This window comes from Artemia franciscana, chromosome 11, assembly GCF_032884065.1.
Source record: "Artemia franciscana chromosome 11, ASM3288406v1, whole genome shotgun sequence".
NCBI classification, from domain to species: Eukaryota; Metazoa; Arthropoda; class Branchiopoda; order Anostraca; family Artemiidae; genus Artemia; species Artemia franciscana.
Genome location: NC_088873.1, coordinates 38,979,446 through 39,038,270, shown reverse-complemented (window position 1 = coordinate 39,038,270; position 58,825 = coordinate 38,979,446). Strand labels below are relative to the sequence as shown.

General features: G+C 35.2%; 1 protein-coding gene and 1 long non-coding RNA gene across 2 annotated transcripts; one reads left to right on the top strand and one right to left on the bottom strand.

Moving 5' to 3' along the window:
• Positions 1-13,745: 13,745 nt before the first annotated feature.
• On the bottom strand, positions 13,746-38,171 carry LOC136033388 (uncharacterized). The gene is made up of 3 exons (XR_010618919.1): positions 38,056-38,171; positions 34,470-34,656; positions 13,746-13,895 (listed from the first exon to the last, which is right to left on the bottom strand). It is a non-coding gene; the product is annotated as an uncharacterized LOC136033388 (long non-coding RNA).
• Positions 38,172-44,093: 5,922 nt separating this feature from the next.
• LOC136033387 (gastrula zinc finger protein xLCGF3.1-like) lies at positions 44,094-47,486 on the top strand. The gene has a single exon (XM_065714170.1). The coding sequence runs from the start codon at positions 44,270-44,272 to the stop codon at positions 45,332-45,334; it is 1,065 nt and encodes a 354-aa protein (XP_065570242.1). The 5' UTR covers positions 44,094-44,269; the 3' UTR covers positions 45,335-47,486.
• The last annotated feature ends 11,339 nt before the right edge of the window (positions 47,487-58,825 follow it).

The following is a 58,825-nucleotide window of genomic DNA, read 5'->3' as shown; positions in this document are numbered from 1 at the left end:
AACCCGGCGTAAGTATGCTTACGAGCTTCAATTGTCTTTGAGATAGGCTAGGATTCGTAATTTTTATAGGCTTTTATACCTTCGTTGGGTAAGTCACAGGTTTTGACATTGGACCATTGGAATTTGGTTGGTTACAAGTCAGATAACAGTTTAGCATTTGAATTTTCACAATGGGCAGAAAAAAAACAAGAACAAATAAGGGAGGAAAACCTGAGACATTGGTAAGTTTTATCTCAACGTTATAGTAGAACGTTATATTACTTTTATTCATTTACAAGTTACATTTTCAAACAGTTCGTGGTAACAAACTGTAGTAAGGAGCAACCAGGCTCAATAGTAACCAAACTCTAAAAACCGAAGTTTTGGTACAAATAGTTACATCAAAAGAATTGCATTTTAATGCTGATTTTAAATATATAAGTTTCATCAAGTTTAGTCTTACTGGTCAAAAGTTACGAGCCTGAGAAACTGTGCCTTATTTTAGAAAATAGGTGGAAATACCCTCTAAAAGTCATAGAATCTTAACAAAATCACATCATCAGAGTCAGCGTATCCGAGAACCCTACTGTAGAAGTTTCAAGCCCCTATGATAAAAAAGGTGGAATTTTGTATTTTTGCCAGAAGACAGATAACGGGTGCGTATTTTTTTGTTTTTTTGTTGTTTTTTCCTCAGGGGTGATCCTATCGACCTAGTTGTCCTAGTATGTCGCAAGAGGGTTCATTCTAACGTAAATTAAAAGTTCTAGTGTCCTTTTTAAGTGCCCAAAAATTGGAGGCACCGAGGCCCCCTCCAACGCACATTTTTCTCCAAGGTGACCGGATCAAAATTTTGAGATAGCCATTCTGTTTAACTTAGTCAAAAACCTAATAACTATGTCTTTGGGATGACTAAATCCACCACAGTTCCCGGAGGAGGGGTGGCAACTTATAAGCTTTGACCATTGTTTACACATAGTAGTTGTTAATTATGAAGTGTACAGACGATTTCAGGGGGACTTTTTTGTGTTGGGGTTAGGGTGGGTCGGGGGGGGGGGGCAGGTTACGTGGGAGGATCTTTCCATGGAGCAATTTTTCATAAGGGAAGAGAATTTCCATGAAGGGGTCGCAGGATTTTCTAGCATCATTTAAAAAAAGACAATGAGAATTTTTTTTCAACTGGAAGTAATAATCAACAGTAAAACTTAAAAACGAACATAAAATATTACTTATATAAGGGGGTTCGTCTCTTCCACAATACCTTGCTCTTTACGCTAAAGTACTTTTATTAACTCTAACTAGTTATTCTACGGCCTTTGTGATTCAAGGATCATTCTGAAAGATTTGGGACAAAATTCAAGCTTTAGTGTAAAGAACGAGGTATTGATGAGGGGGCAAACCCCTCATATACGTAATAAAAATCCACAAATATATAAGTTCGTTGCATAAGTTAATTCGTAAGGTACGCATGTTTGTTACTAACAAAAACGTTTGTAAAAAAAATAAAACAAATCTAGTTGTCTTTTTTAAGTAACCAAAAGTTGGGAGGTAACTAGGCCTCCTCTCCCACCCCCCTTTTTTTAGCGAAATTATCCGATCAAAACTATGAGAAAGCCATTTAGCTTGTAAGTAACATAAAAATTGCTTCTCCAGACTAAACATCATTATGATAGATTATTACGTAGATTATTTTATAATCTATAACGTAGAATAATCTATTACGTAGATTATTGCAAAATATATCGTGCGAAGAATACTTTCCGGCAGAATATGCTTCAATCTTTTGAGGATGCCAACTCCACGTGCAACTTTGGTGGAGATAATGTCGCTATGATGCTTCTACGATAGATTACAATCAATATGGAAGCCGAGGTACCGCAATGATATAACTTGTAAAATAGGCTTTTCACCAAATAGAATCACCCACTCTACAGAATGTCAGTAAAAATTTTTCCTTACATTCACACACAGCAAACTTACACTTGTAAACATCTCTAATCTTTTGAGAGTAATACGAGCTTTTGCTATCAAATTATCTGCAGATTTTGGAAATTTTGTTAGCAATAATGTTAGTAATATATATATCCTTTAGATAAACGCGCATCATTTTCAAGTAAACTAAATAAAGTAAAGGGCCCAGCACAGATATTTCGCTATTTATAATGTTAGATATTGTCGTATGAGTGTCTACATTAGGAAACTACTTTACCCCATGAAATACAAGGCCATCAAGCATGGACTCTTGATCATAATTATCAAGCTTTTTTTCTATTCGACCAATTCTCTCCTCCAAATTTTCAATTTGAAATCTCAGACTACCTAGTAGAGCCTGCTCAATTTTTGCCAACTTTGGATTAAACTCGAGCGTGATTGAATCATAAACCTGGCTGATTATCAGTTCAGTACCTTCTTTGTTCAATGAATTTAGGTCATTGAACTTTTCAGTAACTGAAAGTAAATGAAAGTAAGGAGCAGCATTAAAACTTAAAACGAACAGAAATTACTCCGTATATGAAAGGGGCTTTTCCTCCTCAACGCCCCGCTCTTTACGCTAAAGTTTGACTCTTTCTCTTAACTCTATTTTAAAACAGTAAGAAACTTTAGTGTAAAGAGCGGGGCGTTGAGGAGGAAAAGCTCCTTTCATATACGGAGTAATTTCTGTTCGCTTTAAGTTTTAATGTTGCTCCTTACTTTCATTTAAAAAAACTTGTTTTTTTTATTTAATTTCAGGACGTTTTTGAATTAATGCATGTTTTGATCTTGGCTCTCCGCACATAAATAATTAAAACGAAATTTGCATATTAATTAATTGCAATTAATCGGAAGATTTTGAGAAAAAGGAGCGAGGGAGGAGGCCTAGTTGCCCTCCAAGTTTTTGATTGCTTAAAAAAGCAACTAGAACTTTATTTTTTTACAAACGTCTTCATTGGTAAAAAATATACGTAACTTACGAATTAACTTACGTAACGAACTTCTATATTAGTATGTTTTTATTGCGTATATTAGGGGGTTAAACCCTCGTCGATACCTCGCTCTTTACACTAAAGCTTAGATTTTGTCCCGATTCCTTAAGAATGACCTCTGAATCACAAAGGCTGTAGAATAAATAGTTGAAATTACTAAAAATACTTTAGCGTAAAGAGTGAGGTATAACGAGAAGGTAAACCCCTCATATGCGTAATAATTTTTGTTCGTTTTAAGTTTTAATGCTGCTCCTTACTTTCAGTAGAAAAAAACTTTCCGTATTTATTTTTTCGTTGTTTTTTCAAATAATGCTAGAAAATCCTGCGTCTCCTTCATTGAAATTCTCTTCCCCCATGAGAAGTTTCTCCATGGAAATATCCTCCCAAGTACCCCCCCCCCCTCAACTCTCCCCCCTAAACCAAAAAAAAAATCTCCCTGAAAACGTCTGTACACTTCCCAGTAACCATTACTATATGTAAACACAGGTCAAAGTTTGTGACTTGCAGCCCCTCCCACGGTGACTGCGAGAGACATAGTTATTAGGTTTTCCGACTATTGTGAATAAAATGGCTATCTCAGAATTTTGATCCGGAGACTTTTGGGGAAAAATGAGCGTGGGAGGGGGCCTAGGTGCCCTCCAATTTTTATGGTCACTTAAAAGGGCACTAGAACTTTTAATTTCCGTTGGAATGAGCCTTTTTGCGACTTCTAGAGCACTCAGTCGATAAGATCACCCTGAGAAAAACAAAAAAACAAAAAAAAAACAAATAAAAACACATCCGTGATCTGTCTTCTGGCAAAAAAAAATGCGAAATTCCACATATTTGTAGATAGGAGCTTGAAACTTCTAAACTAAAATAAATAAGGTTAACGGGAACAATAAAGTAACAATAAGGTTCTACGTTAAGATTCTATGACTTTTAGGGGGTGTTTCCCCTATTTTCTAAAATGAGGCAAGTTTTCTCCGGCTCGTAACTTTCGATGGGTATAACTGGTCTTGATGAAACTTATATATTTAAAATCAGCATTAAAATGCGATTCTTTTGATGTAACTATTGGTATCAAAATTCCATTTTATAGAGTTTCGGTTACTATTGAGCCTGTTTGATTGGTTATATTTTCTAGCATATGACTTTTTATTTTCTCCAGCTGGGCTTCAGTTGTAGCTAATTGTTCGTAAATCGGGGCGATACTTGAAGACACCGAGTTAGACCCTAATTTATCTCTTGCTTTCAGGGCTTAAAAGGTCTTAGAAAAGTGTCGTAAGTTTCTGTGGTATTAACAAGTTTTTGTGGCACTTTATATTTACGAAGTGACATATAATGATCATAATTTCTGTCCGGTCTGTCTGTCTGTCTTTCCCTGTTTTACTAGTTTAGGCACTTCGAGATAAGCTAGGACGATGAGATCTGGCAGGCGTATCAGGAACCAGACTGGAGTAAATTAGAAATAGTCGTTTCTCCAATTCGATCATCTGGCGGGAGTTGGGAGAAGGTTAATTCGAAAAAAAGACCGGGGATGAAACTTGGTGGTAAAAACGAGCACAAATCCTAGATACGTGATTGACATATTCGGAACGGGTCCACTCTCTTTGGAGAAGTTGGGGGCAGGGTTGATTCTGAAAAATGAGAAAATCAGTACCAGACAAGATTAAATTAGAAATCAGTCTTTATCCGATTCGACCGTGCTGGGGAGTGGAGTGACGGTTAATTCGAAATAATGAGGTGTTTTTAAGTTACGAAGGTTGATCGAATCTTAATGAAATCTCATATTTAGAAGGAACTTGCAACTCAGATCTTTTATTTTAGATCTGGCTGAATCCAGTTTCATTGGGGAGAGTTGTGGGGGGGGTATCAGAAATCTTGGAAAACGCTTAGAGTGGAGAGGTCAGGATGAAATTTGGTGGCAAGAATAAGCACACATCCAAGATACGTGACTGACATAACTGGACCGGATCCGCACTCTTTGGGAGAGTTGGAGGGGGGGTGTAATTCGGAAAAATTAAAAAATGAGGTATTTGTAATTTATGAACGGGTCATCAGATCTTAATGAAACTTGATATTTAGAAGGATCTTGTGCTTCATTACTCTTATTACAAATCCCAACCATATTCGGTGAGAGTAGGCGGAGGAGGGGGGAAACCGAAAATCTTGGAAAATGATTAGAGTGAGAGATCGGGATGAAACTTGGCGGGTAGAATAAGCAAATATCGCAGATACGTGATTGAAGCAACCGGACTGGACTCGCTCTCTTTGGGGGAGTTGGGGGGGGGAGGTTAACTCTGAAAAAATAGAAAAAAATGCGGTATTTTTAACTTAGGAAGGGTCATCAGATATCAATGAAATTTCATGTTTGGAAGGATATCGTGTCTCATAGCTCTTATTTTAAATTCTGACCGGATCCGGTGACATTGGGGGAGATGGGAGGTGAAACCTAAAATCATGGGAAAACGCTTAGAGTGGGGGGGGGGGGGGTCGGAATGAAAATTGGTGGTAAAATAATCGTAAGTCCTAGATATGAGATGACGTAACTGGAACGGATCTGCTCTCTTCGGGGGAGTTTAGAAGAGGAGGGTTAATTCTGAAAAATTAAAAAAATAAGGTATTTTCAACTTACGAAGGAGAGATTGGATCTTATTGAAATTTGATATTTGGAAGAATATCGTGTCTCGAAGCTCTTATTTTAAATCTCGACCGGATCCGGTGAAGAGGAAGTTGGGGGAAGACCTAAAATCTTGGAAAACGCTTGGAGTATAGGGTTCGGGATGAAACTTGGTGGTAAAAATAAGTACAAGTCCTAGAAACGGGATTGACATAGCCGGAACAGATCTGCTCTCTTTGGGGGAGTTGGGGGGGTTAATTCTAAAAAAATATACAAAATTAGGTATTTTAACTTATGAAAGAGTGATCGTACCTTAGTGAAATTTCATATTTAGAAGGATCTCGAAACCCAGATCTCTCATTTTAAATCCCTACCAGATTCAGTGTCATTTGGGGGGGGGGGACAGGAAATATTGGAAAACGCTTAAAGCGGAGAGATCAGGATGAAACTTGGTGGAAAGAATAAGCAAAAGTCCAAGATAGGTTACTGACATAACCGGCTCGGATCTGCTCTCTTTGGTGGAGTTGGGGGAGGGGGGAGTAATTCGGTAAAATTAGAAGAAATGAGGTATTTGTAACTTGCGAACAGGTGTTCGGATCTTAATGAAATTTGATATCTAGAAGGATCTTGTGCTTTAAAACTCTCATTTTAAATCTCGACCAGATCCGATGACATTGAAGGGAGCTGGAGGGGGAAACTGGAATTCTTGGAAAACGTGAAAATCGAGGTATCTTACGAATGGGGGATCGGATCTTAATGAAACTTAATATGCAGAAGGATCTTATGTCCCAGATAATCCATTTTCAATTAGAATCGGATCGAAGGACATAGATGGCTGGAGGGGAAAACAGAAACCTTGGAAACCGGAAATCTTGGAAAACGCTTAGAGCGGAGAGATCGAGATGAAACTTGATGGGAAGAATAAGCACAAGCTATAGATACGAGATTGACATTATTGGTGTGGATCCGTTCTCTTTGGGGGAGCTGAAAGTTGTAAATTTGGAAAAAAAATTGAGGTGTTTTTAACTTAAGAATGGGTACCGGATCTTAATAAAATTTGATAATTAGGAGAAACTTATGTCTCAGAGCTCTTCTTTCAAATCCCGACCAGATATGTTGACATTGTGGGGGAGTTGGAGGGGGAAACCGGAAATCTTGGAAAACGCTTATAAACGCAGTAGATACGTAATTGACGTAACCGGACTGGATCCGCTTTCTTTGGGGGAGTTAGGTGGTGTGGTTCAGTGCTTTGGTGAGTTTAGTGCTTCTGGACGTGCTAGGACGATGAAAATTGGTAGGCATGTCAGGGAGCTGCACTAATTGACTCGTTACAGTTGTTTTCCCCGATTCGACCATCTGGGGGGCTGAAGGGAAAGGAAAAATTTGAAAAATTGAGGTATTTTTAACTTACGAGTTGGTGATCGGATCTTAATGAATTTTGATATTTAGAAGGACCTCGTGACTCGGAGCTCTTATTTTAAATCCCGACCGGCATTAAGCCTCTGATTTTCCTTTTAAAGCAATCTATTGATTCTTAGAATGTTACTACAGGTCATATCATATGAGCTCTTGGCTCCTCCTGACCTCGTCACAAGTGCGATATGAGCTCTTAGCTCTTGTTTTTGATGGATAGTATATAAATATAAGTAGTTTCAAAAATTTATTAAATACCCCTAGGGGTTTCCTTCCTCCCTTACCTGTATTTATGACCCCAGGGCAAGGGTGCCCAATGTTTATTATGTACCTTCACAAACATATTACTTTAAATGACATTAATTTAATAGTATATGCATTACTCCGTAAAGCAAAGTATATGATTACCCCGGTTCCAAACCGGGGTAATCAATCATTTATGAACGAGCCTATAAATCCTCAACTGTATGAGATGATGGGGAAAAACCAAAATATTCTAAGATACGGCACTATTAGGAATGAAATGAGATCCCGTAGAACTAAAATGGACAAATATCCTACAACTTTAGATTAAAAAAAAATAATGTTCGTATATTTTATAGGCCTACAATCGGCGTTTCTTTACTTTTAAGAGCCAATAATGTTTAAAATGATGTGTTTTAAAGAATAGGCCTACAATCAGTGTTTCTTTACTTTTAAAGGCCAATAGTGTTTAAAATAATGTGTCTTTAAGGTTATTGTTCTTTTTAAAAATAACATTCATACATTTTATAGGCGTCAAATCGGTGTTTCTTTACTTTTAAAGGCCAATAGTGTTTAAAATAATGTGTTTTTAAGAATAATCTTCTTTTTAAAAATAACGTTCATACATTTTATAGGTCTACAATCGGTGTTTCTTTACTTTTAAAGGCCAATAATGTTTAAAATGATGTGTTTTTAAGAATAATTTTCTTTTTGAAAATAAGGTTCCTACATTTTATAGGTCTAAAATCGGTGTTTCTTTACTTTTAAAGGCCAATAATGTTATCTGCTTTGTAACAGCTTTGTAACCTAAAAAATGCCAATTATACATATTTTCAACTTCCTTTTAAATCTGGTCGTAATGCTAAGGAGATTTCAACATTCTTAATGATATTCTGGCAAACCCCTCAAGGAGTGGTTAAGCCAATGAGGAAGGAGGAAATCTTGAATACTAAGAATTATTGCTAAAAATCATTCCACATAACTACAAACTTTAGAATCTTTGGGATTATTTATCGGTATAAGATCTACAAAACGACTTAAAAATCAAGGCTGTATGATTAGTACAACCCTTTTAAATAGTAAAGGAAGAATACCTTAAATGGCAAATTTTAAAGGAAACTGACGATAATAAAAAAAAAAATTCACGGCCAAAAATTTTGAAATCTCATGGCAAATCGAGAGGCTACTTTACAATTCTCTACGTCTTCTAAAATTAATTTTATTACTACTTTTAAAAATTAGAGGTGTCCCCACTAATTAATTTTTTATGAAGCTCTAAAGAAAAAAAATGCAAATTTGTTCGGCCTATTCATGTTAAAGCTTTCAATGAAGCCACAGGAATTTTTTCATCAAAGAATCTGCTTGTGTCTGTTGTTAATACGCATTTCACTGCTATAGGAAAATAGCATTGGCTTCAAACCTCGGAGATTGACCTTAAAAACGAAATATATAGCAATACTGCTTAGTATTTTTTTGTAATTGTTTGTGTGTGTGGGGGGGGGATCGTATCCCCTTTCCTTGTCCCCTCCCACCTTTGGATACGTGCATGACATGATAAACGATTCTGAATTAATAACTATTTAAAATCTTGCTAATTAATTGGTCAATTAGATTGTAAGATTTATATTCTTTAATGTAAATGATATGATACAGATGGCTGTTTTTCATTATAAAAGCAAAGAAAAAGCGGTAAAATAATAATTGCAATGTCCTTAGTAAAAATTGAAGTACTGAATAAAGGGAGACAGAGGAGGAGCTTTGATCAGGGCGCTTTCGGGCTGCTATAAGTTTTTTAGTCCTTGTAGCAGCAGTTTAAAAAAAATTATTAGCCCCTTTTCATCGCTTCTCAGTTTTTGTATTAATCTAAAAAATTACTTTTTGTGTAGGAATTTTTTTTTTATTTACCTATTTTAGTTTTTTCAAGATTTGATTAGTTCTTTAGACAACTTTAAACAGGTTTTTTGAAGAATATTCTATTTTTAAGATTTTTTTTCTCCAATTTGATTTTGATCATATCCTCAAGTGATTGCTGAGATCGAGAGGGTCTTGGATGCAAAATATGCCAAACATTCACAAAATACTGGCAAATAGACTGCTGAATTTACAATTATAATTTAATTTGATTTGTTTTTTTTTTATTATGATTTGATTTGTATTCTTTCTTTTACAAAAGTGAATCAATAAAAAGGAAGATATGAGAAACCTGCAAACATATGAACACCCAAATCAACAAATACAAAAACAGAATATTAAAGCGTAAAAAGTCGAACTAAGACAAACTGAAAACTAAGACGGTGGAATTGACTCATTCATAACGCCGTATTACGTTTCATAATTCTTACTTTATAGGTTTTTGGCTAATAGGGCCAAAATTACTTTTTGGGCCAAATTATATTTAGAGGATGGGAATCGAACAACAATATGACTGCATACTTGTCTTCTGTATATTTGTACAGTAGATAACTCTTGGTTCATTTTTCCAGTCAGTCTCATGGTTCTTCATCTGAATGCCCGACAATAAAAGAGTTGCAAAAGAGTATTTGAAAAAGGAGGTTAGGAAATGATCTAAAAAAGAGAGGATTGACAAATTGAAGAAGGGGAGATCTTGTTACAAGAGCGCTGGTGACACTGTTCAAGTATCATACTCTTTTATATATATATATATATATATATATATATATATATATATATATATATATATAATTTTATGTTTATAAAAAAACTTAAAATCGAACATAGAATAATGGGACAATAAAAATATAGTTGGGAGAAACATGTAAAAAAAAAAAATAATATAGAACCCAACTTTAAGAGAAAAAGTGAATGAATTTGGAAAAAATTTTACAAAAATACGAAATTTTTTTATGTCTCTATGTTTTTTTTTATGTCTCTTATGTTTAAGACTTGGAATTTAGAATTGGCCTGACTCTGCAGCCCTCTTCATGTGAAACCAAGTCAAGTGCTTCCTCTCGACCTAAAGAGGGAAGAAGATACCCCAAAACCTTATTTTGGCTCTCATGTAAAATTATGGAAATGTGAGACAGGTTCCATTGTTATGAGCACGCGATTAGGACCGTAGCCAAGGGGATGGGGTAGGATTTTTGATGGTCCCACCCACTGAAATGTTTGTCTGACTCGCAAAAAAATAACGAAAATGTATATAAGTAAACTTTGTTATGTTTTTTAAGTTTTTTCACACCTACCCCCTGGCAAAAAATAACCTCTCACGACCAAAAATCATGAGTATGGCCCTTGTGGTGATACAAGATATAAAATATAAAAGATGTGCTGTTTCAGGACCGTTTTGAGCTACGTACCCCTGGTGGTGGTGGATATGGACTCAAAGGAGAAGAAAAAGAAGAATTAAATCAATCAAATTTTGATGTTCAGTATTTTATGGAAAAGGGTAGTGTTGCTAATTATAAAGCCGCACAAGCTTCTGTGTAATTTTGATTTTTTAATATTGCTTTGAAACCTGGGAAAAAATAAAATAAACGTTGCATATACCTATTTTTGTATATCTTAAAGCGAGTATCGATGAGTCCAAGCAAATGCATACGGACGGATGTTTGATTGACTTGTCAACATTTTGACGATTGCTTCTATGTTTTGTGTTAACTGCTTCTTTTTATAAGTCCCCCTAATTTCCCCCTCCCTAAAAAGAGATTTTTGTACAACCTTAGATGGGACCCTTTTAGAGAGACTTATTTTGGAAAATTGTTTTTAAAGGTCCTCGTCAAAATTACGTCAATCCACGTAAATTTGAGGGGGAGGGGCGAAATTCAGGTTTCAAAATCTAGTGAGGGGGCAGTTTTGTTATTGTTTTAACTTTTTGCACCGAAAAAACCGCCAAACAAGCCATTTTTCAGTGAACTAAAATGGTATCTATCAAAAACCTAGGGGGGGGGTACATAACCCCCCCACACACACTTGACACCTCTGTTCCGTTCCCCTCTTTGATTGCAGTATTATTTTATTTTATTTTTTTGCTTTAAATATATAAGTTTAAGCATTCGTAATTTTTATTTTTTATTTTCTTGTTTAAAAATTATCACAAAAGTGCCAAGAAACATAATATAGGTAGCCTAAAGAAAATTTTGAAGATAATTGTGGATCATGAATAAACAAGTTAATTAAAGTTAGTTATGAATAATGAATAGTGTGTAATTTTCGATTAATTTATTGGCAAGGAAAAAAAAGCCTAGGAGAGAAAAAAGATGTAAATAGACGTAGAAAACAGAATAATAAGTTGCCAGAAGAAACTTACATAACTTATCTTCTGTAATGCTGATCAAACGACTCACTGACATAAAGCTAAAGACGGGAAAAAAAGGTAAAAGACTTGTGGATAGAAATTAATTAATTTGGAGAAAGCAAACAAACAACGATGTAACAAAATAAGCAACGATATGATAATATAACAAGACATAACAAAGTGCAGTTATAATGACAAAAAAAAATTGTGTGTGGTATTGTCGGCATGAATATAGTGAAAGTTTAGGAGATAAGAAAAGATACAAATGAACAAAGAAAACAGAATAGTAAAATGGCTATAAAGAAATTAGATAAAGGATTTCAGCAAGGCTGATCAAACGGCCCTTAGCCACAAAAACCTAATAAAAGAAAACGAAAAAATTGAGAATTTGGTAAGAGACTCTAATTTATTTGAGGGGGGCAGAAAAGTATGCAACTACTACCAATACTACTACCAACATCTCACCGTAGCACCAAGCCGCCTGAGGCCAACTCAGCTTCGCAAGCTCCTCCTACACCCAAATCTGTTCAAAGCCTCCCTGTTTACACTCTCCCACCCCAAACGAAAGCGACCTGCTTTTCGCAGGTCGGCCGAAAGGGACAATCTTTGCCTATCTCTTATCCTTATCCCAGAACCTGCCCTAACCGTCTCAACCTTTCTTTCATTATAGCCCTTTATTATAGAAAGCAGGATCGAACTTCACTCTGTGTTCAGTCTCCAGTTTAAAATCCGGTCAGTCAGTCGGATAACCAAAAAAGTCTGTAGGCAATTTCTCTGGAAAACATCTAGCATATCTTCTTCCGTTTTCCGAAGCATCCTTGATTCAGAACCAGACTTGACCTCTCCCATCACTGTAGATTCAAATAATAAATTACAATATCGTAAAGTATAAATATAACAGAAAAATATTTTATATGGTATTGTCGGCGTGAAGGTAGACCGTTTGAACTTAATGCCCTTTGTCGCTTCTGAGATATTCAAAGGGATACTTTTTGGACAAGAATGGATGCACATAGTGGCTTTTGATTTAGTTTAGTATCCTCAAAAACAAGTCCTGGGTACCAAACGCAACAATCTGATTTTTCCCCCTGTGATATTGTGTAGATACCATTTTGACAGTCTGAAGGAGGGGGGGGTGCCCCTCCCTCAACCCTTGCTCTTTACGCTTAAGTCTTAAAACTCTTCAGAAATATTTCTCACTCAAAATGATAATTTTCTCTTTTTCTTCTTTTCTGAAGAATCGGACAAAAACTTAAACTGTAGCGTAAAGAGCAAGGGTTGAGGAAGGGGCAGCCCTTTCAAATATAGAATAGTTTCTGTCAGTTTTAAGTTTTAATGATTATCCTTGCTTTCAGTTGAAAAAAATCTGGTTTGTTCTTTCAAAACAACTTTAGATTTTCGCTTGAATATCTTATCTTCCAATTTTCCAGGACAATTGGTTCGATACGATTACCCCTGGTAATGAACGAAAAAAGATTGAACCTTAACAGTATGGTTCTCTGATCTGCTGAATGTGATGGTGTGATTTTCATTAGGATTGCTTGACTTAAGGGGGGTTCTCTCCCCCTTTTTCGAAAATCAGGCAAATTTCCTTAGGGTCTTTTGACTGTTAACACTAAACTTAATGATTTTTATTTGGAGCTAACATAAAAAGCGAATTCTTTTGAGATGTCTATTGCTATCAAAATTCCGTTCTTAGGGTTTCGGTTGCTATTGGACCTTGCTCATTACTGACAGTTCGTTACCACAAACTATTTGATACATTTTTTTAGTTACATTGTAGAGTTAATTTGAGTTAATTTAAATAAAAATTGAGTTACACTAGGACAGATTGATTTGAACGGGGGGGGGCTTTTGAGTTGAGGGGGTTTGCTTTGAATTGATTTTAGGTATTTGGAGTTGAGTTGAATGGCGGTTGGATTAAATTCAGTGGAATTTTGTCCAAAGAGGCTGAGTTAAACAGGGTTTAGTTCAAAAGGGGGTTCAGTCAAAGAGAGATTTGTATATACCAGGATAGAGTTAAAATAGAACTGATAATCCCATACTAAAATGCACTTGAAGGCATTTTGTATAGACAAAAACCAAAAAGAATATTTCCACTAGATGCTTGGTTTGTTATAACGACAAATTATTGCCATGTATTCTTTGCCATTTTTCTCTGTCGCTCATTTTTATGCATTTACCGATTCGACGTCTGCGTCACCAATGTCAAAGTAATGACGGCATGTAGATTTTACATATGTATGTAAATGTATATATTCTCTACTGTTTCGGAAGATCTCAAAACATTAAACAAAGTGGTAAAACAATTTATTTAGTAAATTCAGAAAAAGCAAAAAATATAAAGCTATTTGAAAGCTTCATGAATGGGCGTGCCTTTCATCAAATGTTCTGCACACATCCTAGGTATCTGGATTCCTTTTAGTAAAATATCTGTGACAGTCTGAAAAAAAAAAATTGTGATAAGTTATCTATTTGGAGTTTAGGTTTTATAGATAAGAATATATAGGTATTATGGGGTAATTGGTGAATAGATTTGTGATAGATTTCTATAAACATACTTACCTTACGAATTAACTTACGTAACGAACTTCTATATTTGTGTATTTTTATTACATTTATGAGGGGGTTTGCCCCCTCGTCAGTACTTTGCTCTTTACATTAAAGCTTGAATTTTGTCCCAAATGTTTAAGAAAGACCCCTGAATCGTAAAGGCCGCAGAATAAATAGTTGAAATCAGTAAAACTGCTTAGCGTAAAGAGCAAGGTATTGTGGTGGAGACGAACCCCTCTATATACGTAATATTTTATGTTCGGTTTAAGTTTTAATAGTGCTCATTTCTTCCAGTTGAATTTTTTTCATTTTTTCTTAAATAATGCTAGAAAATCCTGCGCCCCCTTCATGGATATTCTCTTCCTTTATGAAAAACTCCTCCATGGAAAGATCCTCCCACGTAACCCCCTCCCCCCGACCAACCCCCAACCCAATGTGAAAAAGTCCCCTGAAAACGTCTGTACACTTCATAATAACTGTTATTATATGTAAACAATGGTCAAAGTTTGTAACTTGCAGCCCCTCCCCTGATGTAAAGAATATATCAGAATAATATAGGTATTTAGGACGATACTAAATATTAATTACAAACCGGGTGAAAAATTAAATGCTGACAAGTTAATATTGATATCGAAATTGATAATTGAAAAGTATAGGAATGCACAAATTTGGTGAATCAAAAGAAAACAAACTTTTTTAATTAAAGGCTTTTTTAATGGCCTAGTAAACCGAGATTTGGAAAAAAAGCTGTCTGCTTTAAGAGCTAGAAATTAATTCTAGGAGAAAATCTCTTCCAAGTCAGACCTAGTGGCATCTTCTGAGTCGAATTTTGCATACTGCCTGATCTATAGTTAGTATAGATGCTGGACTGTATTGATCCATAGTCGATTATCGATAAAACAAATTCTGCTCAACTTTACTGTCACATTTACCGTTTATTTACCGTTTACATTTATTTATATACCGTTTGTTTATATACCGTTTTATACCGTTTATTATCGTTTTGAATATTCAAGACTTTTGATACCGTAAATCTCATTCTACGAGTCGCAGTTTTGAGAGTATCTAAGACAAATGGCCCAATAGAAGATTTTCTTAGCAACACAATTAATTTTGGTAAGAACTGATAGGGCATCTTAAACGTGCCAACAGTTCGAAAAGCTAACGAAAATCTTGTCTAAAACACAAAAAAATCTATAATTTCTTACTAATTGTTAAGCAAGACGCTGGTGAATCGGATGTACTTTCAGCATAAATAATGTGCTTGCTGCCCCCCCCCCCCCCAAAGATTTTAATCAATGCAGTTAGTACAACCGGAAACTTCCAAAGCTGTCAAATTCAATAATACTTCTTCTGAGCTGATTATCAATGTTTTTCAAGCACTATACTATACTAGCTATGCTATACTAGCAACATACTAGAATATTTTTATGGATTATTTTTTCCTGAACTTTAAGTAGAAAATTCTGCTCCGCTCAATTTAAAAATAAAAGTAAATATGCTCTCCAATGATGTAAGTTTCATTAGATCTGAATTTCTTTATCTCTGGCACAAAACAGAATTTGTAAGAAATCCGAGAAATTCTGTGTCAGCTTTTATTTTCTGTCGTTTACTGAGACTTCTTATCAAAGCTATACAAGCTATGGAAAGACCGCCCAGTCAATTCTGAATAGTGTAACCATACTAACTGATCTTCACACACAATCTTGGTTTACTAGGCCATTTAAAAAAGCCTCTAATTGAAAAAAAAGTTTGTTTTCCAGTTTGGAAATATGGTAAAAAGGTAGCTGAAGGGGATCCACTGGATCCAGCAAATTTTTTAATGAAAATGAGAAAAAAAAATTGGGAACCTTTGCTCTAACTCAGGGCTTCTTAAACTATGGGTCGCGACCCCATTTGGGGTCCGTAGAAAAATTATGGGGTCGCGAGCGATAAAAATACAATTTAACAAAAAATGTTTTTTAACTTGTAAAATTATTGTTATAAAGAAAAATATCCATTATCGTAGATAAATGTGTCATAAAATCTTCTGGTTCGGAAAGACTGTTTATACCAGCATTTCTATTCCGATCATTATAATATCTTGTATAAATTTACTATGAATCACAAGATGTTATAGAAATTTATAAAAAATGTCGATTTATTTTTGTCAATCTCTTAAAACCGATATAATCCTGATAAATATTATCAACAAAATTTCTAAGTGTTATTTTGAAGAAACTATATAAACATTTGGTGTTATTTTCATTTAGCCATTGTATGATTGTGAACGAAGTGCATGTTATTTCGAATTAGTCAGTTTAATCCTTTCGCGACCGGCGGGACCTTACAGTCCCGGCATATAAATATCCTCTGGGAGCTTCTTAATTGATTAATAACACCAGAATTGAACGATGTGCTTCAGGATGCTGTTAAGGTCATAAATTTGATTAAGAACTATGCCTTAACAGTCGCTTATTTTCAAATCTCTGTAAGGATACGAATTCCAACTACACAACTTTGTTATTACATGCAGAAGTAAAATGGTTGTCAAGAGGTCAAAGTTTAAAAAGATTAAATAAAAAAAACTGGTTTTTTTAACTGAAAGTAAGGAGCGACATTAAAACTTAAAACGAACAGAAATTACTCCGTATATGAAATGGGTTGTCCCCTCCGCAGTCCCTCGCTCTTTACGTTAAAGTTTTTAATTGTTTTAAAAAGTAGAATTGTGCCAAAGAGTCAAACTTTAGCGTAAAGAGCGAGGGACTGCGGAGGGGACAACCCATTTCATATACGGAGTAATTTCTGTTCGTTTTAAGTTTTAATGTCGCTCCTTACTTTCAGTTAAAAAAACTAGTTTTTTTTTATTTAATTTCTGAACGTTTTTGAATTAATGCATGTTTGATTTTGGCTCTCCGCACATAAATTATTGAAATGAAATTAGTATATTAATTTTTTTTTTTGGCTAAATAGCTTTCTCTTAGTTTTGATCAGACGATTTTGAGAAATAAGGGGTGGGGAAGGAGGCCTAGCTGCCCTCCAATTTTTCGGTTACTTAAAAAGGTTACTAGAACTTTTAATTTTCAACGAACGTTTTTATTAGTAAAAAATATACGTAACTTAAGAATTAATTTACGTAACAAACTTTTATATTCTTATATTTTTATTATGTGTATGAGGGGGTTTGTACCCTCGTTAATACCTCTCTCTTTATACTAAATCGTAAGTTTTGTCCCAATTCTTTAAGAATGACCCCTGAATCAAAAAGGCCGTAGAATAAATAGTTGAAATTACTAAAAATATTTTAGCATAAAGAGCGAGGTATTTATCTCCTCCTAAATACCTCGCTCTTTATGCTAAAGTATTTTTAGAACCCCTCATATGCGTAATAATCTCTGTTCGTTTTAAATTTCAATGCTATTCCTTACTTTCATTTGAAAAAACGTTTTCATGTTTATTTTTTCATTGTTTTTTTTATAGTAATGCTAGAAAATCCTACGCCCTTTTTATTGAATTTTTCTTCCCCCATGACATATTCCTCAAAGGAAAGGTCCTCCCACACAGCCCTCTCCCATCAACCCCACCCCCCAAACCAAAAAATCCCCATGAAAACGCCTGTACACTTCCCAATAACCATTACTATATGTAAACACTGGCCAAAGTTTGTAACTTGCAGCCCCTCCCTCAGGGATTGTGGGGGAGTAAGTCATTCCCAAAGACATAGTTATTATGGTTTTCGACTATGCTGAACAAAATGGCTATCTTAAAATTTTAATCTGTTGACTTTTGGAAAAAAATGAGCGTGGGAGGGGGCCTATTTGCCCTCCAATTTTTTTGGTCACTTAAAAAGGGCACTAGAACTTTTCATTTCCGTTAGAATGAGCCCTCTCGCGACATTCTAGGACCACTTGGTCGATAAGATGACCCCTGGGAAAAAAAAAACAAAAAAAAACAAACAAACAAATAAACACGCACCCGTGATTTGTCTTCTGGCAAAAAATACAAAATTCCACATTTTTTAGATAGGAGCTTGAAATTTTTGCTATAGAGTTCTCTGATATACCGAATGCGATAGTGTGATTTTCGTTAAGATTCTATGACTTTTAGGGGATGTTTCCCCCTTTTTTCCAAAATAGGCCAAATTTTCTCAGGCTCGTAACTTTTGATGACAAAGACTAAATTAATTGAAACTTATATATTTAGAATCAGCGTAAAAATTCGATTCTTTTGATGTATCTTTTAGCATCAAAATTTCGTGTTTTAGAGTTCCGTTTACTATTGAGCCGGGTCGCCCCTTACTACAGTTCCTTACCACGAACTGTTTGAAAAGAAAATAATTCGGTATTTTGGGGCTTCTGACATTATTACTCCTTTGCGGAAGTTAGGCTCAAAATTGAAAAAGGATTATATTTTTTCTCTGGGCCCTTCCACCTCTTAGTTCGTTTATTTCCCCGTTAGTTTTTACCTATTTTCGCTTTATAGTTGTGTTATCTCTTAGCAGTTCTTTCGTTAGTTGAGTTATGGTTGTGGTATATATGTTTTATCGCTCGTATAGTTGTGTTATTTTAAAATTATACTCCATAATAGAGAGGCTCCGAACACCCAACATTGTATATTAAGCTCTTAATTTGACGTTTTTTTCTAACGTGACCAGATTCATCCTGCGCCCTTTTCATTGAATTTTTCCCCCATGGCATATTTCTCCAAGGAAAGATCCTCCCACATAGCCCCCTCCCTCAACCCTACCCCCCAAACCAAAAAAATCCCCCTGAAAACGTCTGTACACTTCCCAATAACCATTATTATATGTAAACACTGGTTGAAGTTTGTAACTTGCAGCCCCTCCCCCAGGGACTGTGGGGGAGTAAGTCATCCCCAAATACATAGTTATTATGATTTTCGACTATGCTAAACAAAATGGCTATCTCAAAATTTTGATCCGTTGACTTTGGGAAAAAAATGAGCGTGGGAGGGGGCCTAGATGCCCTCCAATTTTTTTGGTCACTTAAAAAAGGCACTAGAATTTTTCATTTCCGTTAGAATGAGCCCTTTTGCGACATTCTAGGACCACTGAGTCGATACGATCACCCCTGGGAAAAAAAACAAATAAACACGCATCCGTGATTTGTCTTCTGGCAAAAAAATGCGAAATTCCACATTTTTGTAGATAGGGGCTTGAAACTTCTACAATAAGGTTCTCTGATACGCTGAATCTGATGGTGTGATTTTCGTTAAGATCGTATGACTTTTAGGGGGTGTTCCCCCCTATTTTCTAAAATGAGGCAAATATTCTCAGGGTCGTAACTTTTGATGGATAAAACTAATCTTGATGAAACTTATATATTTGAATCTCAGCATTAAAATGCCATTCTTTTGATGTAACTATTGGTATTCGTTTACTATTGAGCCTGATCGCTCCTTAGTTCGTTACCACGAACTGTTTGATTAAGACGGTCAGAATCCACTTTTGTTTTTGAAACTATAATAAAAACATTTCTATAATTTCAATTTTAGATTTTTATATGTTTCAAAACGAATTCTAAATTTATATATTTTCATATGCATATGTATATTGTTACCTAATAAACATATCATCAAAAAATATTAATTTATTTTTCTTTTATATTTTTTTGGGGTCGCTAAGAAACTCGCAATCATAAATGGGGTCGGGAATTACAAAAGTTTAAGAAGCCCTGCTCTAATTGATCACCGTGTCTCATCATTACAAGCTTTTTTAGTTCGTAAAAAAGCTCGTAATGGATGAGACTCGGTGATCAGTTAAAGTAGAGGTTCCCAAACTATTTTTTCTCATTTTCAATAAAGATTTTACTGGTTCCGGTGGATCCCCTTCAGCTACCTTTTTATCATATTTCTAAACTCGACAAAAGTGTGAAGATCAGATTCCAACCACAAATTAACAGTTTTTGAGAAAAAAGTGGGAATTTATTGGTTGATGAATAAACTGATTGTGCAGTGAGTAGTTGTCAAAATTTAAGATTGACCAATCAAGATATTGTGTTCATTCAACTTATTTTTTTACATCTACTCACAGCACAAGGTACCAATAAATTCTCACTTATTTTATTTAGAAGTAATCGGAATGAAAAAAAAAGGTGTACTTCCTCGTGTTGTATTTATTGAAATATGTGATCATTACACTTTTAATTAATAACGTAAAGTAAGCTCTACATTTCTACTATAACAATCACAAAATAGTCATATGTTAATGGAAAGAATCTACTTGATGAATTGAAAGAAAATCATCAATATTAGGATTCAATTTGGTTAGGAATAACCGCAGATTTCCCCCTTTTGTGCTATTCAATTTGTTCCTTTTTTCCGTTAAAAGGTTTGTAACAATACTAAAACTCTTCGACAAGCTATGACGATGGAAACACAATCAAAAACTTCTCGTAATTACCCATAGTCTAGGATAATTTTTGGGTATTTTTGCCTGCGACCAAAATGTTTGATACCCTTTTTATGGCACTTGGTATTAACCAAGTAACATATAGCAATCGCCAATTCTGTCGGTCTGTCTGTCGGTCCCGGTTTTGCTACTTTAGGCACTTCCAGGTAAGCTAGGACGATGAAATTTGGCAAGCGTATCAGGGACCGGACGAGATTAAATTAGAAATAGTCGTTTTCCCGATTTGACCATCTGGGGGGGAGTGGGGGGCCGGTTAATTCGCAAAAAATAGAAAAAATGAAGTATTTTTAACTTATGAGCGGGTGATTGGATCTTAATGAAATTTGATGTTTGGAATGATATTGTGTCTCAGAGCTCTTATTTTAAATCCCGACCGGATCTGATGACATTAGGGGGAGTTGGAGGGGGGAAAACCTAAAATCTTGGAAAACACTTAAAGTGGAGGGATCGGGATGAAACTTGATGGGAAAAATAAGCGCAAGTCCCAGATACATGATTGACATAATCGGAACTGATTCGCTCTCTTTGGGGTAGTTGGGGGGGGGAGTAATTCTTAAAAATTAGAAAAAATGAGGTATTTTCAACTTACGAACGGGTGATCGGATCTCAATGAAATTTGATGTTAAGAAGGATATCGTGTCTTAGAGCTCTTATTTTAAATCCCGACCGGATCTGGTGACGGGGGCGGGGAGTAGGGAGGGGGAAACCTAAAACTTGGAAAACACTTAGAGTGGAGGGATCGGGATGAAACATTGTGGGAAAAATAAACACAAGTCCTAGATAGATGATTGACATAAACGGAACGGATCCGCTCTCTTTGGGGTAGTTGAGGGAGGGGGTATTTCTGAAAAATTAAAAAAAAATGATGTATTTTTAACTTACGAACGGGTGATCGGATCTCAATGAAATTTGATATTTAGAAGGATATCGTGGCTCAGAGCTCTTATTTTAAAACCGACCGGATCTGGTGACATTGGGGGGGGAGTTGGGAGGGGGAAACCTAAAACTTGGAAAACACTTAGAGTGGAGGGATCGGAATGAAACTTGGTGGGAAAGAAAAGCACGAGTCCTAGATACATGATTGACATAACCAGAACGGATCCGCTCTCTTTGGGGTAGTTGGGGGGGAGGGGTTAATTCTGAAAAATTAGAAAAAATGAGGTATTTTTAACGTACGAACGGGTGATTGGATCTCCATGAAATTTGATATTTAGAAGTATATCGTGTCTCAAAGCTCTTATTTTAAATCCTGGCCGGATCTGGTGACATTGGGGGCAGTTTGGGGTGGGGAAACCTAAAATGATGGAAAACGCTTAGATTGGAGGGATTGGGATGAAGCTTGGTTGGAAAAATAAGCAGAAGTCTTGCATACGTGATTTACATAATTGGAACGGATCTGCTCAATTGGGGGGGGGTAATTCTGAAAAATAATCTTTGAATAAAATATATATAAAATATAAATATAATCTTTAAATTAAAAATATCTTTATCTTAGGAATGGGATCGGATCTTAATGAAACTTGATGTATAGAAGGATCTTATGTCTCAGATGCTCCATTTTCAATCCAAATCGGATCCGGGGACGTAGGGGGTTGGAGGGGGAAACAGAAATCTTGGAAAACGCTTAGATTGGAGAGATCGGGATGAAACTTGATGAGAAGAATAAGCACAAGTTATAGATATGTGATTGGCATAATTGGAACGGATCTGTTCACTTTGGAGGACCTGGTGGGTGATGATTTGGAAAAATTAAAAAAATGAGAAATTTTAAACTTAAGAACGGGTGACCAGATCTTAATGAAAATTGATATTTAGAAGGAACTTATGTCTCAGAGCTCTTATTTCAAATCCCGACCAGATCTGTTGACATTGGGGGGAGATGGAGGGGGAAAGCGGAAATCTTGGAAAACGCTTAGAGTTGAGAAATTGGGATGAAACTTGGTGGGCAGAATAAGCAAATGTCGTAGATACGTGATTGACGTAACCGTACTGGATCCACTCTCTTTGGGGGAATTAGGGGATGGGGCTCAGTGCTTTGGCGAGTTTGATGCTTCTGGACGTGCTAGGACGACAGAAATTGGTAGGCGTGTCCGGGAGCCGCACAAATTGACTTGATAAAGTCGTTTCCCCGATTAGACCATCTGGGGGGCTGAAGGGAGAGGAAAAGGTAGAAAAATGAGGTATTTATAAATTACGAGTGGGTGATTGGATCTTAATGAATTTTAATATTTAGAAGGACCTCGTGACTCAGAGCTACTATTTTAAATCCCGACCTGCATTAAGCAGGCATTATGTTTACTGTCTTTTCCTTTTAAATCAATCTATTGATTCTTAAAAATTTGCTAGAGCTCATACCGTATGAGCTCTTGGCTCGTCCAGCCTTATCACAAGTGCCATATGAGCTCTTGTTTAAATTTCACCTTCAGCTGTTCTTTACAAGAGTAGTTCAAGTAGCTACTCTTGTAATATAACACTGTCCAATTCTGTTTCATCAAATGGATTTATGATGCATGGTGATATTTCCTTTGTCAGATTATCTTCAAATCTGATTTTGAAGTCATCGTGCAAGGCAATTAAATGTTGAACGTATGTCTGAATATCCTCATTAAGGCGATCTACCTTTGACACTTTTAAAAATTGGGAAAGCTCAACCGACTAATATTTTGCTTAATATATTTCAATTTTTCAAGAAAAGCTGAAATTACACCCTTTGGTTTTATTAAACTGAGACTGTCTCCTTATAATTGTAAGTTAATGTCATCAAATTTTTTGAGCAAATCTGTCAAATACGCAATGTCTTCTTTCGAATTTGTCAGGTTTTGTCTTAAATTTGGATCTTTTCTTTTCAGAAACTCTAATACTGATTCAAAAATTGAGTAAAATCTTATTAAACATGTACTCTTCGATAACCAGCTTACTTCAGTATTTAAGAGCTATCTTTAAAATTCTTCATAATTTTTATTGCACAATTGTGAAAATAAACGCGTATTCAGTGCATTGCCTCTTATTTTGTCAACTGGATTAATCACAAATTGAAGTAATCGGTGCAATTTATCACTCAAAGTTTTCGCTATTAGATGTTGTTGGTGGATGACACAGTGAATTACAATTACCTCTGGTATAATTTTTTAAGATGGCTTATTAACCCAAGATATCGCCCGACCATGGCAGGAGTTCCAAAATCTGTTGATTTTTGAACTAAAATTGAATAATTTCTGGGAATCAAGTCATGGCTAATTGTAGAAAAAGCCAAGACAGATAGTCTAATTGAGTGAGAGGCAATTATGGCATTAATTCCCTATATTACGGTTTTTTAACAATGATGTTAGTTCATCAAACAGTTCGTGGTGACGAACTGTAGTAAGGAGCGACCCGGCTCAATAGTAACCAAAAGTCTAAAAAATAGAATTTTGGTACCAATAGCTACATCTAAAGAATCACATTTTAATGCTGATTTTAAATATATAAGTTTCATCAAGTTTAGTCTTACCCATCAAAAGTTACGAGCCTGAGAAAATCTGTGTTATTTTAGAAAATAGGGGGAAACACCCCCTAAAAGTCATTGAATCTTAACGAAAATCACACCATCAGATGCAGCGTATCAGAGAACCCTACTGTAGAACACCCCGCTCTTTACGCTAAAGTTTTTTACTGTTTTAAAATGTAGAGTTAAGAGAAAGAGCCAAACTTTAGCGTAAAGAGCGGGGCGTTGAGAAGGAAAAGTCCCTTTCATATACGGAGTAATTTCTGTTCGTTTTAAGTTTTAATGTCGCTCCTTACTTTCATTTAAAAAACTTGTTTTTTTATTTAATTTGTTAATAGATAGATACGTCTAATCTAGAATCAGTCCATGGGTCATTCCTGGGGCAGTAGATAACAAACCAAGGTTGATAGTCATAGAGCTAAGATAGTCATAGAACCTATATTTTTCCAATTGTTTGGTTAAATGGCATGGCTAAAACGGCGGGAGTAAGTCTGCCTCTCTTATTGGACCAAGGCTCGTATTGGTCAGTATTGGTCCCAGAGAGTGGACCATACTCTGCACAGCGGGTCTCTTTTCATTTTTTTTTCCTTCAATTTTTTAAAATATTCCAAATCTTTATATATTTTATCAGGATGACACCTTCTTAGATGATCTTCGAGCTTCGATGGTTTCGTAGAATCATTGCTCAAAACTTTGTTGAACAAGAGGCATATGGGCAACCGCTTGTCTGCTTTTGATGGTAAAAAACCAAACTTTAAATAATCAAAACTGTATTGTCCACATTTCTTCTTGGTTTCAGCCATGTTTCGTATTAATTACCTACCTATACATTAAAAAAACACTGTTTTAGTAAATTTATGGTGGTCTTAAATAACAGAATAGGGATGTTTGAACAGAAAGGAGCAATGAAATTAATAAATTAATTATTGCTAATTATTTATTGGCTATTTGAACAGACAAAGAGCACTGAAATAATAAATTAATTATTACCAATTATTTTTTGGCTAATTGAACAGAAAAGGAGCAATGAAATTAACAAATTAGTTATTGCCAATCAATTATTGGCTATTTGAACAGAAAAGGAGCAATAAAATTAATAAATTAATTATTGTCAATTAATTATTGGCTATTTGAATAGAAAAGGAGCAATGAAATTATAAATTAATTATTGCAATGAAATAAACAAAGAACCGTCAGAAAACGTATTCTTTATCTTAAAAGCAATAAATCGCTAAGATCAGTAATAGAGTTTTATGAAAACTACTGAGCCGATTTCATTTTTAGTTTTTTTACGTGTAAAATAAATCCTTTAATAATAAATTAAAAATATGAAGTCATAGCATAGAGACAGGTTAATACTTACTTTTCCGACACTGACTAACACAAACATCGATTCACTTTACTTTTCTTTCCGAAAATTCGGAAACAAATAAAAAACATTTATCCTCAGCATTCATATTTATATTGGCGAAGAATCAAACAAGGTCATGCAAGATCGCCAGCACATTCACCAAAAGTCATATCTCGTCCCTTTGTACGTCTAAACAAGCGTTGCAGAAGGCGATGACGGCAGCGACAGCGCTTTGGAAGTCTTGATATGTTGTAGTGAATATAAAATATGCAAGTTTTTACAAGTAACAGTCGCTGAGCTTCTTGAAATAATTTCTGCCAACATTTAGCAATAATATATTAAGATATTAATATTACAATATAATAATATATATTAATATAATATATATTATTATATATAATGATAATATATATTAATATATTATAATAAATATATTAATATATTTAATATATTAATAGGTGAAGTCAAGTCAACATTTTAATTATTCACTATCGAAACCAGATAAAGTTTTATGGACCCCCTTTTACTGATTGTGGACCCCCATTTTCTGTCACACCAATGTAGACCCCCGTCAAGCTTCCCGTGCACCACTGGGGGTCCACCTGAACCACTTTGGGAAACACTGAGTTAAAGTATCAAACAGCCTTAAACTGAGGTAGCATTCAGTTTATAGTTATTGTAATTCGTCACATTATAATGAGGATAGCGTACACTTTGACTTACACCAAGACGAAGGATCTCTCATATCCTGCTTCCCCTTCATCTCCAGTTCCCTAGATTACCATAATTTTACTCCCAAATTGCATTCTATTTTATACAATATCCATATATTAATGCGTTTCCTAATATCCTTCACCAAGGTTCAAGGTTCAAGGTTCAAGGTTCTTTTATTATAACCAATATATACAAAATATTAGGTAACTCAAGGCTGAGAGTATAGCTCGAATGCAATTGAGCTACCTTTAAGAAACACTAAATATGCACAAAATTAAAAACAAAAACTTCTCTTAACCAATCTTGACAGAAATAAATAAAAAACTGATCCCGTGCCGTACGATACCACTTCCATCCTCCGCGCACCATCCTGAGACACAATTAAATTTACAACTTAAAACCAAGTGAGTCATAAGACATCTGGAGGCCTCATGGGCGAACCCCAGAGACCAACCCAATACTAAAAAAAAAAAATATAAACATCCCCATAAAAAAAAAAAAATAAAAAAAAAAAAAATCATATTATTTAGATTTATAACTTTCAATCAGCACTCTTTTCAACTTCCGTCTTATAGCATCTATGTTTATATTAAAATCAATCTCATTTTTCAAACTTTCCCAATGTAGAGGAATCAAATACCTCAGGCAAAAACGCGACCTCTCTGTAACTACCTTAGGAGTCCGCAGATTATATTTACCACGGGTTTCAACTTGTGAAGATGAAGGAGAAGAAATAAGACCCATCGATGCAAAATATCTGGGGAGCTTTTCTCGTTCAAGCTTAATCTTAAACATAACACTTAAAAATTGGATACTTTGCCGAACAGGAAGAATATTATGAAGTGAAAAAAGGGTCTCTGTTGTGGATTTTAAGGGGAATTTTGATGGCGAAGGCAGAAAAGGTTTAAGTATACGAACTGCTTTATTTTGTATAATCTGTAGAGGGGTAACATTACTTTTAAAAGTGTTCAAAAAAATAATAGATGCATAATCAAAATGGGATTGCACAAGGGAAAAGTAAATGGATTTAAGAGCGCAATATGGAAGAAGGTTTTTCAGTCTGCACATTATACCAACTCCACGGGCAGACTTTGCTCTAACCTGATTAATTTGCTCTTTCCATGACAAATTCTCGTCAAACACAACTCCTAAATATCTTATCAATACAACCCTTTCAATAACAGACTCAGGTTCATTCGCAGAAATGGAAACTGATTCTATATCTGGAAACTTGTGACCCGTCCTACTGTAAACAATAAACTTAGTCTTCTTTCTATTTAGAAGTAGTCTATTATCAGAGAGCCAAGTAGACAATCTATCATATGCGGATGTTAAATTGACCACTAGCTCTTCACGAGATTTACCAGAAACGGTTGCTGCAGTGTCGTCAGCAAACTGAGTGTCTATAGAAGAAACTCCAGTAGCTGAGCACAAATCATTAATGTAAACTAGGAAAAGCAGAGGTCCTAATACGGATCCCTGGGGAACACCAACCTTATCTGACTGCTGTAAAGAATCAGATCTAACATCATTATATATAAGTATCTGCTGCCTCCCATGAAGATACGATTCAAGTAATCTAAGGCAATTACCACGAATACCAGCATTCGAAAGCTTATACAAAAGAATTTCATGAGAAATGGAATCAAAAGCTTTCTGTATGTCTAAAAATATAGTTGCAGGCGTTTCTCCACGGTCAAGACAATCATTAATATGTTGGACAATAATAGCCATAGGATGATCACTGCAATGCTCTTTTCTAAATCCAAACTGAAGTTTAGAAATGTAATCAAATTTCTCAAAAAAAAAAAAATTCTGTTATACAGCGCTCGCTCTACAACCTTCGAAAAAGCAGAGAGTATCGATATAGGACGATAATTAGCAGGAAGCCTCGGGTCATCACCTTTATGTAGGGCCACAATTCTTGCTGATTTAAATGTTGAAGGATAGACACCAGTTACAAATATAAGATTAATAATGTGGCATAAAACCGGTGATATAACTGGGAATATTTCTTTGACCAAATTAGTAGAAGATCCATCAAGGGCTTCAGATGAACCATTCTTCATTTTAGATATGATCTGTTTTAGTTCAATTTCAGTAACCGGGGAAAGGAACATGCTTTTATCAGAGGGAGGGGGCATGTGATCTTTAAATAAATCATTGTTATTATTATTTGGAGAAACATGAGATGCATTAGCTGTTTTTTCACCGATGCTTACAAAATGAGCATTGAGCAAGTTCACTATTTCCTGCTTATCGGAAGAAAAAGTACCATCACCACGTAACATTTCATTCGGAAATGAAGATTTTTGAGACCTTCCCAACAGAGAGTTAATAAGTCTCCAAGTATGTTTTTGATCCCCACGAGCTTCTACAAATGATTTTTCAAAATATCTAGCTTTTGCTTTCCGAATTAACTGTGTCAGGACATTTTTATACTTTTTAAACTCTTCTTTATTTTTAGTAGATGGGAATGACATAGATATTTTAAATAGCTTATTTTTTATTGAAATAGAGTGTAGAAGCCCACGTGAGATCCATGGTTTTTTAGGGAGTGTATATTTTTTTATTTTAATGCGTCTCAATGGACATGCTTCATCCAAGCACTCACGGAAATATTTTAAAAACAGAGCCGTAGAAATCTCAGGGCATTCACATTCTAGAATTGCAGTCCATTCATTTAAATACAAAAGGTTCCTCAATTTATCCATTCCTTCTTTATCAATTTTTCGAGTTTGTTTAAATTCCGAAAATTTTGGTCTGTGATTAATTCCAACATCCGCAACTACCACACAATGGTCAGAAACATCTGTAAATATAATATGCGAAAGAGTAACGGGGATAGTAGAAAAAATATTATCAATGAGAGTAGCCGTATCTTCCGTAACCCGGGTCGCAGACCTGCATGATGGTAAAAGTGATTTTGATAGGTTCATGCACAGAAACTCAAGCGATTTTTCATGCAAATGATTAGAAATTCCCGGTCTATTTGTCTGAGCTAACAATAAATTAATATTAAAATCACCCATTACCAGAACTTGCTCAGAATTCAAATTAGTCACATCTTCAATGAAGCATTCATAAATTCGCAAAAACTCTTGTAACGAAGCCGATGGTGATCGATAAACAACACAAACAAGAACTTTCCTATTATCAATCACACACTCAATGCAAATGCTCTCAAAGGTCATCTCTTGGTCATGCTTAGATAGTTGCTTCTTCACAACAAATGGAATATCATCCCGAACAAAAAGTCCAACTCCGCCACCCTGTCTATTTTCCCTATTATTAGATATAAATTTAAACCCATCACAATTCATGAATTCTGCATTTTCATTACTTAAAAAGGTTTCACATAGGCCTAAAATACTTACCCTGTGGTTACAAAGTAACTGCGAAACAAACTCGTGGCTACTAGCCAAACCTCTGCAGTTAAAAAGTGCTGATCTTAAGTTCCCATCAAATACAGGTGTTCCTAAATCCCCTTCAAATAAAAAATCAGTAGCAGGAAGGCTAGCTAAATGATCATCATAAACACCTTTAGCAAAAGGGGAAAAATCATAATAAATATTTTTTAGATCAAGCTGATCATCGAGGCGGCTCCCCAATCCTCCCCCAGACTCCCCACTACTCACGTGCTATATATAAATTTCATCTTTACCTTATGTCCCAGGCAGGCACGACGAAAAAGTGGTGGTTTGCTTCAAAAGAAACGAAGTGGTTGTACCTCTGAAATATTCTCTTTTTAGTCCAGTGTTTTCGTTTGCCTTAATAAACCCGCTCTCGATCTTTATTTCTTCAAATTTGCTTCAAAAGAAGCGAAGTGGTTGCATCTCTGCTCCCGATCTTTTAACCCTGCTCCCGATCTTTTATTTCTTCAAATTTGCTTCACAAGAAGCAAAGTGGTTGCACCTCTGAAGTATATTTTCTTTTAGTCCAGTGTTTTCGTTTGCCTTAAATAACCCCGCTGTCGATCTTTATTTCTACAAATTTGCTTCAAAAGAAGCGAAGTGGTTGCATCTCTGAAATATTCTCGCTTTTGTCTTGTGTTTTTGTTTGTCTTAAAAAACCCTGCTCCCGATCCTTATTTCTACAAATGTGCTTCAAAAGAAGCGAAGTGGTTGCATCTCTGAAATATTCTCGTTTTTGTCTTGTGTTTTTGTTTGCCTTAAAAAACCCTGCTCCCGATCTTTATTTCTTCAAATTTACTTCAAAAGAAGCAAAGTGGTTGCACCCCTGAAGTATATTTTCTTTTAGTCCAGTGTTTTCGTTTGCCTTAAATAACCCCGCTGTCGACCTTTATTTCTTCAAATTTGCTTCCAAAGAAGCAAAGTGGTTGCACCTCTGAAGTATATTTTCTTTTAGTCCAGTGTTTTCGTTTGCCTTAAATAACCCTGCTGTCGATCTTTATATCTTCAAGTTTGCTTCAAAAGAAGCAAAGTGGTTTCACTTCTGAAATATTCTCCTTTTTGTCCTGGGTTTTCGTTTGCCTTAGAAAACCCCGCTCTTGATCTTTATTTCTTCAAATTTGCTTCAAAAGAAGCAAAGTGGTTTCACCTCTGAAATATTCTCCTTCTTGTCCAATGTTTTCGTTTGCCTTGAAAAACCCCAATGTCGATGCTTATTTGTTCAAATTTGCTTCAAAAGAAGCGAAGTGGTTACATCTCTGAAATATTCTCCTTCTAGTCCAGTGTCTTCGTTTGTCTTAAAAAACCCCGCTCTCGATCTTCATTTCTTCAAATTTGCTTCAAAAAAAGCGAAGTGGTTGTAACTCTGAAATATTCTCCTTTTTGTCTTGTGTTTCTGTTTGCCTTAAAAAACCCGCTCTCGATCTTTCTTTCTTCAAATTTGCTTCAAAAGATGCGAAGTGGCTGTACCTCTGAAATATTCTCCTTTTTGTCTTGTGTTTTTGTTTCTCTTAAGAAACCCGGTCTCGATCTTTATTTCTTCAAATTTGCTTCAAAAGAAACGAAGTGGTTGTACCTCTGAAATATTATCTTTTTAGTCCAGTGTTTTCGTTTGCCTTAATAAACCCGCTCTCGATCTTTATTTCTTCAAATTTGCTTCAAAAGAAGCGAAGTGGTTGCATCTCTGCTCCCGATCTTTTAACCCTGCTCCCGATCTTTTATTTCTTCAAATTTGCTTCAAAAGAAGCAAAGTGGTTGCACCTCTGAAGTATATTTTCTTTTAGTCCAGTGTTTTCGTTTGCCTTAAATAACCCCGCTGTCGATCTTTATTTCTACAAATTTGCTTCAAAAGAAGCGAAGTGGTTGCATCTCTGAAATATTCTCGTTTTTGTCTTGTGTTTTTGTTTGCCTTAAAAAACCCTGCTCCCGATCTTTATTTCTACAAATTTGCTTCAAAAGAAGCGAAGTGGTTGCATCTCTGAAATATTCTCGTTTTTGTCTTGTGTTTTTGTTTGCCTTAAAAAACCCTGCTCCCGATCTTTATTTCTTCAAATTTACTTCAAAAGAAGCAAAGTGGTTGCACCCCTGAAGTATATTTTCTTTTAGTCCAGTGTTTTCGTTTGCCTTAAATAACCCCGCTGTCTACCTTTATTTCTTCAAATTTGCTTCCAAAGAAGCGAAGTGGTTGCACCTCTGAAGTATATTTTCTTTTAGTCCAGTGTTTTCATTTGCCTTAAATAACCCTGCTGTCGATCTTTATTTCTTCAAGTTTGCTTCAAAAGAAGCAAAGCGGTTTCACCTCTGAAATATTCTCCTTTTTGTCTTGTGTTTTTGTTTCTCTTAAAAAACTCGCTCTCCATCTTTATTTCTTCAAATTTGCTTCAAAAGAAACGAAATGGTTGTACCTCTGAAATATTCTCCTTTTTGTCTTGTGTTTTTGTTTCTCTTAAGAATCCCGCTCTCGATCTTTATTTCTTCAAATTTGCTTCAAAAAAATCGAAGTGGTTGTACCTCTGGAATATTCTCGTTTTTGTCTTGTGTTTTTGTTGCCTTAAAAAACCCTGCTCCCGATCTTTATTTCTTCAAGTTTGCTTAAAAAGAAGCAAAGTGGTTTCCTCCCTGAAGTATATTTTCTTTTAGTCCAGTGTTTTCGTTTGCCTTAAATAACCCAGCTGTCGACCTTTATTTCTTCAAATTTGCTTCCAAAGAAGCGAAGTGGTTGCACCTCTGAAGTATATTTTCTTTTAGTCCAGTGTTTTCATTTGCCTTAAATAACCCTACTGTCGATCTTTATTTCTTCAAGTTTGCTTCAAAAGAAGCAAAGCGGTTTCACCTCTGAAATATTCTCCTTTTTGTCTTGTGTTTTTGTTTCTCTTAAAAAACTCGCTCTCGATCTTTATTTCTTCAAATTTGCTTCAAAAGAAACGAAATGGTTGTACCTCTGAAATATTCTCCTTTTTGTCTTGTGTTTTTGTTTCTCTTAAGAATCCCGCTCTCGATCTTTATTTCTTCAAATTTGCTTCAAAAAAAACGAAGTGGTTGTACCTCTGGAATATACTCTTTTTTTTCCAGTGTTTTTGTTTACCTTAAAAAACCCTGCTCCCGATCTTTATTTCTTCAAGTTTGCTTAAAAAGAAGCAAAGTGGTTACCTCCCTGAAGTATATTTTCTTTTAGTCCAGTGTTTTCGTTTGCCTTAAATAACCCCGCTGTCGACCTTTATTTCTTCAAATTTGCTTCCAAAGAAGCGAAGTGGTTGCACCTCTGAAGTATATTTTCTTTTAGTCCAGTGTTTTCATTTGCCTTAAATAACCCTACTGTCGATCTTTATTTCTTCAAGTTTGCTTCAAAAGAAGCAAAGCGGTTTCACCTCTGAAATATTCTCCTTTTTGTCTTGTGTTTTTGTTTCTCTTAAGAAACTCGCTCTCGATCTTTATTTCTTCAAATTTGCTTCAAAAGAAACGAAGTGGTTGTACCCCTGAAATATTCTCCTTTTTGTCTTGTGTTTTTGTTTCTCTTAAGAATCCCGCTCTCGATCTTTATTTCTTCAAATTTGCTTCAAAAAAAACGAAGTGGTTGTACCTCTGGAATATACTCTTTTTTTCCCGTGTTTTTGTTTACCTTAAAAAACCCGCTCTCGATCTTTATTTCTTCAAATTTGCTTCAAAAGAAGCGAAGTGGTTGCATCTCTGAAATATTCTCGTTTTTGTCTTGTGTTTTTGTTGCCTTAAAAAACCCTGCTCCCGATCTTTATTTCTTCAAGTTTGCTTTAAAAGAAGCAAAGTGGTTTCACCTCTGAAATATTTTCCTTTTTATCCAGTGTTTTCGTTTGCCTTAAATAACCCCGCTGTCGATCTTTATTTCTTCAAATTTGATTCCAAAGAAGCGAAGTGGTTGCACCTCTGAAGTATATTTTCTTTTAGTCCAGTGTTTTCGTTTGCCTTAAATAACCCTGCTGTCGATCTTTATATCTTCAAGTTTGCTTCAAAAGAAGCAAAGTGGTTTCACCTCTGAAATATTCTCCTTCTTGTCCAATGTTTTCGTTTGCCTTGAAAAACCCCGCTGTCGATGCTTATTTGTTCAAATTTGCTTCAAAAGAAGCGAAGTGGTTACATCTCTGAAATATTCAGAGATGTTTTACTTCTGAAATATTCTCCTTTTTGTCTTGTGTTTCTGTTTGCCTTAAAAAACCCGCTCTCGATCTTTATTTGTTCAAATTTGCTTCAAAAGGAGCAAAGTGGTTGCACCTCTGAAATATTCTCCTTTTTGTCTTATGTTTCTGTTTGCCTTAAAAAACCCGCTCTCGATCTTTATTTGTTCAAATTTGCTTCAAAAGGAGCAAAGTGGTTGCACCTCTGAAATATTCTCCTTTTTGTCTTATGTTTCTGTTTGCCTTAAAAAACCCGCTCTCGATCTTTATTTGTTCAAATTTGCTTCAAAAGGAGCAAAGTGGTTGTACTTCTGAAATATTCTCCTTTTTGTCTTGTGTTTCTGTTTGCCTTAGAAAAAAAACCCGCTCTCGATCTTTATTTGTTCAAATTTGCTTCAAAAGGAGCAAAGTGGTTGCACCTCTGAAATATTCTCCTTTTTGTCTTGTGTTTCTGTTTGCCTTAAAAAACCCGTTCTCGATCTTTATTTGTTCAAATTTGCTTCAAAAGGAGCAAAGTAGTTGCACCTCTGAAATATTCTCCTTTTTGTCCAGTGTTTTCGTTTGCCCTAAAAAAAAAAACCCGCTCTCGATCTTTATTTCTTCGAATTTCCTTCTGGCAAACTAATATGGTTTATGAATCATCTTTGAATACAAATTCCTCCTATTAGTCTTTAATTCCTTCTAACATCACATTTTTCTGAAAGAAGAGCACCTTTTTTTATATAGGAAAACGGTAAACATATGCTTAAGGGGAAACGTCCGACAATTTAGAAAGAAACTGCATAACAGCATTATTTTTTTTCTAAAGAAAAACCTTAACCAATTAAAAGTGACTATAAACTGGCTAAGTTTTTTCTATTTCACTTAATTTTTTTTTTATAACTGGGGTTGTTTTTCATTATACCAAATTTATTGAAGGAAAATATACCAATAATAAAGTTTACTTACCCCACAGCCTTCTATACAAATGAAAACTGAGAATATAATATACCAGCTAGCACAGAACCCAGCAACAGGAAATCCAATAAGGATCAGTAGTATGAGCCAAAGGATTGACCAAACGGCCTTACCAGCATCAGCCATTCTTTCTATTTTGAATTAAAAACTAGATTGGCTGAATATCGACACTCCCAATCTAAAATAGAAATACTAATTTGGTTTTATTCTATTGAATCAGCAAACCATATTTTGTAATTTACTAATACCGTCACAACTGTAACTCTTGGGTTTATTAATTGTAGGATTATCTTTTGTTCTGAACCTAATTTAGATTTATTTATACTTCAAAACCTGGCACGTGAACAGATTCTTTCACTGCTGCTTTGATGTTTTCTAATAATTGGAGGCAATGCAAAATATTTGGATGCATCAGAGAAAAATACAATAACCGTAAAACATTTGAAGGAAAATCTGTTTGAATTCACAGATAATCCCTGATTATAGCTTTTACATGGTATATAAATGATAAATTTTCGTCAATAATAATCCCAAGGTACTTAACGGAACTTGACCTCTTAACATTTCCTTTCGGTGAAGTTATTTCCGTAATCCAAGAATAATAATCTGGAGACCCTGAAAAGATAGCAAAATTTGACTTATTTATTTAGGTCAAGCCGGTTTGTCTTCAACCAAGACATGTCATAGTCATTGCTGCATTAATTGTTGAGGTAAGTTGTTGTTCAATTGAAGCAACACACATCAATGTCGCATTATCACCAAATAAAGGTGTAGCGATTTTGGATCCCGAAGGTGCAGGATCCACTAGATCCCTAATTCTAGAAGTAGGTGCAACAGCATTCGGCAGATCATCAATAAAAATCAAAACAGAGTAGGACCTAAAACAGAGCCCTGGGGGATACCAGATTTATCAAGAGTTTTACTTGAAGAAAATCCATTAATGTGAATATACTGATCTCTATTTCGGAGGTAATCACAAAGCAAAGCCAAAGTATCCTCCCTTAGTCCATAAAATTTCATTTTCGAAGTAGTAGTTGGGGGTCAACAGTGTCAAATGCCTTAATCAAATCAAAAAACAGACCAGCTACTCTAAGCTTATTGTCAAGAGCTCCATTGATTACCGAAGTTATATGTGATGATGCCATCTCTGTGGTTCTCCCCTTCCTGAGGCCAAATTCAATTGGATTTAACAGCTTATGCAGTTCCAAATGATCATAAACTCTAATTTTAATACACTTTTCTAGCACACGAGAAATAACAGGTTAGACCGAGATAGACTAATAATTTCCAATATCATTTTTATTACCGCCTTTAAAAACAGGGGTAATCTTAACAATATTCAAGCAATCAGGAAACGTTCCCCGTTTCAAGCACAAATTAATGTGGGAAGTAAGAACATCAGCAACATAAGAAAATGCTATTTTTAACAAGTGATGCTTAGAAACAGCATCATTTGTTTTTTTAATTTAATTATATATAAAACCTACCATAGAACTAGTATATCCTCAGCATGGAGCCTCCTGTACGTGATTAAATAAAAAAACAGGTTTTTTTTTTTAACTGAAAGTAAAGGGCGACATTAAAACTTGAAACGAACAGAAATTACTCCGTATATGAACGGGGCTGTTCCCTCCTCAACGCCTCGCTCTTTACGCTAAAATTTGACTCTTTCTCTCAACTCTACATCCTAAAACAGTAATAAACTTTAGCGTGAAGAGCAGGGCGTTGAGGCGGGAACAGCCCCTTTCATATACGGAGTAATTTCTGGTTTTTTAAAGTTTTAATGTCCTTCCTTAATTTCAGTTTTAAAAAAAGCTGTTTTTTTATTTAATTTCTGAACGTTTTTGAATTAATGCATGTTTTGATTTTGTCTGTCCGCACATCAATAATTAAAACGAAATTTGTATATTAATTTATATCTTTGGCTAAATGGCTTTCTCATAGTTTTGATCGGACGATTTTGAAGAAAAAGGAGCGGGGGAGTAGGCCTAGTTACCCCCCCCCCCATTTTTTGGTTACTTAAAAAGGCAACTAGAACTTTTAATTTTACGAATGTTTTTATTAGTAAAACATACGTAAATTACGAATTAGCTTACGCAACGAACTTCTAAATTCGCATGTTTTTATTAGGTATATGAGGGTTTGCCCCCTTGTCAATACCTCGCCCTTACACTAAAGCTTGAATTTTGTCCCAATTCCTTAAGAATAACCCCTGAATCACAAAAGCCGTAGAATAAATAGAAGAAATTAATAAAATTACTTTAGCGTAAAGAGTGAGGTATTAGGAGGAGGTGAACTCCTCATATGCGTAATAATTTATGTTCGTTTTAAGTTTTAATACTGCTCCTCACTTTCAGTTGAAGAAACTTCTTCATATCTATTTTTTATTGCTCTTTTAAAAAAAATGCTAAGAAATCCTGCACCCCCTTCATGGAAATTTTCTTCCCCCATGACAAATTGCTCCATGTAAAATTCTCCGCGCATAACCCCCTCCCCTCAAATCCTCCCTCCCAACGCAAAAAGATCCCCCTGAAAGTGTCTGTACATTTCCCAATAGCCATTGCTATGTGTGAACACTGGCCAAAGTTTGTAACTTTCAGTTCCCCCAACGGGGACCCTGGGGGAGTCAGTTGTCCCCAAAGACATAGTTTCTAGGTTTTTTGACTATGTTGAATAAAATGGCTATCTCAAAGTTTTATCCGGTGACTTTGGGAAAAACATTTGTGTGGTAGGGGGCCTAGGTGCCCTCCAATTTTTTTGGTCACTTAAAAAGGGCACAAAAACTTTTAAAATAGGTAGAATGAGCCCTCTCCCGATATTCTAGGACCACTGGGTTGATACGATCACCCCTGGGAAAAAAACAAATAAACACGGATCTGTGATCTGTCTTGTGGCAAAAAAATACAAAATTCCACATTTTGCAGATAGGAGCTTGAAACTTCTACTGTAGGGTTCTATGTCGCATGACTTTTAAGGGGTGTTTCCCCCTATTTTTCAAAATAAGGCAAATTTTCTTAGGCTCGTAACTTTTGATGGTTAAGACTAAACTTGATGCAAATTTTATATTGAAAATACAGCATTAACATTTGATTCCTTTGATGAAACTATTGGTATCAAAATTCTGTTTTTGAGAGTTTCGGTTACTATTGAGCCGTGTTGCTCCTTACTATAGTTCGTTACCACGAACTGTTGATAGACGTAAGATATACATAAGACTAGCATGTCACTAGCATAGAGCCGCAAATGATGAGTTTTGTATGATTATTCGTCCACAGTTTTGCAGACACTGCTATGGCATCACCATCATTAAACAACTTGCGTCTATTTTGTCTCTCTTAGACTTATTCTAAAGGCCTTGAAAATCAAAAACTATAGCTTTTTTACAATTCCAAGAATAAGGTGGGCATATTATAATTTTGGTAATTTTTCCCTTTTTTAATGATATATTCTGAAAACCAAGTGTCCGGAGTGTCACATTACTGAAATGGTCAAATAAGGGATTCTTGTGGATGAATTTTTTTTCAGCAAAAAAGAAAACTATTTCAAAATAAAAAAATAGCCTTTATACTATTCATACCACTTGAAAATAGTCAAAATCCGATTTGAACAATAAATGTTTCGGCTCATATCTTTACACCAAGAATTTTAATATTACTGACTGTGCTCACTTTACGCCTGTTTTATGATTTTGTGCGTTATCTTCTGCTATATGATAAGTTCCAGAAGATATAAGCAAACAAACATTGAAGACGATAACATTCTTTACTTTTTAAAATATAATGTAAAATATTATATAAAATATAATATAAATATAAAATATAATATAAAATAACATTTTAAAATATAAGCGGGTGTAGCAGATAATAAAAACAGACCGATTTATATCGGTCTGTATCTGTATATCGTTGAATTAGCTTTCGTTCCGTGAACAACTATGCATTCTGAGTGAAAAAATAACCTTTTTCTGGATAGTAAACAAAGCTGTTTGGCAAGTTTTTATGAACTTATTTTGCAATCAATCTACAAATGAAGATCGTTTTTTAAACCTGTTTGACTAGTTTTTTAGACACTTGTAAAGAGATTTTCATACAAGGATTTAAGAATTGGAATGTATAAGAATTCACAATATGGCGGATGAAGACGCACCACAGTCAGTGCTTGATCAGATTAACGCAAAACTTGTGGCTTATTGCCACATGTGATGACAGACACAAGCTTTATTAAAGGACAGTTGACACAAATTAATGCAGAAAACCAAAAGCTTAGTCAAGAACTTGTGGTAACGAGGAAAGAACTTGGTGAAGCAAACCGCCGTATTCGGTATATAGAAACCGAAGTGATGAGAACAAACGTGATTATTTACAACTTACGACAGAAAGACTCACCACTAACTACGCTTAAAGAAGAAGTTGTATCTGGATGCCCGAATTTCGTCTTTGGAGCTCCATCGTAGCGAGGTAAAGGATGTTTTCCGGATGAGGTCAGGAGCAATTTTGCTGAAAATACAGTGCGCAGATACCCGAAACTTTATTCTGAAAAGCGGCCGTACGTTTCGGAACGACGGAGTGGAACGACGTGGCCCCGGACTACACATTGGAGGAAAGGAATGCGCGAAGCCATTTAAAAAATAGTCATGAACCAAGCAATTGAAGAGGGAAAACCCGTCAGATTACGGAGAATAAAACTTTTTGTCGATGGAACTCTCTTCGTTTATGATGAAGAGAGTAGAAAAGTTAAAGAGGTCACCCGAAAAAATATAACTAGGCCTTGGTCCCACTGTGGTTGAAGTGACTCTCAGAGCTCAATGGATAGTGCCTCCTCGGCCCAGACAGTAGTAAACGCGGCGGTCACCGCCAAAATTCACCAGGAACTGAACAGTCAGACTAGTGCTACAGAAGTAAATGTTGGATCATCTGGGTCGAACCCGAGGCCTAAGCCCGCCAGGAAAGCGGATCAGATGATCATCCCGGAAGAACGCAATAGGCTGAATAATCGTCCACAGAGACCACAGAGAGAGAGTCAATTTTAAACGCGCACGAAAACAAAGGATGTCCGAGATACGAAAGCCCCAATGTCAGAATAGGAAGAAGCACAGCAGACTACTACAGGATCAATTATCCGGACCCAACCAGGGACCGGTACGATGAAAATATGGAAGACTCGAAATAGCATGCCGACGGCCATGCCCAAACTATGAAAGTGATCACTTGGAGCGTCCAGGGGCTAAAGAATGAATATAAGCAAGTATCGGAAAATGTGTGTGCACTTGACGTTATGTGTTTAACGGAAACTTGGCATGACCCCAACGAATCAATACTGTTTGACAGATTTTATGTAGAAAAAGTGTCAAGAAGAGAGTCGTCGAACAGAAGATATTACGTGGGTGTTATTGACCTGCTAAAGTGTGACGAAATACCAGAAATTAAGTAGCAAGTCGGAAAATATAATTTAGGTCAAAGTTCTTTTTTCTGACAGACGGCAGACAGTGATCGGATCACTTTACTTGTCACCATAGAGCAGTTCCTACACAAATGAAGATACTTGGGATATTCTTGAAAAAGAGATCAAAGAAATGAAATTTAAATACCATGACCACAGTTTAATGATATTGGGAGACTTTAACGCGTACACCAGCGTGAAAAGAGAAGTAGTGGATACAGTGATTTGTGAGGAAGTGGTTCCAGCTCCGAAGACTTACGTGATTACAAGAAGTAGCATGGATGAAGGTAGGAAGTTGAGTATTTGGGGGAAAAGGCTTTTAGATTTTTGTGAAGAAAATGGGCTAGTTATAGGGAATGGGAGGTTTGGGAAAGATAAGGGTAAGGGGGACTTTACGTGTTTTACGGGTACGAAAGGGAGTGTTATTGATTATGTGCTGGTGGACGTTTGTCTCGCGATGGATGTTAGAAATGTAGAAGTTCTCCCCTTTGTAGGTTCAGATCATTTCCCAGTGTTAATAGAAATTTTGCAAAAGTTTCCGACGAATGTTCTACAAACACAGCATAGAAGAAATTTCCAGAAAAAAAGAAATTTAAAAATGAGAAATGTCGAAATCAGAAATACACAAAATGGAAGAAAGATTACTTGATAGGAAGGTTCAAGAAGAACTGAAGGTCTTTAAAGAAGGTAAATTACCAGTCGAACAGATAATCGACGGGCTAATCGGGCTGTTGGAGATTTTTTTTTTTCAGACAACGTTATCGTTTTTGTTTTTGTTTTCAGATCATTTTCAACAATTGTCAGTTAAATCATGTCTTGTTGTTTATACTTCTCTTATACTAATAAAACTTAAGTTTGCGAACACCTTAGTGAAATTACCTTTTTTCTTGGTGTTTTGGTTACTGTCGGCCCAATTGCTACGTCTTTTGGTGCTCTTTGTGGTTTTGCCAGCTTCTGCTTAAAGCTAGCCTATATAACTACATCCTTCGTCAATGTTCTTAGAATTACCAATGTCCTTAACTACTGCAATTCCTTCACAAAGGTTTTAATATGAAGATTAACGGTATTTTATGCAGTATCAGGCTCTTCGTTAATGTTCTTCGAAACTTTAATGTCTATATATGTAGCTATTTCATCGTTCAAAATATTGAACTTCTTAATTTGCAGCTGTCTATTCGACTGGACTATTCATTTTTGCTTTGTGCTGTCTTCTGTCATTATGAACAACACACCGCCGATCCTTTGTTTCTTAACAGAGGTTGAACCAGTATCAGGCTCTTCGTTGACATGCTTGACATGCCATGTCATGCGTGACTTGACATGACATGCCTTGACATGCTTATACATTCACATGTCATTGTTTCTAGCTATTTAATCACTTGAAGTTCTTATGTAATGTTGAACGTCGTTATTTACTGCTTTTTCTTCGATTGGATCCTTAACTTTTGCCTCGCCTTGTCATTTATCATTATGAACTACATATTACCAAAACTTTGCTTTTTTTAAAAAAGGCATGGCAAGCATTGGTGACCTCAGCCATGTCAAAATCACAAACCAAATCATTATCGCTATTATTTTGAAACACGAAATTTCTTTCTTTTTTATTTTGTCTTATTTGATGGTCCAAATCAAGGAGGCACACTCGTGCCTCTTTAAAGAGGCGAACCACGACAATTTTAAGCGATCTTCGGTTCCAATGGTCGCAGAGGGATGGGGAGGGACGCATTTCGTAGCCCGAGCTCCAACTAAAAAACCTGCCAAATTTCATCCCCCTCCGACTTTTCCTTCATGGGGAAAATCTGGCCGAAAGTTTCGACCCCCCCCCCCTTTAACGTTGTCTGATCGGACTGAAATTCACAAGTTAAGGTCCCCTAGGGCCCAGGAGCTTATCCGCAAAATTTCAGCTCGATCCGATAACTCCTTCCCTGTTTTCCAGAAACCACGCATAGCCACTTAATGTTCATGTTCTCCTGTTATTTTTTTTTCGCCACGCCTACAGGTCACAGCCGACATCGGATCTGGGGGTACGAAGACTCATTCGACGCAGAATTATCCGAATAATTTTGCTTGAAAGTTTCGTCGGAAAATCTTAACCCCCCGATTTTCTAGCTTAGAAAAACCCCATTTCCCCATAAGAGCCCATGTTAAGTTTTTTGTTGTTAAAAGTTACGAATTTCAACATTCAAGTACATCAAAATGATCAGCTCGACATGCTGAGACTGACTGAAAGCTTCAAAAAATTCTGTCTTAATCCGTAAAATTTTTATTTGAGAAAAATGACAGAAACCCTTTTTTTCTGCCGCGCCTACAGGTCACAGCCGACATCGGATCTGGGTGTACGAAGACTCATTCGACGCGGAATTCTCCGAGTAATTTTCCTGGAAAGTTTCGTCGGAAAATCTTAACCCCTCGATTTTCTAGCTTAGAAATTAATTTTTGAAATTCTTAAAAGTTATTTAAAAGTTATATTTATACACATGCAGGTATTTCGACTTCAAACATGCCCGGTTAGCTCAGTCGGTAGAGCGTGGGACTTTTAATCCTAAGGTCAAGGGTTCAAGTCCCTTATCGGGCGCTTTTTTTCACAAGATATGAAAAAAAACTTCGTTTTCTTAAAGAGTTAAAGAGGCTGCGTCCCAAAGTCGAACCTTAAACCGTACAGGAATTAGGAGAGGCAGTCCTAATTCCTGTACGAGGAGTACAGGAATTATTAAATTACATCCACCATGGATTGTAGAAAAACGTACGGAAATAATATGAAAAAAACTTCGTTTTCTTAAAGAGTTAAAGAGGCTGCGTCCCAAAGTCGAACCTTAAAACGTACAGGAATTAGGAGAGGCAGTTGGGGGGCTGCCGCCCCCCAAACACCCCGCTTTTAAAGACTCTTTTGTACAGGTTTTTTGTTGTGGGGGGCTGCCGCCCCCCTAACCCCCCGCTCTTGGCTTCGGAAAGGCCCTCTTTTAATTAACAAAACAAAAAACCTTTGACTGGTAGTTGTCAAGGCTTCTTTCCAGGAAACATTATTTATTTAAGAATTAACGACGCTTCTTGACTACTAAGGTCCCTGCGTCGGCCCTGCAGTGCATTCCTACAGCGTGATTCGATCTCTGGGTCCCGTATTACCAAGCTAAGGTCAAATCCACTGCGCCACCACAGGACTTAAAAAAGTTAGCAGCTAGCGGTTTCGATCCACTGACCTCTGGGTTATGGGCCCAGCACGCTTCCGCTGCGCCAAGCTGCTGTTATTATTTGCTCGTCATTCATTTTCAAGTGGTAGCAAAAATTTTAATATTCATTGTCGTCTAACACGAGAAAATGCCACTTCTAATATACTACGTTTACACACAGGAGTAGAGAGGTTGGCGCCTACGTATTCAAAAGTTTGGTCATGTGACTTATGCATATTCATGGAAAATTTGGGTCCAGTTAAGCGGAAATCTCTAGCTACTCGAGGGAGGAATAATAGGCGAGAGCTGGGTAGGCTTTATTCTAGTTTTTGATGTAATTCTCTCCTCTAACTTCCGGGTCTTTATCTTGATTTAAAGGAGAAAAATGTTAAGCTAATCCTGTCTTTTGATTTAGATATTGTACGTTTTTACTGTATCTCTTGGAATAGCAATAGTAAAATTATCTCATAAGTTTGGAGTACCCGATTCACTTGCAAATCTGGCCGTCCTGTATGGTGAGCTGCAGTATTCTGGCCTTTGCTTATTTTTGCCTCACCACCCTTGATTATGTTTGTTTAGTTAATTTCTTTGTTGTATAGTTGTAGTTAAATCTCTTTCTGTATTATTTAACTCAATAGTTTTGTTATGGTATAAGACACAGATTAAAGAAATTAATTAATTAATCAATGTCACAATTTTATTTTACTGAATTTCATTTTTTACGGCATCAGAATTTTTTTACTCTCAGAGGTTCTTTTCGTAATTACAAAGTAATTTTCAGATGAATCTGAATGAAAATTACAATTTTCAAAATAATGTTGCATAAGAAATATTTGTCAATTTTTGTTTTCCTTAAAACATTTTATTTTCGATGTTAGAGTGATTTGTTTTTTTACTAGACTGCAGCTACTGCTACATCCATGATAATTAAATTAAATTGACTTTCGTCATAAATGATGAATCGAATTAAAAAAGCAAGGTCAAAATTATTTAATGCACCAATTTATAATCAAAATCCTTAAAGTAAAGAATTATTTCTTTTTGTCATGAAACCTAAAACAGATTAGCACAACAGCTTTGATTGAAAAAACTCTTTTTTAATGTTAATTCCCACTTTGCTTGGCATCTCAACTTTCACTTAAAGCTCGAAGAAAATGAAGTTAATCAAAATTTGAACCCTCAAAGATGAAATCAATGAATGAACAAGGCTCTGATAATGAGATCATATTTCGAAATGACACTAATCACAACAATCGGTTTCGAACAGACTATACTAAAACTGATCAGTCGAATGCAAATATCTCATCAGTAGACATTTTAGAAGAAATTCCAGCCACAAAGAAGCTGAATAACCAGCTGAAGAAACTACCAGAAAAAAAAGAAGAGGACACAGAAAATCAGAAAAATGAAACATCTTTTCGAAATGACGAGAGACGATCTATAAGCAATATTCATGCTAGACACCTAATAGTTCAAAATAATGGACACCAGACTTTCTATAACGCCGATATACCTTTTAAGTGTGATGCATACAATGATAGTTTTTTTCAAGATAGTTATCTCATTCAATATGCGGAGACAGACACCAGTGACAAGCCGTTCAAGTGTGACGTATGCAAGCGCACATTTAGTCACAAGAATACACTCACCAGACATATGAGAACGCACACCGGTGAAAAGCCATACAAGTGCACTACATGTAATAAAAGCTTTTCTCGAAATGAGCTTCTCATTCAACATGTGAGGATCCACACTGGCGAGAAGCCGTTCAAGTGTGAAGTATGCAAGTGCAGTTTTAGACATAGGAAAACTCTTGTCATTCACATGAGAACCCACACTGCTGAAAAGCCGTTCAAGTGTGAAGTATGCAAGTGCAGTTTTAGACATAGGAAAACTCTTGTCATTCACATGAGAACCCACACGGCTGAAAAGCCGTTCAAGTGTGAAGTATGCAAGCGCACATTTAATCAAAAGAATACACTCACCAGACATATGAGAACCCACACCGGTGAAAAGCCATACAAGTGCACTACATGCAATAAAAGCTTTTCTCGAAATGAGCTTCTTATTCAACATGTGAGGATCCACACTGGCGAGAAGCCGTTCAAGTGTGAAGTTTGCAAGTGCAGTTTTAGACATAAGAAAACTCTTGTCATTCACATGGGAACCCACACTGCTGAAAAGCCATTCAAGTTTGACGCGTGCAAGCGCACATTTAATCACCAGACAAATGAGAACTCACACCGGTGAAAAGCCATATAAGTGCACTACATGTAATAAAAGCTTTTCTCGAAGTGAGCATCTCATTCAACATGTGAGGATCCACACTGGCGAGAAGCCGTTCAAGTGTGAAGTATGCAAGTGCAGTTTTAGACATAAGACAACTCTTGTCATTCACATGAGAACCCACACTGCTGAAAAGCCATTCAAGTGTGACGTATGCAAGCGCACATTTAATCACCAGACATATGAGAACTCACACCGGTGAAAAGCCATACAAGTGCACTACATGTAATAAAAGCTTTTCTCGAAGTGAGCATCTCATTGAACATGTGAGGATCCACACTGGTGAGAAGCCGTTCAAGTGTGACGTATGCAAGCGCAGGCTTAATAACAAGAGCCATAATTCCATGCACATGAGAACCCACACCGGTGAAAAGCCATTCAATTGTGACGCTTGCAAGCGAAAGCGTCTTGCTTTAATAGCAAGAGTCATCTTTCCGCACATATGAGAACCCACACCGGTGAAAAGCCATTCAAGTGTGAGGTATGTAAGTGCAGTTTTAATCAGAAGAGTACTCTCCCCAGACGCAAAAGAACCCACACCGGTGTAACGGTACTTAATTGTGATGTATGCAAAGGCGGTTTTAATGACAAAAGTAATTTCGCCAGACCCCTCAGGATCCATACCAATGAAAAGCCATTCTAGGGTGACTTATCCAAGGGCAGTTTTAATGACGAGGGTTACCTTGCCATATACATAAGAACTCACATCGGTGAAAATCCTTTCAACTGTGACGTGCGAAAGCGCAGTTTTAAAAACATGAGTAATCTTTCCACAGACTTGAGGACCCACACCGGTGAAAAGCCATTCATATGTGACACATGCAAGCACATTTGTAATGAGAAAAACATTCTTGTCATATATAGGGAAAAGCAATTCAAGTTTGGCGTATGCAAGAGTACTTTTAGTTATAAGAATGCCATATACCTTAGAGCTCACACCAGTAAAGTCCACTCAAGAGTGACGTATATAAGCGCAGTTTTACTCGGGAGAACAATCTTGCCTTACACATGAGAACCCACATAAGTGAAAAGCAATAAAAGCACAATACATGTGGTAAGATCTTTTCTAAAAGTAGTAATCTCAATACATGTGGTAAGATCTTTTCTAAAAGTAGTAATCTCATTAGATATGTGGAGATACACAAAATATACAAGCACAGCTTCTTTGTGGAACCTAGCAAAAATAAATCAAGTCTTCATCAAATTGAAACTTTGATTAGAAAAATATTCTCCGTATATTTCCTCAGTTACATTACCATGGGAAATAATATCTTCCGGTAATTTGGTTCCATTAATGTTATATTGGGAAGATTTTCATATCCCAAGACAGGATATATTTTGCAAATGCTTTCTGCTCAAGAAATGGGCTTACATTTTTTCAAAGGAAATATGGTTAAAATATTTCCAAAGATTACTTTCTTTGTTGACAATTCAAGTGTCTCACTGTGGCTGTTTGGGAGTTGAACCAATGAATGCTGTGGGAAATCAACTCCAACAAGTTGAAATTTCCTCCAAAAGACACACAAAGAATGTGAAGTGACTTTAAATCAAATAAAGGGTTAGTTGTAGAACTATTTCTATCCTGTATAAGCAACCTTACTTTTGCATGTAACTTTGATAGAGGTCTAAAAAAAAAAGAAAGAGTTGGCATCCATATAGCAGGATAATAAGAGACTTGAGACATAAATAAGCAATGAAGAAGAACTTTTAGAATAGATCTAGTAAAAATGTATCTTAGCTTCCTCAAAATTCTCAGACGCTTTGAGATCTTCATTTCAACTAGTCCCAGATGATATTTAAACAAAAAGCAATAAGAATATCAAGAAATTAGAGATACCAATCATCATATCTAATATTGGAACCTCTTGACAGGTTGTTTAATTGAACAGTTTTTTCCGAGGAAAGTATAAAGTTAAGTTGAAACGAACAGAAATTGTTGGTTCACCGTCTATCTAACTTGTATATCAGCAAAACTAGCGCAAATAAACAAACTAATTATGTTTACCATGTGTTTATGATTAGAGGAAATTAGTGCTTTATTCAAAAACCAACCATATAGGAGTTTTTCAAAAGCTTTTTCAATATAGAACACTTTTACAGTATAGGAAATAAAGGATTTTAGGGTGGTTGCTTCATTTTTTTTAATTAATTTGGTATCACTTCTGAGCATGGATCAATCCAACGATTGGCTCTGAAAAGGATGTTTCATGATTAGTTTGTAGACAGTCCTACGTGAAGCCATCTTGAAAGTATTAGGACTATAAACTAGCCTTGTAATTTTTATCATAAATTGAAATTTTCCATTGTATATAGAAAACCAACAGGATTTCCAGAATTCATATTATGGCTCAATTCATCTGCATTTCGAGTTTTTACCGTTTCTTACTTTTTATTTCTTAAAATTTTTAATTTTATATTACGCACTATTATAGCTGGTGAAACCAAAATTTTACCTGATAAATCTATTTATTACTCTAGTTGGTGGGGGCGCTTCGCGCACCCTCAAGCCCCCCCGCGCGCGTTAAATTAAGTTGTATGTGTGTCTGTGTATGTGTGTATATGTCTGTTACACTATGTCTGTTACGCCAGATTGTATCTTCTATGTATATAAAAATAAGTTGTATGTATTTTTGTGTTGAGGGTTTGCATTTGACGTCTGAAAAATAAAGAAGCAAAAGAAAACAAACTAAAATGTAAAAACTGGGAATTGCATAAATATTTCGAAATATTTTGACAATAGATTAAAGTAATTCGAAAACCTTAAAACAGATACTTAAAATTTTGAGGTTTATTATAAATTGTTGAGCTTTAGCATGCTTGGCACGTGAAGATTTTTAAGTCGCGTGCCATTGCAAAGCTTTGGTGGGTCTATGTTACGTAACAATATTATTGGTACGCCTATTTTTAGTTGTAGCACGTGTGGTGGAAACCCTGAAAGATCCACGGAATTTAAACATTCAGATGGATAATTAACCGCCTCATTTGGTTCCAAAACTGTGTCGACTGACTTGTAAAGGACTGCCTGGTCTCGAATCTTGGTCAAAATAATATTGTTGATTTCGTGGACGTCTATATTTTTGGGTGTAAGAATCGCTCTTTCACTTAGCCATTTATTATTTTTATAATTGTTTAGAATGTTCGGAAATACTTTTTCAATCAATTCATTTTTGGACGTCACTAAATTACAGAATTCAGCAGGTAGTTGTATACGTCCTGAAATTGAGTCTACTGGGAGCTTTCCGTTTCCAATTGCCAACAATTGATCTGAAAATGTTTGACCAGAGTCATCGTTTTGCAATCGGACACGCATATTTGTAGTTAATTTTAATGTTTTTACGTGTGCCCATAAATTAGAATTTTTCAGGCAAGCATTCATTTCGTCTGCAGGAGTTGATCTAGGTATTATAGGTAATGTTTGCCTGAAATCTCCCACAAGCAATATTAATGTGCTGCCAAAGGGTTTCGAATTTCCTCGCAAATCTTTCAAACATTGATCCAGAGCCTCGAGCGATTTTTTGTGTGCCATTGTGCACTCGTCCCAAATAATAAGTTTGCATTGCTGCAATACTTTACCCATCCCAGATGATTTGGAAATATTGCACGTGGGAGTTTCTGTAGAATGCAAATTCAGAGGCAATTTCAAAGCGGGATGAGCAGTTCTTCCACCAGGCAGCAACGTTGCGGCTATTCCGGACGACGCAATTGCCAACGCTATATAATTTTTTAATCGAATTGATGCCAGAATCAGTTTTATAACAAATGTTTTACCTATACCTCCTGGTGCATCCAAAAAGAAAATTTCTCCAACGTTGTTATCGACACAATCCATTATCGTATCATAAATGTCTTTTTGTTCCGACGTTAACTTGGAAATGTTATTTTGTACATGCGACAATAGATCACTCGTACTGTAACTTTGTTCACGATCCAATTCTACACATGTCGAAACAGCAGCGGTACGATTAGGTGAAGGCATTCCCAAATCCTGAAGAGGTTTGTTTGCCATACATACGCACAAATCTTCTATAATAACTAAAGTGTAGTTATAAATTTCTGATGTAAAACCAAAAGTCATATCTGACGTCTCTAACCGTTTTCGATGGAGTATATATTCGGACATTTTCGATTTATATTTTTCCCATAACTCTGTAGGAGCTGAAGGAGAGCAAGTTGTTAGTATGATTCCAAACAATGCACGAATTTGACTTGGTGTTGACGTTTCGCACGCGTCATTGATGCAGTTATCCCAGTGTCGGTCATTCTCCAATAAATTCAGAGCTTGGCATGCACTACGGTAAGTGTCATGTATAGTACCGTTTACAGTTCTCAAATACTCAAAGGACGTCGGACCAGGTACATTCACCAAAAGCAGGCGTAGAAAGAAGTATTCATGTTGATTGGGGTGAACGGTGAAGAGTCATATCGTGGTATCTTTGAAGATGGTAGGTTGGCCGTCGTCTGACTTACCCTGTTTTCGACGTTAAAATACTTTATTTTTAGTATTCCACGTGTAATACGAAGGCACTTCAGTATACAGCAGTTTTTTTTGCAAAAGAATCATTTTTGCATAGCGAAAAGAAAGCAGTTAACTTTGTATCCGGTGGATTCAGGGCTCTTTGTTGCACGTTGGATTCCGAAAAATAAACACGTTATCATTCTGTAAATGTACCGCTAAGTGAACAACAGCTGGACTACGTTCATGTATCGGAAATGAAAGAATTCGCCAAACAGCTTCATTACTGCTTATGTATCTTCCAGCCTGATATTGTACGATTTCGTCGATATCTTTGATTTCGGAGTGCAAGCCAAAAACTGCCATGTCACTGCCTTTGTTGACGTATTTACATATGTATTTGATTGCCTTTACGGAGTTACAGTATTCAACGTTTATGTGTGCATTAAATGTATTTGATAATAATGGGGAATATGGAACAACCCACTGGTTATCTACTTCGATGGTGGTACCGTTACGCTTCTTTATTATTGCTGTTTTACCGCCATCTTCAGTAGATCTTCTTCTATATTGTGGGTAACCATCATTGCCAGTAATTGTGTTGGGTACTAAAAGTCGAGGATATTACTTTGTGCACCTTCCTTTGGCCATGCATGGTGAATTTTCGTTCAGTGCACTGCAAGGTCCATGTATCATATTTTTTACAACAATATCATATATATATAGACAGAGGGAATATAAATAACGACCGGGACACTCAAGGAGAAATTACAGACTGGGATACCGGGACAAAAATGACGACCGGGACACAGGCAATATAAATGACGACCAGGACAACAATGGCAACACCCGAGGAAGCTGCTCAAAACGAATGTATTCACGCCGAAGTAGCTGAGTTGGTAAAGCGTTATGTTTCAGGTTCTAGCTCCGAGAGGCTCCAGGTTTGAACCTTGGTTTTAGCATTAATATAAAAGAAGAAAAAACTAAAAAAGGTAAAAACTACAAAAAATTAAAAAGAATATATATATATATATATATATATATATATATATATATATATATATATATATATATATATATATATATATATATATATATATATTTATATATATAGATATATATATCTTCTATATATATAAAAATAAGTTGTCTGTCTGTGTAACGATGACTCTGGTCAAACATTTTCAGATCAATTGCTGGGAATTGGAAACGGAAAGCTCCCAGTAGTGGGAAAGCCAAGAATGTTGTATATTCGCAATTTTTACGTAGTTTGAAACACATATATAAATCTATCTATATTCACAGGTGGGACACAGGGACACAACTACAATGGCGCGTAACTAATATGGCGCGTCACGACTTACGCGCGCGGGGGGGCTTGGGGGGGCGCGAAGCGCCCCACCAACTAGGTGTTGGGGTGGCGCGAAGCGCCACCCCAACAGCTAGTATATATATATATATATATATATATATATATATATATATATATATATATATATATATATCTATATATATCTATATATATAAAAATAAGTTGTCTGTCCGTTACGCCAGATTATATCTTATCTATATATATAAAAATAAGGTGTCTGTGGATCTGTGGATCTGTGGATCAGGTGCATATGACGTCTGAATTATTTCACACTAATACAAAAGAAGAAAAAAAACTAAAAAAGCTAAAAAACTAAAAAAAACTAAAAAAAGGTAAAAAACTAAAAACTAAAAAAAAACTGAAAAAACTAAAAAAAGGCAAAAACTACAAAAAAACTAAAAACTAATAAAAAAAACTAAAAAAGCTAAAAAACTGAAAAAACTAAAAAAACTAAAAAAAGGTAAAAAACTAAAAAAAAAACTAAAAACTAAAAAAGAAAAAAACTAAAAAAAAAGGAAAAAACTGAAAAATAAAAGATAAAAAGGAAAAAACTGAAAAATAAAAGATAAAAAGAAAGCTAAAAAATATGAATAATATATATAAAAATAAGTTGTCTGTCTGTCTGTGGATCTGTGGATCAGGTGCATATGACGTCTGAATTATTTCACACTAATACAAAAGAAGAAAAAAAACTAAAAAAGCTAAAAAACTAAAAAAAACTAAAAAAAGGTAAAAAACTAAAAACTAAAAAAAACTGAAAAAACTAAAAAAAGGCAAAAACTACAAAAAAAACTAAAAACTAATAAAAAAAACTAAAAAAGCTAAAAAACTGAAAAAACTAAAAAAACTAAAAAAAGGTAAAAAACTAAAAAAAAACTAAAAACTAAAAAAGAAAAAAAATAAAAAAAAGGAAAAAACTGAAAAATAAAAGATAAAAAGGAAAAAACTGAAAAATAAAAGATAAAAAGAAAGCTAAACAATATGAATAAAAATAAAAAAAAAATAAAAAAGATAAAAACTACAAAAAAAACTAAAAAGAAAAAACGAAAAAAAAAATAAAAAAGCTAAAAAAAGGCAAAAACCAATAAAAAAAACTAAAAAGAAAAAAAGTAAAAAACTAAAAAAAACTAAAAAAGGAAAAACCATAAAATAAACTAAAAACTAATAAAAAAAACTGAAAAAAGCTAAAAAACTAAAAAGAACTAAAAAAGGTAAAAACTAAAATAACTAAAAAAGAAAAAAAACTAAAAAAAGGAAAAAAAACTGAAAAATAAAGGAGAAAAAGAAAACTAAAAAAATATGAATAAAAATAAAAAAACTAAAAAGATAAAAACTTCAAAAAAAAACTAAAAAGAAAAAAGAAAAAAGCTAAAAAACCTAATAAAAGGTAAAAACCAATAAAAAAAACTAAAAAGAAAAAAAGGGAAAAAATTAAAAATTTATTTCATCATATACCAATTCAAAAATGAATGTATACCGGGATGACGACCGGGACACAGGGAATATAAATGACGACCGGGACGCAGGGACACAACTACAACGGTGACGCCGGGGGCACAGGGGGGATATATAAATGACGACGGGGACACATGCAATGTTCGATTAGCAATCACCATCAACAAAGCTCAAGGGCAATCATTAGAATCATGTTCCCATGGACAATTATATGTTGCATGTTCAAGGGGCGGTATGCAATGGCACTCGACTTGCCGTAAAAAAAACAATGGAAAACCTAATAGAGGCCACAATCCTGACAGGGCCTTTTGAGGGTGAGGCTGTTCTTATTCCTCGCATTCCCATGATTCCAACGGATCTGCCTTTTCAATTTAAAAGATTGCAATTCCCAATTCGATTAGCATTTACAATCACCATTAACAAAGCTCAAGGTCAATCATTAAAAAAATTACCAATAATACTTTTAAGAAATATCAACCCACCAAAGCTTTGCAATGGCACGCGACTTGCCGTAAAAAAAAAAAACAATGGAAAACCTAATAGAGGCCACAATCTTGACAGGGCCTTATGAGGGTGAGGCTGTTCTTATTCCTCGCATTCCCATGATTCCAACGGATCTGCTTTTTCAATTTAAAAGATTGCAACACAGACAATGGGACAGCGAAGACTGTTGTATATTCACAAGTTTTACGTAGTTAATTTGTATTGTATCTATCTATCTATCTATCTATATAAAAACGAGTTGTGTGTATGCATGTTTGTTTGTTTGTAAAAAGAGCGTTTGCATATGACGTCATTATTAGTACATACGGCTTTGTATATGGACAGACAATGGGAAAGCCAAGAATGTTGTATATTCGCAATTTTTACGTAGTTTGAAACACATATATAAATCTATCTATATTCACAGGTGGGACACAGGGACACAACTACAATGGCGCGTAACTAATATGGCGCGTAACGACTTACGCGCGCGGGGGGGCTTGGGGGGGCGCGAAGCGCCCCACCAACTAGGTGTTGGGGTGGCGCGAAGCGCCACCCCAACAGCTAGTATATATCTATATATATAAAAATAAGTTGTCTGTCTGTGGATGTGTGGATGGATGTGTGGATGGATGTGTCAGGTGACGTCACCTGAAAAAACTGGATTAGGTGACGTCAAAACTGAAAAAACTAAAAAAAGGCAAAAACTACAAAAAAAACTAAAAACTAATAAAAAAAATAAAAAAGCTAAAAAACTAAAAAAACTATAAAGGTAAAAACCAATAAAAAACTAAAAAAAAAACTGAAAAAACTAAAAAAAGGCAAAAACTACAAAAAAAAACTAAAAACTAATAAAAAAAGTAAAAAAGCTAAAAAACTAAAAAAACTAAAAAAACTAAAAAAAGGTAAAAAACTAAAAAAAATAAAAAATAAAAAAAAACTAAAAAAAAGGAAAAAACTGAAAAATAAGCTAAAATAAAGGTAAAAACCAATAAAAAACTAAAAAAAAAAGGAAAAAACTAATAAATGACGACACTCAAAGAGAAAGCGACCAGGACAAAAAACTAAAAAAAAAGGCAAAAACTACAAAAAAACTAAAAACTAATAAAAAAAATAAAAAAGCTAAAAAACTAAAAAAACTAAAAAAAGGTAAAAAACTAAAAAAACTAAAAACTAAAAAAAAACTAAAAAAGGTAAAAACTAAAAGAACTAAAAAAGAAAAAAATAAATGACGACACTCAAAGAGAAAGCGACCAGGACAAAAGGAATGTTCGATTAGCAATCAACAAAGCACCGGGACACAGGGAGTATAAATGACGACCAGGACACAAGTAAAAAAAAAAATTAACAAAACTAAAAAGAAGGTAAAAACTACAAAAAAACTAAAAAGAAAAAAAAACTAAAAACTAATAAAAAAACTAAAAAATCTAAAAATCTAAATAAACTAAAAAAGAAAAAAAAAGGAAAAAAATAAAGGAGAAAAACAAAACTAAAAAACGAATGTATATACAGACCGGTACACCGGGATACAAATGACGACCGGGACACAGGGAATATAAATAACGACCGGGACACAGGGACACAACTACAACGGGGACACCGGGGGAAACAGGGGGATATAAATGACGACCGGGACAAAAAAACTAAAAAGAAATAAAAACTAAAAACTAATAAAAAAAACTAAAAAATCTAAAAATCTAAATAAGCTAAAAAAGAAAAAAAAAGGAAAAAAATAAAGGAGAAAAACAAAACTAAAAAACGAATGTATATACAGACCGGGACACCGGGATACAAATGATGACCGGGACCCGGGACACAGGGAATATAAATGACGACCGGGACACAGGGACACAACTACAACGGGGACACCGGGGGAAACAGGGGGATAACCTGACAATCTATTTATATGCAAAGACAATGGGACAGCAAAGAATGTTGTATATTCGCAAGTTTTACGTAGTTAAAACCATATATATATATATATATCTATATTCACAGGTGGGACATAGGGACACAACTACAATGGCGCGTAACTATTATGGCGCGTAACGACTTACGCGCGCGGGGGGGCTTGGGGGGGGCGCGAAGCGCCCCCACCAACTAGGTGTTGGGGTGGCGCGAAGCGCCACCCCAACAGCTAGTATATATATATATATATATATATATATATATATATATATATATCTATATATATAAAAATAAGTTGTCTGTGGATGGATGGATGGATGGATGTGTGGATGGATGTGTCAGGTGACGTCACCTGAAAAAACTGGATTAGGTGACGTCAAAACTGAAAAAACTAAAAAAAGGCAAAAACTACAAAAAAAACTAAAAACTAATAAAAAAAATAAAAAAGCTAAAAAACTAAAAAAACTATAAAGGTAAAAACCAATAAAAAACTAAAAAAAAAACTGAAAAAACTAAAAAAAGGCAAAAACTACAAAAAAAAACTAAAAACTAATAAAAAAAGTAAAAAAGCTAAAAAACTAAAAAAACTAAAAAAACTAAAAAAAGGTAAAAAACTAAAAAAAATAAAAAATAAAAAAAAACTAAAAAAAAGGAAAAAACTGAAAAATAAGCTAAAATAAAGGTAAAAACCAATAAAAAACTAAAAAAAAAAAGGAAAAAACTAATAAATGACGACACTCAAAGAGAAAGCGACCAGGACAAAAAACTAAAAAAAAAGGCAAAAACTACAAAAAAACTAAAAACTAATAAAAAAAATAAAAAAGCTAAAAAACTAAAAAAACTAAAAAAAGGTAAAAAACTAAAAAAACTAAAAACTAAAAAAAAACTAAAAAAGGTAAAAACTAAAAGAACTAAAAAAGAAAAAAATAAATGACGACACTCAAAGAGAAAGCGACCAGGACAAAAGGAATGTTCGATTAGCAATCAACAAAGCACCGGGACACAGGGAGTATAAATGACGACCAGGACACAAGTAAAAAAAAAAAATTAACAAAACTAAAAAGAAGGTAAAAACTACAAAAAAACTAAAAAGAAAAAAAAACTAAAAACTAATAAAAAAACTAAAAAATCTAAAAATCTAAATAAACTAAAAAAGAAAAAAAAGGAAAAAAATAAAGGAGAAAAACAAAACTAAAAAACGAATGTATATACAGACCGGTACACCGGGATACAAATGACGACCGGGACACAGGGAATATAAATAACGACCGGGACACAGGGACACAACTACAACGGGGACACCGGGGGAAACAGGGGGATATAAATGACGACCGGGACAAAAAAACTAAAAAGAAATAAAAACTAAAAACTAATAAAAAAAACTAAAAAATCTAAAAATCTAAATAAGCTAAAAAAGAAAAAAAAAGGAAAAAAATAAAGGAGAAAAACAAAACTAAAAAACGAATGTATATACAGACCGGGACACCGGGATACAAATGATGACCGGGACCCGGGACACAGGGAATATAAATGACGACCGGGACACAGGGACACAACTACAACGGGGACACCGGGGGAAACAGGGGATAACCTGACAATCTATTTATATGCAAAGACAATGGGACAGCAAAGAATGTTGTATATTCGCAAGTTTTACGTAGTTAAAACCATATATATATATATATATCTATATTCACAGGTGGGACATAGGGACACAACTACAATGGCGCGTAACTATTATGGCGCGTAACGACTTACGCGCGCGGGGGGGCTTGGGGGGGGGCGCGAAGCGCCCCCACCAACTAGGTGTTGGGGTGGCGCGAAGCGCCACCCCAACAGCTAGTATATATATATATATATCTATATATATAAAAATAAGTTGTCTGTCTGTGGATGGCTGGATGGATGTGTCAGGTGACGTCACCTGAAAAAACTGGATTAGGTGACGTCAAAACTGAAAAAACTAAAAAAAGGCAAAAACTACAAAAAAAACTAAAAACTAATAAAAAAAATAAAAAAGCTAAAAACTAAAAAAACTATAAAGGTAAAAACCAATAAAAAACTAAAAAAAAAACTGAAAAAACTAAAAAAAGGCAAAAACTACAAAAAAAAACTAAAAACTAATAAAAAAAGTAAAAAAGCTAAAAAACTAAAAAAACTAAAAAAACTAAAAAAAGGTAAAAAACTAAAAAAAATAAAAAATAAAAAAAACTAAAAAAAAGGAAAAAACTGAAAAATAAGCTAAAATAAAGGTAAAAACCAATAAAAAACTAAAAAAAAAAGGAAAAAAACTAATAATGACGACACTCAAAGAGAAAGCGACCAGGACAAAAGGAATGTTCGATTAGCAATCAACAAAGCACCGGGACACAGGGAGTATAAATGACGACCAGGACATAAGTAAAAAAAAAAAACTATCTATATATATAAAAATAAGTTGTCTGTGGATCTGTGGATCGTGGATCAGGTGACGTCACCTGAAAAAACTGGATCAGGTGACGTCAAAACTGAAAAAACTAAAAAAAGGCAAAAACTACAAAAAAAACTAAAAACTAATAAAAAAGCTAAAAAACTAAAAAAACTAAAAAAAAGGCAAAAACTACAAAAAACTAAAAACTAATAAAAAAAATAAAAAGCTAAAAAACTAAAAAAACTAAAAAAAGGTAAAAAACTAAAAAAACTAAAAACTAAAAAAAAACTAAAAAAGGTAAAAACTAAAAGAACTAAAAAAGAAAAAAATAAATGACGACACTCAAAGAGAAAGCGACCAGGACAAAAGGAATGTTCGATTAGCAATCAACAAAGCACCGGGACACAGGGAGTATAAATGACGACCAAGACACAAGTAAAAAAAAAATTAACAAAACTAAAAAGATGGTAAAAACTACAAAAAAACTAAAAAGAAAAAAAAACTAAAAACTAATAAAAAAACTAAAAAATCTAAAAATCTAAATAAACTAAAAAAGAAAAAAAAAGGAAAAAAATAAAGGAGAAAAACAAAACTAAAAAACGAATGTATATACAGACCGGTACACCGGGATACAAATGACGACCGGGACACAGGGAATATAAATAACGACCGGGACACAGGGACACAACTACAACGAGGACACCGGGGGAAACAGGGGGATATAAATGACGACCGGGACAAAAAACTAAAAAGAAATAAAAACTAAAAACTAATAAAAAAAACTAAAAATCTAAAAATCTAAATAAGCTAAAAAAGAAAAAAAAAGGAAAAAAATAAAGGAGAAAAACAAAACTAAAAAACGAATGTATATACAGACCGGGACACCGGGATACAAATGATGACCGGGACCCGGGACACAGGGAATATAAATGACGACCGGGACACAGGGACACAACTACAACGGGGACACCGGGGGAAACAGGGGATAACCTGACAATCTATTTATATGCAAAGACAATGGGACAGCAAAGAATGTTGTATATTCGCAAGTTTTACGTAGTTAAAACCATATATATATATATCTATATTCACAGGTGGGACATAGGGACACAACTACAATGGCGCGTAACTATTATGGCGCGTAACGACTTACGCGCGCGGGGGGGCTTGGGGGGGGCGCGAAGCGCCCCCACCAACTAGGTGTTGGGGTGGCGCGAAGCGCCACCCCAACAGCTAGTATATATATATATATCTATCTAAATATATAAAAATAAGTTGTCTGTCTGTGGATGGATGGATGGATCAGGTGACGTCACCTGAAAAAACTGGATCAGGTGACGTCAAAACTGAAAAAACTAAAAAAAGGCAAAAACT

Excerpts from the sequence above, each read along its gene's own strand:
- LOC136033387 (XM_065714170.1), top strand. The coding sequence starts at position 44,270 with ATGAAATCAATGAATGAACAAGGCTCTGATAATGAGATCATATTTCGA.